Raw genomic sequence first — 72,089 nt, forward strand, 5'->3', positions numbered from 1 at the left:
GTGTTTTCGGTGGTTATGCTTGTGGTGGTAGCTTTGGTTGTTACAGCAAACTAGAGTGAGAAAAACAGAAAATAGGGATATGAGAGAGAGAGAGAGAGAGAGAGAGAGAGAGAGAGAGAGAGAGAGAGAGAGAGAGAGAGAGAGAATGGCGGGAGGCTGATGCTCAGAAAAATACCGTGTCACTTACAAACCCAAAAGGCAAAGTGTATGTGAAAAGTAAAGTGGAACGGGCATGGAGAAGTGGCTAGGCGCTCAGTGAACCCGTGGGTGATGGACTGGACATGAATGTGGGTGAGAGTGGGTGAGAGTGTGAAGGTCATAAATAGGACAGAATGGGTGTGGGTGTGGGAAATAATTAGACGACTTTATAACTTTTTTTTCCTCAAAATTCTATTCTTAATCTCCCAGCGACCAAACGGTTGCATTAAGCTTAGGGTACACTTTTCTAAGATATGAGGTTAGATATTGCCGAAGTAACTCTGATTACAGAGGTTTTCCAACCTTATATATTGTCGTCTGGAAGTAACAATAAACTAAAACTGGGATATGACTGATGGCGTTCACTATTACGAGCCTGCCCTAAACTGTGTGGTCAATTAACTGCATTTATGAAACGGATATGAGGTAGTCAGGCAAATGAAGCTAACTGGCTATATCCCAGCGTCACTTGCTGAGTAGCCTTAGAAATGTAGTATTTTTTCCTAACTGATTTGTTGTACACACTGAACGCAGTATGCACTTGTATGTCAATATAACCTATGTCGTTAATAATTGTTAAGAAATAAATAACACGCCAAACTGCTCAACCTCGCTCTGCAAGCCCTCAACCATTAACCTTAGGGGTAACAACCTAACACACCGACCACCGCCCCGCCAACGGTCACCTCATCAGCTGACGGACTCGATGACCCTCCCCCCCCTCTTCTCCCCTGTTGATGCCAATGGGGATGCAGACGACGCACAATAAACATCACACTTCGATCAAAATTCATCATAATTAACTACATTTTCAATAATTAATCTTTTTACAGAAAGGTGGATTGATGAGGAGAATCTGTTGTACACTGATTAGAAGTGATAAGAATATATTGTCATTACTGTACTGTATGGTATTTTTAAAACCATCTATTGTACAGCTTATTGTCTTTTGCATTATATTCAGGCAAAATCATTTATCATTAAAGTATCATAAACCATTTTCTTTATTGCGCAGGCATGTTTTCAGTGTGGGAGGGATAACAAATTTGATGCGCGTGGATTTTCCGTTCTCTCAGGGGTCTTTGTTCCCTAACCCCCGCGAGCATTAACCCCTTAACCGTGGGGCGTCACTTTTGTGACGCTTGGGAGCAAGGGATCATACCGCGGGGCGTCGCTTTTGTGATTCTGTGTTATTATGAATTCACCCGGGCTTCCAAGTGGGGGCTTGTATCATCTATCAGTACTGCCAATGTCCAACACTAGTCAGCACTCCTAATCTCATCTGTACTCCCATCCATTGTTGACAATTTAGCCATTTCTCCCCATTCTTGACTCCCCTCCCTACCCCCCATCCATTACCCTATCCTCTCGCCTGCCCGGCCGTGCTACAGCTAAGTAAATCTTCCCTGGAATTTTTCACTGATTTCATCCATTGAAATAAGCCCTATGTCCTATTCTTATACCAAATAATATATACAAGAAAGAAATAAGGTAAGTGAGAGTGCCATACACCTGGAATTGGCTAATTATCACCTGACAACACCTCACGTGCACTCGTTCGCTAATTTTCGCTATTTTTTTCCCCTTGAAATATGCCATATAATCTATTTTCGTAATAAATATACATGTAAGGAGGGAAGGGAGAAGCCTAAGTGATATTTACATTCACCTGGAACTACCTAATTTCTAATGTACTGTCTAGATTTCCTGCCAATCATTTGTGCTATACATAGCTGTTTCAAGAGCTAACATTGGTAGCACTGAATATCCCCTAAGTAGGCCTCTACCACGGCCCTCCCTTATCAGTTTACTCTCATCTTCCGAAGCAGAGGTACGTCTGTTTCTTCTTGCTGACTTCAGGGACTTTTTCACCCCCATGCAAAGGGCCCTGTGACCTTTACCCCCTACTAAACCTCGTGTGGAAAGAGGTAAAGGGCTGACAATTGATAAAAGGGTGACTATGATCTTTCTATTGAGTAAAACAGTGCAAGTGGAATTGTAAATAATGTGTAAATAATGTGTAAACAGCAAGTGAAAGTAATGAATGTAAATATACGTGAACAATGGAAAATAGTTTTATAAGTTACTTCAAGTGACAGTGCATAACACAATGTAAATAAAATGGAAATGTAAATAACGTAAATAAAATAGAGAACGTAAATAGAAATCTAAATGAGTTGTATTATAAGAATACGAGTATATACCCTAGGAGTAATGAAAGTGAAAGTTTCACTCTAGCATGTCTGAATACTATGAGTTATGAGAGTGAAGATGAAAGTGACATACACTCTCAATGCTAGTATACAGGACGAGAATGTGAATGCTACGTATTTTCCTGAAAGTAATTGAATCCCTACAGTGACAATAAACTAATACTACTGAAGGAAACTTATGGATAAAGACTGTAGATATATATAAGTGTTATATAGTAATAGAAATATAAAGTGTGAGGGGTTTCATGAATAATAAATGACAGAGTACCAAGAGCGAACTAGTGCCAGTGCGACGGTCAGACGCACTCGTAATTTTCATTGCTTTCACAGTGGGTTTTTTTTTGGAGTATGGATCCCAAACTACTTGAAAATCATAGAGTAGTGTTTATAGTGTTAATATCTGGCTGTGGTAATCATATTACGGGTTGTTGGGAAGTGTAAAGTGGAGACTTCGTTACCCAACTTCAGAGGTCTCCACAAGTCCTACGGTAACTGATGAAGGCTCAACAAACATTCCAGGAGAAAGCTGAAGGTATGTGCCATAAGCATATGTAATTTTAATATTCTAGAACTAATAACTTATTTTTGGCAAATATTTTTTGAGAGTCTGTCGGAGCCCAAATAACCCCGCGACACACGCAAAACATCGGTAAACATGCCCGCGGTGTAGGGGTTAAGAGTTTACTGAAATTTGAGAAAACTGAGAAATAACAGTGGAATGTGAAAGGAGTAATAGAAATCCAATGGAAACAAACAATCATGTTTATAATTATGGTAGTAGCTAATATTCCATGTTTCATAGTCAATTGTGTTTGGTGTGTAGTTTTAAGAAGCTTCGGTATAAAATAATTAATTTTGTTTATGAGTTGCTAATAAGCTGTGATCCTGGGCTAATCATCTTAATCAGTCAGCTTTATTAGCTAAAACATTTTTACAGATAGTTCCTTGTAGGAGAGTAGCTAACCGCAGTGATCGTCCTTTTTTTTTTTTTTTTTATATTTAAATGCCGGTAGCTAATTGTCGTAACAAAATAGTATGTAGAAAGTAGAAGAATTATGATACCGATCTCATTTCTGTCACAAATGTGTTTAGCATTGTTTGTTACAGCTGAAAGTCAGCTTTATGTTCTAATTCAGTATTATATCTAATAAGATCCCTTTATTTTTCCATGTGCAGTGACCTGTGATAACTATTACTTATGCTTATAAAGGACTGTATGATAGTTTACTGTGAAAATGAACTAAATCTGAAAGTTAGCATAAAGTTGGCATAATTTCGTCACCCCAGTACCATAATTTTGCTGGGTTCAGCATAATTTTAAATGGAATCTAGCATAATTTGGCAATGGGGATCTGGTAACACTGCAGCCCAGTATCTGAACCATAGCTTGCCACAAATACTACGACCCCTTATCCTTACCGTAACCTGCCGTAAATATTATGACCCCATATCTGTACCACAACTTGAAAATATGCTAGGACCCCCAACTCATACCGCAACCTGCCACAAATATTTCGACCCCAAATCCTTCCCACAGTCTCTTCGTTTGGTTATTTTTTTATGACCTTGACCCAACTGGGGGGATTTGAATTTTTTTTCTATCAACAATTGTCCATGCCAGGACACATAACCTGTTCCCATTAGATTACTTGCGCAGTCTCTGGTTCTCCTGAAATCGTCTGGAGACTCTAAGGCGAGAGTAATAATGATGACATTCTCATATTGTGTAGCTACAATAAGGAAGGTTTGCCTTACGGGAAGGTTTGCTTAATATAAACAAGATCTGAAGAGCCTAAAGTAACTTCTTGTGTAACATCAACAAGGGATTGGACAAAAGTGTTGAAGAATGCATGTTTCTGCTACTGTTTCTTACAATGACCTTAACCCCATTGGGGAGATTTGGATATATATTGTATCAGCAATGGCCCATGCCAGGACACATAACCTGCGCCCTTCAGATTCCTTGCACAGTCTCCGGTTCTCCTGGAATCGTTGCGAGACTCTGAGGCGAAATAATAATAGGCTACCAGCGAAAATAATACTCTCCACCCACGTCATAGGTGAAGACTAAAAATTCCCTGGTACATCCCTTTACCCTTACCGTAACCTCTTGAGAGTCGTATTCTAATAGTGACTTCATGAATTTTGTTAAAACATACTTATTGATGTTTCATTATATCTTCCCACATCATAAAAATGCTCCTGCTAATACCCTACATTAACCATGAATGGGACAGCACGAGCACGTATTCGGTATGGAAGGTGGTTACGAGCTCCGGACCGGTGACATGTAAAGGTGTGTTGCTCCTACAATGATTGTTAGGCCTTAGGGGAAGGACTATCAAGTCTGTCTGCAATGTCGGACACACACACATATACACACATACACACACACACACACACACACACACACACACATATACACACACACACACACACACACACACACACACACACACACACACACACACACACACACACACACACACTCACTGATCAGAATGTAAGGAGGGCCTCTGGCCTTCTTCCTCAACTATATATATATTTATCCATATTTCACGCAGATATTTTACTATACTGTAAGTTTTACATATATATATATATATATATATATATATATATATATATATATATATATATGTATACACAGTAGGCTCGCACAGTGCGCGAGAGATTGGGCTGTCCACGACCTCGCGCACTGGGAATACATAATCTTATGGGAATAATTACATATGGGCGGTACCCGCTCATACCTGGACATTTTTTGGCCCTTAGAGACATAATAAAGGTCATATTTTTCAGACATTGTACTAAAGCTATAGCTACAATAACAAAAGTATGGGTAGTCACCTTAACAACAGTAGACAACAGGCCTGATGACCTTAAATAACAGGGGTTCCGAGGCGCGGCAACACTTACAGCACTGCACTCCCCACCACACCAACACTTCCCTCCACAGACTCCTCTTGAGCACCTTCCCCAGGAGCATCAAAGTCACTCACTTCAGCCATAAACCCTTCAAAGTCAAATGCTGACACTTCTGACATTGCATCCTCTTCATCCTCAACAGTAGAATGCCCGGGAATTTCTGCGCATCAACATGACGACACGTGACGCGCTGTGTGAGGAGTGGTCGCTCACTAATAGAAAATGGCATTTTTGAGCCACTCCTTGCCTCTGCCTCGCGTTCTGTGCGGTAAACTAGCGCATTCAAGGGTTTTTGGTTATGATTTTTGGTCACTCGCGCACAATGCGAATCGTGCACCGTGATGACGTGCACTATGTGAACCTACTGTGTGTATAAATGTATATATATATATATATATATATATATATATATATATATATATATATATATTTTCCAACGATATTAAAAAGTTTATTTGTATATGTAACATATTAATCACTGCGGTACAGATGCCTGGAGCTGAATTACTCTCGGCTTCATTTGGTTCTTCTTTGGCGATAGGTTTTGCTTTTCATTCTTAACATTTTCTTGTGTTGTCTATTATCAGTACTCCAGAGCAGGATGGTACAATTATCAGTAACAAGCCCTGTACCATTGTGATAGACTCAGGCTGTGTGTGTGACTAGATTATTGCCGATGAGTGCCCAAGATCTATATCCATGCACTCAACAAGATTAAATTGTGTCTAACATTACTTGTGTTTATGTCTGACTTCACTCAAATATATACACAACGCTTCTGAACCAAATCAGTGTGAATATTAAAGTGACACATACAAAGCTGGGTGGTAACCATATAATCATATAACAAGGTGATTTGGATTCTACGATGGGGCCCCTGTTAACTAAGTGAAGGGCCACAAATGCTACGTCAGTCTGGGAACCAAAACTCCACACTCTTCCTCGCAACTTGCTGTGGTGAGGCACTGTTTACAAGGGAACATTGGTTCAGCGCACGGGTCGGCCCTGCAAGCGTTTTTTTGCTTGGGGCTGATAGGTCTGTTCGGCCAGAAAGAACAGGGCTACTCAACAGCAACAAACATCGTGCCTTAACTCATATTTCTTGCTGATCACAGAAGCACAGATGATCAGCCTACCTCCCATAATGGCAATGCACAATATAAAAGCCTCTAGTCACCTCTTGGAGATCGAACCTACGTAAGGTTATCACTCTGACTAGGAAATTCTAACTTTAAACCACCATCCACGGTAAAAAAAAATAATGATAATAATAATAATAATAACAGTAAATTACGTTCTGTGCATGGGGTGTCTTACTTTCACCTCACCATATATTTTGAAGATTAGTCTGATGAATCCACAGCAATGAACATTAATAACATTAATCTGTGACCACATAAATATCATCATTGTCTGTATTGCTAATTTACCAGCCCAGTTTTAACTCACACAACTAAATGGCATTTCTTTTAATAACTTTTGTATCTGACGGTTTTATTTAAAAAAAAAAAAAAAAAAGCGGGACTTTCCGAACTAGAAGAGTGAAATACAACATTCATTAACCCGTGCCAGGCTGATTCATTGTAAGGTAATTTACCTCCCCTGCGTCATGGAACCTGTGCCTCATGAGGTTTGCAGCATGGGCCATGCAGACCTTCACTGTCTTCATGTGAGGACTGCAGCGATGCAAGGGTTAATCCTTTCACTACTAGAGGTCTCACCTAAGCTGAATGAAGCTGTATGGTTGTAGCAAAAGTATATGAATGTCCACACTGTTGTGTTAAACAGGCTAATGGAGATTGTTTTTCTGACTCATTACTAGCATAGTCTCTCCTACGGTGAATAAAATCATTTGGTTGTAGGAAATGGACACACTGACTAAATCGGTTAAACATTATGATAACCCTCTCCTGGTCGTACCAACTTTAAAATCTTATTCAATTTATCATCAGATGCTTTTACGAAATTCTACAAGAGTCACAGAAACCTGTGTTAATACTGTGTCTATTAATCCTCGCATGGTAAACGACCAATTGAACCTATTTTGCACTAACAGCAGACAACAGTTTTAAGTTAAATGGATGTTACAGGTGCCTGATGTTAAATCAGAGCAAGTTCTTGTACCGGTATTCACACTCAAGCTCCAATGATTGACCCCCATCTGAACAGAATCGTCTGGCACTACCTGGAACAGAATACTAGAGTTGTCCCAATTTTAAGAGGGGTTAAATCCGAATATATTATAGTGTAGGTAAGTCTGTATCAATAATGTATATCAGCATATTTAGTTAATGCTTAGCAAAGAAATTTCATGACTGGCGACAGTTAATGTTAATAACTGTGATATGTAAATCATTCCTTCAAAATTTATGAACTTAAAACTACAATAAAGTTACCTATAAAATCAGAAGCTCGAGGGGACAACGAAAATCGGAGGGGAAGTGACTTAAACCTTGAGTTAACTTAGTGACATTTGCCCTGATTTACAAACATAGAGTACTTCTGTTCAGTTCCCTGGTGAGACCAAGCTACTGAGTTTAAAGCTTAAATGTAACCTATAACTTATTCCATAAGGAGATTGTTTTATTGAGCAAATTCTTTGATACGCATGGAATCAGTAGTGTACTGTTTGGGAAGTATGTTAAAAAATTCTTGGTCCAGATTTACCTGCCTGAACAATAATGCACACAGCGAGTAAGAAGGAAATAATTATTTCTCTTTCTTTTATAAACAATATTTCGGAGAAAGAGAAAGTATTCAAACATAAATTTACTACATGTTATTCTGAGCCCAAATTCAAATTCTTTTACATACATGCTAAAAAGATCCAGAATTTTATGGCATTATAAAAACAGATTGCCAACCGCCCACCATGCGCCAATTGTTTACGAATATAAGTGCCCTAGTTGACTCGTAGTATACTGAAAGCACCATACGACTGTCGAGCATAGGGCTCAGTCAAGTAGGTCAGATATCCCTGTGGACAACACTCATCACTCAGCGGTAAGGGAACACTTCTATTATTACAATGTTTCTTCTGATCTTACGAATTATGTAGGACAGACATATATGCAAATAAGAATATAAGAATTCTTGAATCAATTTATACTTATAGATACATGCATGTCCTAAATAACTGTCGCTCTGCTGTCTCCTTTATTAGTTTGTGTAATTAATTCTCACCAGGATTTATTACTACTTTTTTTATTTTTTACATTTTTTTTACATTTTTGTTCCCAGTTATATTGTACGATAAGCTGAAGCTTAAATGGTTCTTTTCAGACTGTATCCCCTTACAGATTTTTTTTTTTTTTTTTAAGATCCACTGAAGATGACAAATTATTGTCTAAATGTTTGGTGAAAATATAGATGTTGTTTGTAGCTACGTAAATATTACTTTTCCTCTACACGTTCCACTTTCCTCGGAGAAAACTTGTCTCCATAATTCTTCTTTCCTTTTTACACCCACCATCTGTCCCTCATTCACATACTTTACTGCATGGCTGTTGTCCTTAACTGTCGTGTCCTCCCTTCCATAAATCCATTTATCCATCCCTTCCTCTTCACATCCAGATTTGCCTTTCATTTCCCCTCCTGTTTTCCAGTTTCCTTTCTTTCCACACCCAGAATCGATGGTCATAATACCGAGGCGGGATTGTTCCACTTGGTAATAAATTTTCACGCGTGTGTCTTACCCTCAGACACCTTGAAAAACATGCACGAATAAACGTTGCATCCTTTCGCTCATGTCTCACTGCATGACTCGCCCACAAATTTAAATATTAGCAAAGACATTTTTGCTACACCGGCGCAAGCAGTACCAAGGCGGGGGGGGTATTATTTCACTCGCCGTGTTTCTGTATGTGTCTGCTATTGTGTGAACCGTATAACTGAAATAGTGTTAATCTGATCAGGATCAAACTAAGTGGAAGACTTAAAGTTTATACAGTGAGGCAGTGCTCCGATTCTGAATGTAGTAAGTTAAATATCAAAAAGAGAGGGCAAGCATAACTCCAAAAGCTTTGACCTCATTTAGACCAGCCCTGATAGAAGGGTTTATGATTAGGCAAGGATGAAGTTATTCAATTTTGAAAACAGTAAGTCAGAAGTCAGATGGACAAGTCAAGGTCAAATTTCAACTGATTAATTACTGAGGCTGCAATTTCTCGTTCTAGACTGTTCTTATTGTCTACAATCGATATTCTACAGCTCTAGAGAGCCTCTTATTGGTGAGGCCTTTACCTCGAAAACTATCTCATGAACTGAAAGAAATAATCTTGAGATGGTCAAAAAGGCATAAGTACGTCCTTGTGTTGAAAGGGTGGACACTTTTTTCCCTTCATGTTTTTTTTTTTTTTTTTTTTCCTTATCGGCTGTATTATTAAAATTATGTCGGTGAAGATGTAAGCAAGACCCTAATTATTGACAGTCATTTGGAACTCCTGTCATTGTTAGATGTGATCAACCTGTAACCTATGATAAACAGTATAGTCAGTAACGACATAGAAAAGATAGATATTTTACTACCATCAGAAAATTCAGATATTACCGTTAAGAACTGCTGTCTCGTCAATACTTTCCCACTATCATGATCATCATAATCATCAATAGTAGTAAAGTAGTAATAGATGTGGTAGTACTAGTAATAGTAGTAGTGGTAGTAGTAGTGATGGTGGCTTAAAAAAGAACAAAAATATCTTTGTCAACATTCTTTAAGTCCCTTAAAATACTACTTCTGCTTGCATAATTTTCTTAAGGATTAACTTAGTATCTTCCTTACCCTGCAGGTTCATTCTTGCCCAAATGTTTATATGAATTAACAGTATTAAACAGAGTGCCTCCAAAGGTTATAGATTCCCCATTATCCATTCCCTCCATCCAAAAACACATGCATTTAGTTTTGCCAATAGATATTTATATTATGTTTATGGATTTTCAGGTCATCATGTAACTTTATGTGCAATATCCCCATATTCATTTTTGACTTTGCAACTAATGCAATATCATCAGTATAAGCTATTATATTTAATAATGACACCTCTAAGCTGCAGCTTTTTTTTTTTTTTTTTTTTTTTTTAACTGAGATGTTTGTTATAATGCTGTCTTTGCAAAATTTGAAATTTAGAAATTTGAAAAGGAAAAGTCCTTTGTCTGATCCCCCCCTTCTAAAAAAAAAAAAAAAAAAAAAAAAAAAAGCATCATGGTACCCCCATCAGACAACATTGGCATAGTAGTTGTGAAGGGGATCCATGAGCATAAGTGTGCTGTCAACAGGTACTCCTCAGGCTAAAAGCATACTTCCTAATATTAAATGGTCGGCATTATCGAAGGCCTTGGAGAGGTCAGCATACAGTAAACCTTTGATGTTCACGGGGGTTAGGGAACAGAGACCCCTGCGAGAGTGGAAAATCAGCGAGCATCAAATTAGTTACCCCTCCCACACTGAAAATATGCCTAGGCCTACTCGATAAAGAAAAGGGTTTCTGATGCTTTAATGATAATGATAAATAATTTTGCATGAACATAGTCCAAAATACAATAAACTGTACAATAAACAGTTTTAAAAATACGATACAATACAGTAATGTCAATATATTCTCATCAATGTACATTCTCCTCAATTTACCTCTCTGTAGGAAGATTAATTATTAAAATTATAGTTAAGTACGATGAGTTATGATCGAAGCGTGATGTATATATGCGCGTGCCATTTCAAACTCCACATTTTTAAATTTTATTTCACTATTCATTATTATTTTACACCAATGAAAAATCCACGGGAAATCAAATCCATGAGCTTCAAGTCCGCAAGCATCAAGGGTTTATTGTACACCCGGGGAAAGTTCCGCGTTATACACTTGCTTGAATATGCGGTCCGTTGAACATGAGACAGAAGAGTGTGAAGCAGCAGCCAGACACTCACTCATCTGAACTGTGTGATAAAGGAGGGGTTGGGGTGGGAGAGAATATGGCATCACACAGAATCAATATCCAGTGATAGTACATGCAGCATATTATCAGTCCATCTAACCAAATGTACGAGTATGAGTATACTAAAAGGTCTTCAGTGTGACACATCCAGTTAAATAATGAAATGATTAATTCTGATACACACGGATTACAGTGTGTGCATTAATGACAAGTTGTATTAATTATGGTTAATTCCAATTTTCAGTAAGAAGGATAGGTTATGTATCTCTGACGATTGTTATATTCGTATACAAACCATAGGACATTATTTATATACATCAGCATAATTATGCATTATGTTAGGAATGTTACATGCAGAAAAAAAAAATGACTCTCTCTCTCTCAATCACCATTGCACCCTTCAATGTTCTGTCCAGCCATCCTCCTTCCTTATGACGGCTTGCATCCTGCAAGGCACAGAGTCAACCAATGTGCGGACGATACCTGACCTCGGCCTAAGACGCTGCCAAACTGCTTTGGTGTGGGCAAGTAGCTCTTCTGAGGTCCTCTCCCTCCCTGGCTCCCAAGTGTTGACTGTGTTAGCCCACACATGCTCTATTTTTTTTTTTTAATGTGTCCGACTTCTGGGCATAGGCTTCACAGCCTGCTCTCAAGGCCCAGTAGTCCTTCTACATACATACACCTCTCTACATGTCACCACTTCGGCGCTAACACCCACCCTCCATATTGAATACATGCTAGGGCTGTCTCATACAGGACTGGTGTATTGGTATTAGCGGGGGTACTTTTATGACATGTCGGCGGGTTATCTGGTAGATCAGGAAAGTCTCCTTTAATGAAATTCATATCCTTAAACTGTTCCCTGCCCCAGCCGGGATTCGAACCTGGGTCCATCAGGACTGCAGGCCGCCTCTCTACCGATTCAGCCACCGCCTCCCCCCCCTTACTTGGCCATTCCAATAGCTGCACGTTTTCCTTGGCAGCAAACCACTGTTGCACCAGCCTTCCCAAAGGAGTGAGGCACCGATCATGAACAAAGTAGACTGGTCCAGTGGGAAAGTGAACATTTCGTTCACACAGAGAGGGCAGGAAAAAATTCTCCAAAGTAATTATATATTTGTGTGCCGTAAACTGCCTCTCGATTTCTTTGACGTCCCCTACACCGTCGGCAGACATCCATCCCCTTACGTTACACGTAACTTGTTCACTTCGCCCCTTCTTGTGTATATGGGCACTGAGATATTTGTCGATAAAATAAGTAGTTATCAGTCTCACGTTAAAGTCATAGGTGTGTGGTGCTACCACCGAGTGCTGTGAGTAGGCAGACATTTTCATTATTTAAGTGGATGAACTTTTACCAGAATTATAATTACATGGTAATGGATGCAGATGTATGGTTCATTTTATTTTTACACTCTACTATGCACAACAGGTCGACAGTGCATATCTGTTATTATAAGTTAATATGATTGTCTAGTGTTACGTTACTCGGCATCAATGTAGAGAATATGCACTATATCATTAATGTGGTCATAACTACATATTGACATTAATACACTGAATACATTACCTTGTATTATTTGGCGTCCACACGTGAACTCTGCCATGGGTCATGGAAACAAAGGTCTTTTCATCCGAGAAGACCACACTGTTCCAGAATTTCATCCTTTATCTGCATGCAGACGAGCAAAGTTCAGTCTGTCAGCCCGATGTTGCTCGATCATCAGCTCCTTGGCAGCGGGAATCCTGTGGTGTATGCCCTGATCATGTAGACGGTTTCTTCTAGTCCTGCTAGATACCCGCAATCCTAGACCGTCATGAATCACGATTGTGTTCATAAAGGGGTCTTCCTGTGCGACTTGAATGATTCGAGCATCATCATCACGGGTGGTCACATGGTGACGGGGACACCTCTCTGTTAAGGCACTTATTCAAAGAAACCAAGATGTAACGCCTCTGTATCAAATAATGCATTACTTCCTAATTATTCAATTGAAAACGTTCCCATAGAAATTTTCTTCACATACGATTTATCTCAAGGGTGCAGGCATGATTTTGTGATGGTGAGGGGCCTGAATATTGGTTATGATATTCATGAGATTCAACTCCTTGATTATTAATATAAATAATACATATATTATTACATATAAAAGGAAACAGTTTTAAACACGTGAGGAAACAACATATGAAACAACTGTTAATAAATGAATGAGTAAATATTATTACAATGGCTGCCATCCTACCCATTCTATTCTTTTATAAAGAGGACGGGGGGGGGGGGCCTGGGACACACCCCTGCCTGAGCCCATGATTTATCTATACATACCCTCATTGTCCAAGTTGCACCTCTCCTCCCACCTCTTTATCCACTTGCTCACAGTGGGCTGTGAAATACCGAGAGTATGGGGAATTGATTGGACTGAATAACCAGCTTCACGCAGGCCAACAATGTGACCTTTCTTTGCAATGCGGCGTTGCTGCTCATTCATCTCGTCCCGTAGAATGAATATACCTCGGCTATACTGTGGTTGGCTGTTGATGCTACAACTAGACTTTACTCCTAACCCTCCTCACCCCCAACTCCTGCATCCCCCCACCTCCCACACACAGTTACCAGACACGTGAGTAGCTGGGTACTGCTTCGACATTCTTGCTTATCCCAGAATCAGACGTTTGAACGCATAGGCAGGTGCATAACGTGGAACTTTCCCCGGGTGTACATGATAATTCCAGAACTTTTGGTTTGTATGAGTAATTATGAATATGTTTATTTACTATTTAAAAAAAAAAAAAAAAAAAAAAAAAAAAACATGCATCACTAGTTGAAATACCCTTTCAAACCTAAACTGTCCCATGTTAATATCTTTTCCATTAAAATGTCAAACACAAAAATTCCAATGTTTTAATGAACAGGAGGATTGCATAACCATTCTATAATTTTCAGAGTCTGTTATATTTCCTTTCTTATATTTCATTATTGGAAGAACCTTACCGCCTCAAAGCTTAGTCGGTTTACAATGATGGGAGATGCATACATTAAATACTTCTTATAAAAGGGTAAGGAAACGAGATGATTTTTAACAAATGAACGAGTGAATACTGTCGTCACTCACTCCCGCTCTCATATGAGTGAAAGCAAAACAGAGATATAATTATATACAAGATGTTCAAAGATGCATCTTCCTAGTTTCTGACATTTTACAATATTCTTGAGTAAATTTAGCAACTTACTTTCGCGCCTGCTGAGGTGGGTTTTGATTACTTAAGAGCTTGGTCTTGAACAGTTGTGCAATATCTGAATCAACTGTAATTCCATCAATGGTACTCGTTGTTTTCTCCTTGCTCCTCATTTTTTTCTCCAAAAACTACTTCCGTCTTTATGCCATGCCTCTTGCAGTTTTTTAGGGCACTGGTAAAATTTTTCCTTCATGCTAACATTTCACAGTGGCCCACAGTGTATAACATTTCACAGTGGCCCACAGTACACACTGTCTTTCTGGGCCCAGTTTAGGATGCATGACCTTGCTTCTTTGTGCAGCTCTCCTTCTCATCGGTTCCAGCCTGGAATAATTTTGTACGTATTCATGTTAATATATATTTTTTCCTACAAGGGTCAATGGCAAATGGTATCAAGCGGTCAGTCTCCAACCAGTCGCAAACAAATGGCCTCACCAACCTCTCCAAGTTCTGATCTTTGCAAGGCTTTCCAGTTTACAACACTTTCTACTTTTGTATCATCAGGTGACATATTAAAATTTTTACTTAGTGTAGCATTAAAACATATCAGTGAAAGATTCACTGTTAGTGGCATACAATCTGAACCTGCGACATCATGTAATATTACGGATAGCTTTCGCACACCGTGCTCCCTGACCACCACATGATCTAACCATCTAATTGCCGAATTGCCATAGCATGCAAAAGTGAATGAATTGAAGATAGGGATCAACATCGAAGCAAGAAAGAGAACAGTTTCTCATAAAATTACCTAGATTTGTTCAGGCTTGTCTGCAGTGATGGTCTGCATTAAAATTTTCATTAAAAAATATAACCTCAAACTTTTAGTCGTTTATGCAACTCGAATGCAGTGAAAGATTCTAGATATTAATATAGCTAATGAGCTAATATGCCATATATCACTTTAGGTAGATATTAATCAATAAAACATTCAGCCCTTGAACAGCAATGCTAAACAATAAAATTGTTCCCTTTGGTGATTTTGTTTATAATGATAGGCAGATTTCCTCCTCTTAATAGCAAAACCTCCTGCCAAACGACCTGCCACAGAGTATGTTGCCACTGAGCCCACACATGCATAATTCTCAATATAATCTACTTTGCTCATTTTATTTTTGTGTCATCAGTCTCCTGTAAAAGTATTATATCATAATTTCTACCTGCCAGTTCACGATTAGAGTTAATAATCTTCCTGAAGGAGCTGCAGTTATGGGAGCAAATACTAAAATTCATAAGATCCATTATAAAAACACAAGCATGTAGAGATGAAAAAAGAAAATCCTTTTTACACATATTTGTACAGTAAACCCCCGATATAACAAACCCTTTTACTGTACAGCGAACTTCGGATATAACGACCCACCATTTCCAGACTGAACTTCCTCCGGATATAGCGACTTTTGGTGGCTATATCCGGCGGAAGTTCGCTCCCTGGCATGGTAAGTGTACTGTAACAGTACTTCATTACATTATAGGCATTGTACCGGGTATTTATATGTACACATTCATACAGGATGGTATTTACTGTATATGTACTGTTTAACTACATAAACCGTTGAATTCTCCATGTGAGACTTCATAGAGTAAGTTGTGGTTGCACACACAGGACTGAACGACTCCATGGATATAGCAACCTTAGGTCAATAATCCCTCGGTTACTAACGACCATCGGATATAGCAAGCTTTCGGATATAAAGACCCACCCCTCCCCCCAATTAGTTCATTATATAGAGGGTTTACTGTACTAAAAAAGGGATAGAAAAGTAATCTACATGTAATTCTCATCAGCAGACTTTCGTCTGCAATAGGATTTATCAATAATTATTGTTCGAGCGAAAGATCTGGATTGAATAACTTCTCCCTGTCAATTAAATTAACTGTTGCATTGAAAGCTGCAAAAGAGTGATATTTTCAGCTGATCTAAATCTTCTACCTCAGTGATAAAATTCTCAGTAATATAATATCTTATCCCATCTACTGCAGTACCCACATCAAGTGTCTATAAAAACATCCACCAATCACTTTTCTGCCTTAAAGGTGTTACAGCAATCTCTCTTGATCCCAGTGACTCCTCACTTTTGGCTGATGCTATTATATCACATCTCATATTCCTCCGTGATTTAACTGGAGCCCATTCACCATACTACACATACTCCTTACGAAACACTGGTTCACCATGGTCTCGGATGTGTTGAGTGGTGACCACAGCAACCTCCACCCTTGAGCTTTCATATCTCTTGTTTATTGCACCAGTATTAGGATCGTTGACATGGTTGTTACCACTCAAGAATGCCTCTTTATATAGAGATCTCCTCATCCAATCTGCAATTTCTCCTTGTCGTTCTCCTTCATTGCAATTCCACACCCTTCTCACTACACAGCATCAACATGTGTGCAGGATTGTTGCTCAACCCTCCCAGGATTCGCTCTTTTCCAGCACTTACTTTAAAAAACTCCTAGTAATCTTCTCTTATATCCACATCATCAATATCAGCTTCCTCCGCTACCATCCCTTGCCTTAAAGACTGGATCTCCTCTATGTACTATCACGATCCAAAGTTTCTTTACCCCCCTGAGTGGAAGAAGGTCGAAGCCAAGGTTGTAGCAAGACCAGATGATCGGACACTGCCAGTATACAAGACTAATAATGGTTCATGATACCGTGATTCATAAATAGGCTCGTGTGTTTCATCCGGATGATTCTTATTATCCTAAGCTTCAGGTTAGTGAACCCCTCCATCATGAACTGGCCTGTGTTCGGTGGCCCGTTATTTCTTCAACCTTGGCTTCGACCTTCCTCCACTCAGGGGGGTAAAGAAACTTTGGATCGTGATAGTACCTGTACGATACTAATCTAATGTCGCGTCACATCCTTGGCAGTCTCCTCCAGTCCAGACACTGCACAAAAGATTTGTTTTTACGTCCCATAATTCAATTTACAGTTAATACACCGTATCAACTATATTATACCCTCAGTTTTTATATGACATATCTTTGGGACATCACTTAATTCTCATATGTCCTCAGAAAGGAATGATGAAATATGTGCAAAAAATTCAAATCCTATAAGTGCCATCTTCTTGTGGGTATCAGTCATTAACTGACAGTTCCTCGCCGACTCACTCAGGAGATTGTGATTCTCCGGTAAATTTTTCATGTCTTTACCATTCTTATCAGGATCCCTTCTCCTGATTATGTCCGCTTTTATCAATTACATTTTTTTTTTTTTTTTGGCTTATTCGATTTCATCATGAGAGTAAAATAATATATCTTCTTCCATTTTATTTACTTAGGTTTCGCTAAACCATAACATACTACTACAGTTTTTGTGTCTGCCGTATTTCCAGATCGATGACAGCACCTCTGAGACTCTGACCGTAACAGACATCACTGTGAGGTGGATTAGCCTCGTAATAATATCACAGCATCATTATCTTACTTTCTTCAGTTCCTGTACTGCTGTAAACAACCGTAAGTTGTAAAAACCGAATGACACAAACAGGAATGGCAGGATGGATCAGTGCACTCATTTCACCCAGCCCGTCATTCCAGCCCTTCTACCAGATCCCAGGCAAAACAATTCGCCTAACAAAGGACCTCAGGACTTAACTATCTTTAGCTTCCTCTGCATGATATCGTCTTGGAGATAATACAAGCAACTGATTAGTGTCCTGGATGTAAAGCCATTGTGATTCACTTTTAAAGAATCATTAAAAGTGGGATCCTCCACACCATAGTCCAGAAAATTGGCGCATGCGCAGTAGTAGTAGTAGTAGTCTGACGCCGCACGATCATCATCAGTATCAGCAGTAGTAGTAGTATTTAATAATAATAATAATAATAATAATAATAATATTATTATTATTATTATTATTATTTATTATTACCTCCGCCAAGGAGGTTATGTTTCCACTCCTGTCCGTTTGTTTGTTGGTTGGTTGGTTTGTGAGGAAGATTACACAAAAGCTACAGGACGGATTTCCACGAATCTTGATAGAATAACGGGTATTGGTCCAGCATACACTCCATTAAATTTTGGTGTGGATCCGGATAAAGGTGCGGATCCAGGAATTTTTTTTCACTTTCTTTAACATTGTGAGATAGGGTGCTTGCGGAGGTATGCGCTGTACTGAGTGCCATTCTTGTTATTATTATTTTATTATTATTATTATTATTATTATTATTACTACTACTACTACTACTACTACTGCTACTACTAGGAAGGTATCTTATCGTCCTCGGGACTACTTTATTACCTCCTCCAAGGAGGTTATGTTTTCACCCCTGTCCGTTTGTTTGTTTGTTTTTGTGAGCAAGATAACACAAAAACTACAGGACGGATTTCCACGAACCTTAGTAGAAGAATGTGCCTTGGCCCAGAATACTATCTATCTATCTATAGCCAGACGCCTCAATTCCATACGGGGTGGCCACAAACAAATCTCCTCCACGTCGCCCTGTCCCCCACCATTTCACTGCCCTGCTCCCAGCCACCCCCCCGCCTCTCATATACCTCTCCACTCCATCCCTCCATCTCATCTTTGGCCTCCCCCTCCCTCTCTCCCCCTCCACCTCACTCACATACTCTCTCCTCGTCAGCCTGTCACTCTCCATCCTCTCCACCTCAATGTGTTTCTCCTAACGCTTCCTATCACATCCACATCCACACCACAATGCTCCTTCACATCCCAGAATACACTTCATTAAATTTTGGTGCGGATCCGGATAAAGGTGCGGATTCAGGATTTTTTTTCACTTTCTTTAAGATTGCGAGATAGGGCGTTGGCGGAGGTATGCGCTCTACAGGGTGCCATTCTAGTTCCCTTATTTCTTGACGGACGCAGAGTAACATGTGTCAGATACTTTCTTTAGATCTCAGCAGTAGCCTCCTTACCACCTTCAGTGAGATGACACATTTGATATTTTATTTATGCAACTTCAAGGCAGTTTTATTTAGATTAGATTTTTTTTAAAATAGAGATTAGGTATAGCTTTAATTCACCCCAACACTATAAGACACCTTTAGGTATAGCCTCAGGTAATCCTTTAACCACTACCATATCCAATAGTATTTTTATACGAGTATAGCCGCAATTAACCGCTCCTCTACTAGGCATCTCTGCATATGGCTGTAATAATTTTCCCTTTAAATACTGAACATCAATCTGAACTAAAGAAAAAAAAATCATTCCTTGGTAGCAGGTGAAAGCCATTAAGGAGAAGAACAAATGCTTCATTCTTTCCTTCAAGTTCTTGAGTAACACATACCAGTACAACAAATGTTGCACCCTAGTACCATGGCTCGCCGTTTCCTGTCTTCCCGGCAGGTATACAAGGTATTCTATGGGAAGATTAGGACTTGAAATGATTGTTTTAATAAAGCGTCGTTCTTTGGGTAAGGCATAGTATCTAAAACTCAGTATTCTTTGAGGAATGGGAAAAACACATGTCGCATTCTTTCGGTCATGTCTCTCGCCGTTAGTTACTTACCTAACGCATAATAATATATACACCTGGTTTATTTGTAACTAAGAGGTACGTGTCATGCATCCACAGTGCGGCGAATTTGCTACGGTACTTACCTATCTTCCCTCTTCCAGCTCTCCTTTCCACAAATTCTCTCTCAACTTCCCTCTATTCCCTTTTCCAACTCTCCTTTCCCCAAACTCTCTCTCTCTCTCTCTCTCTCTCTCTCTCTCTCTCTCTCTCTCTCTCTCTCTCTCTCTCAGTAAGTACATGGTTAGTAACCGACTCTATCACAGCAGCACCACCCTTGGTGTCACTAATATCCTCATGAAAATGAAAACGATGACATAGTACTGTAATATTCTTTGCCTTCTACGACAAAGGCTTCAATAATGTAAGCTCTCTCTCCCCTTACACATAATGATGCTATTTCTGTTGTAAACACACTTATAGCGCATTTTAAAAAGGTAATAAGTACCAACGCGCAGTATCACATTACCTCCGTAGAAATGGAAATTTGGGGTTGAGATTCATGAACAACCTATTGATCAAGTGCCTGTCTTAATAATGACATGCTTGTACAGGAAGAACATGGAAAGGAGAGAAAATCTTTCCATATCGTTTGTTCTTCCTGCAAAGTATAGCCTGGTTAGGACACTGAGGTCATTGAAAGACTCGTTTTTGCAAGAAAGACGAGGAAACGAGTGGCAAATCTTACCGTGGTTGTTGATCTTCCTGCAAAAGCAAAAATGGTTGAGAAAAGGAGCTGATTGACACTTTTAGTGAATGTGGCAAGACGACCGTAAGAAACAAATATGGTAACAGTGACGTGATGATCATTATAAGCGGAACTCCAGGATCATGAGAAACTGACACGAACCAATATAAACCAATAGAGAATGGGAAACAAGGAAACATCATACGCCAAAATAGTCCAGCTGAGGTAGGGTTATCAGAAACTATCACAAGTCGAGATAATCCATTAGGGATAAAGGACGTAAGGAGCCACCATGGCAATCTGCAAAAACCACTTAGATAGGGACATAAGGAACCACCATGATACAAAATATACCAATAGGCACAGACATAGGGAATAACCATGATACAAAATACTCCAATGGGACAGGGCCATGAGGAACCACCATGGAGAAATATACCAATGGGAAGCAAAATGACAGATAAAACCAATGAGGATAGATACACGAGAAAATACCGTGACAAAATAAGCAATGTGGTAGGAGCATGATGAATCACCACGACACAGTAATTACAGCAATGTCTGTGGGGGCAGGGAGGTGACGAATTACTATTACAAGAAATAAACCAATGGGGCAGAGACATGAGGAACCACCATACGAGCCAAAGTAAATCATTTCGGTAAGTACCTGATGCATTACCTTAAGTCAAAACAGTTAATGGGTGTAGGAAGATGTGGATCTCCTAGCAGACTATTTTCATGGAATACGAAAAACTGCAATTTGTTAGTTATGACTTGACGAAGACTTCTACCCTGTTTCATCTCATTTGATGGCTAGGAGTACAGTATTTGCGTTGGAATGTTAGGTTCACTGGTAAGCAATGAAACTCCCTCTTACTACATAACTAGGGCGTCGCTAATTCACACAAACGTTTTAGTCTTCAAGTTATGGAAGTGGCCCAGTTCCATCAGAAGAAAACAAAATAACCATAATAGCTGAGCTACAGAAATCTCACAAACCCGTATAAGGTGAGGTTCATAAAGATCTACTCTAGCCACCAGTGTATATAATTTGCCAAGGGGAATGGGACATGCAGATCAAGTACGAGTATATTTTCATGAGGGACTGGGATATAGGGAACTACAGTAGGAGAGTCAAGGCTATAATCAACCAGTATGAGGGCAGGTTTATGAGGATCTAATCTAGTCCCTATTGCTTACAACTTACCGAGGGGAATGGTATCCGCCCTGACCGATGTTGGGAAGATTGAGTGCCACCCCACCATCAGCACGCCCATGACCACCCACAGACACCCACGTGTCTCCCACATCACGCCCATGGTCCAAAGGTGAGTGTGGGATGATGGCTAAATAGTCGGCACAAGATAAACACACCAGAAAATCACTTTCAAGATTTTATCACAAGAGTTCTTAAAGGTATGTTTCATATACTGGCGTACTATTCTTCAAAGGCCAGCTTCAAAATATTCCTATACACCGGTGTGTATACGGGTGTTAGTTACAGTATGTTGCCAGCATGAGTTACAGACAGTGAGGAAACATTTCATGACTCATACGACTGCATAGAAACCTCATTCGTGACTTTGCTTGCGATTTCTTAAAGCCTTTTTTAAGACTGCCATACTATATGAAATTTTGGGACACTATTTACTATTAAGTTTTTTCAAGATTTTAGAACACGATTATATATCTTAAAGCTGGTTTCAAGAATGTAACATACGACATTCTTAACCGGTTTTGATTTTTTTTTTTTTTTCCCGAGATTTGGTATATGTATCTTTTAGACTTTTTCACAATGTTAGTAAAAATTTTTAACCACCTGATTCAAGTCTGCTGTTCAGGGTTATAATCCTATTTTAGTACAAGGCTTTGTCAAATTATTATTATTATTATTATTTTTTTTTGTGAGACTGCTTTAAGGTTTTTGTAAAGGATACTTTTAAAGTCTTTACGAGATTGATTATCAGCTTTTATAGCTTTGTCGAAAACTCTGTTTTACAGTTTTCTGCACTTATATCAATTCTATTGTCAAGAGCAAGTTGTAATATCTTAGCCACTTTTGTGTTTTTTAAATTTCAGTGTAGTTTCCTTATTCATTTTTATACGATTTTACATGTACAATTTCCATCTAGCCAGTCGATGATAGGCGATGAAATTTGCGTGTACATTCCCACGTTATGTAGGGGAGAGGCCTAATCAGTACTTTACTAGGGCAGATGATTATAGGGAAGAAAAATGTGCAAATTTCAGCATACTAGCAAGGCTATAATTTTTGTTTTAATGCCGGCTAATGACAGACGATTCCTTCTATACAACTCCGCACGTCCAGATATAATTCCCACGTACAGGTGAGAGTGAGGAGATGGGCGAGATAAAGGTGCATACGTTATATCATCTTCAGATACTGGATCACGCTAATATATTTTTTGTTGCCACTTAATGATAGACTGACACTATAGTTCCTCATGTCTGTGGTGAAAAAAAAATGGGTTTGTTCACACTATTTATTAATGAAAAACAAAGGTGCATATATTTCATCACTATTAGAGTAGCGCTGTAAGTTTTCCCTTCGAAGATAGGCAACAATAATCCATACGGTATATTGTCTCACGTCCATTTATAATTCCCAGCATTAAGTGAGGATGTGACGCTGACACACCTTCGTCCACTTGGATGTTCAGAAGCAGGAGCGACACACACGCAACACGAACTTCAAGGTGCTACTGCTTCTCACTGGCCGAGCCAGGCGAGCCTGGTGAATACCATGTTCCCCGCCAACCCCACCCCTTCTACCAACCCCTCTTACCGCCTCGACCCTGTCCGTTCTCCCTGCCAGCCGTATGATAGCCACGAATACTACGGCCCCTCATCCTTACTCTAACTTGTCACAAATACAACAGCCCCTTATCCATACCGTAGTCTTCCATTAACACAACAGCCCCTTATCCTTACCGTAGCCTTCCACAAATACAGCAGACCCATATCCTTACCGCAGCCTGCCACATACACTACGGACCCTTATCCTTACACTTACCTGCCACAAATATCCTTACCACAGCCTCTTAGTTCGATCGTGATTATCTTCCGTATAATGGTTACAGAAGACTATTTATAAATTTATTTACTTGGTACTTAAGCAATAAAGAAATAATCTCTTCGCCTCTATCACAGCAGGTTTTGTACGAAAATGTATTTTTTTTCCTTGCAGTTGCTACAAAACACGAATTTTTAAGAAGTTCAAACACAAATGGCCTACCATGTCTCTTTGTCTTTACCGTAACCTCTTCAGAGACATATTCTAACACTGATGAAATGAATTATTTTCATAAGACTTACCTTACTGATGTTCTATTCTATCTGCCCAAGTCATAAAAGCACCTCTGCTAATACCACTACGCTGTACAGAAATTAAACAGCGCAAGCACGTATGCAGTATGTACCAGTACGGTGACAGCGCCGAAGCAATGACATGTAAAGGCCTGTTGCAAGGGGACGGACTGTCTCCACACACACACACACACACACACACAGATCAGCGGTTGATTCTCGCTAGCCTCCTCCCTTAGCTATTTATATCTGCATAGTTCATGCGTATATTTTCTTGCCGTTCTGAATGTTATTTGTATAAAACATCCTGACATTAAATCGATGATATGTAGATGTAGAATATAACATGAAAAGTTAAGGAAGAGATGCTTGAGGTCGTATTATCGTCGGCTTCATTAGATTTTCACTGGCGACTGGTTTTGTATCGTTTGATGTTAATGTTTTCTCACGTAGTCTTATACATGACTTCTCAAAGTAGGTATACTTTATGTAAATATAATAGGGAACATTATAACCTTGCCATTTGCACAAACAGATAAGCAAGAAGTGGTAAAGAGCCACTTAAGTTAATCTCAGGACGTCCCAAAGCCTCTTTACATTATGGCTTCCATGAGGTTCTTTGGAGTGAATAAAACAGTCCTTTGTAAGCTATAAAAAGCAAAGTACTTTTAACGAAAACGATGTTAGTTTTTTTTTTTTTTTTTTTTTTATCGTGCCTTGGATTGTCCTTGAGTATAGAACAATCACCTGACATTAGACGAAATACATTGCAAAGTATGTAATTTGCAATAAAACTGTTAATGCCTTCAGCCCGATGTCAACTGTAAGTTATTCTTGCTAGTGCAAGACTATTTTATCCGTGCAATGAGAGCACCTAGTACTGAAAGGTTTAAATGAAAACTTTAACTCCTGTTCCAAACTTTATTTTTAAGTAAATGGGAATACCTGGACATGTCAGAAATTTAAAGTGCGTTATGGTACGAAAATGGTTACAGCAGTCATTGGCAGGAACAGAATGCAAGAGTTGTCCTTACCATCACAGGGTAAAAAAAAGCATGGAAAAAAGCTCATATCAGAGAAAAATAAATAAATTTGTATATAAAACAAACATTACTATGTTGTATAATGTAAATATTATAGAGTAAGTTTAAACTCATACTCGTGAGGGCCTTATTCCAGGTGACATAGGAAACATGTCAGTGCCTCTGCAGTAGAGATTTATTATCCATCTACCACCTTATTTTCTCTTGTATGCTGTGCACTGTACAGTATATCTCTTATGTCGATACGCCTGGCATCAGTAACTTAAGAGATTATTAATTTCTTGCATTATATGACCTCTGTAACTATGTTCTTGCTGCCTACAAACGATTTCATTGAAATGTGGACACACCTCCATTTTATGGAGTTAATATAAGTTATGACAATTCCTCTAGTCAGCAAAGTTTATCCTAGTCTGGACAAAATGTCAGGCAAATAGAATTGCGAGTAAGCCTCTAAGCAGACCGAATTATGAACTTTAGAAATCTTTTAGTATTTATGCATTTCCCCAAGCTAAACTTCGCCTAACATTGCTTGTTTATACATCTGCCTTCGCTAAAATAGGTACCCGACTCTTCAGAATATTTTCACAGTGAATATTAAAGCGACAGATTATGGAATATAAAATAATGCTGACTTGTTCATACTGCAAATGGGTTAGGCCAACTCCTCTGGTTTATCACACTAAGTATAGTATACAGTATTTAACACACATAGACGGCATCTTTTGTTGGATTTCATGTTCATTTCTCCAACATAAAAATGGTATAAACTCTCCTGGAACAGAAAATATTACTTAGGGTGCTGAACGAAAGGTTGTGTCGACTTATCATTGTTTTGGAACGTGACTTGTGCTACTCCTACACACATTCCTGGTTCCGCCCCTGAGTGTACGGTAGGACAGACTGGACAGCGTGGCTCGGCGGCAGCATCACCCTGGATCAGCTGACACCAGTGCCAGAGGTGGCACTATTGACTCTGGCACTAGTGGTGGCGGTGGGTTGCGGGTGTGAAGCACTACGTTGTGGTCCTGTAAAAATAATAATAATAATAATAAAATAAAATAAACATCAGATGAATATAGGTCGTGAAGTTCGGGAGATATCGTACCATTTTTCTTAGCGACTCATTCTTCAAAATACACTTCGAATATCGGTAAATTTTTACTTTTACTCCCGCACGCCATTTTTGCATGGAATTTTCATTTTCCTAGTATTTTCAGTGTAATTCATTTTAATTTGACCTTCATTTCTGTCGGAAATCACTCGTTTTTTAGTTACACCCCCCCACCCCCTATGTTTTACTGTTGAACAGGAGGTTCTGGCAGGTTGGATTACGCAAAAACGAGTGATTTCCGACAGAAATGAAGGTCAAATTCAAATGAATTACACTGAAAATACTGGGAAAATGAAAATTCCATGCAAAAGCCTAACCTTGTTGAAATAAACCTAACCTAACCATACTTAAACCGGTAAATTTTTACAAGTGGACAATACACCCCCTAGGTAGTGCAATATATTTTTCTGGCAGTTTTTGATGCGATATCGAATGTTTCTGACCTTCATTTTCGTCGGAAATGCCTCATTTCCCCTCTTTTCCAATCATGAACTTTGGACAAGTAGGTGAAATCAAGCATTTTCCCAAAAAAGTGAAGTAAAACACAACTCAAATCGCATCAAAAACCACAGAAAAATATAATTTTAAGCTTCTTATCGACCTCGTGTTTCCTAACTGGGGGGCTCCGCCCCCCAGACCCCCCTGACGTTAACCTAACCTAACCTAACCTATCCTAGGGGAATGCTTACCTAGAGATACGATGGTCCAGGACGAGAGTCGTCCGTTTCTTGCGTCTTTTCTTGGTCTTATTCAAATAAAAAGTATGCCTGCACCGCCAGATCTTGTCTTTTTCTCTAAAAACTAAGTCTGTATTATGTTCTGGGCACTTTGGAACTGTAGATCTAATTACTCCATGGTCTTTCAAGAACGATATGGCACTATCTTCGCTTTCATAAAACGTAGCGAAAGCTTTCATGTAATTTAACTCGCACCAGTTACAGACCGCCATAGCGCAATGACTTAGTTCAGGGGACTGACGAAGTTTCAAAATTTAAACTTCGAGGGGAAATGAAAAGGATGCACTTGATTGGCTATTGTCTATTGAATGTGATTGGTTGAAGCCGACTTACGTGCCCAGTTCCACCCACGCAGCGGTAACGCACGTACTAACACACACCCTACCCTTGCTAACGCACGCACGAACACACATAATATCCTAGCCTCCACTCCGTCAACATGTCCGCCCGCCTCTGTCAGGTACATTAGTTAGTGGTTAATTAAACTAGTAAAATGAAATTTGCGACGGGTAGGACACACTCTGCGTTGCTAAGTATCATATTCAAAGTAAGATAATGGAAGAAAATGTGCCCGGTGCCGTACGGGAGTATTTATACAATAATACCCGAATATCTTTTTGTAAAGTATTGAAGCAAACTATGTCGATATTGAAGCGATACAAACTAAATCGCTACAGAAGAGGTGCTACGAGAATTCCTGTGCCACCTGGATACGTCTCTCCGTTACAAATGTACGTCAGGGATTAAATTTTCATTATGACGCTGAAAATGAATACTAGATGACCATAATGAGGGGCACTCTCAAAATTGCTATCATTTAGGTCTCTCTCTCTCTCTCTCTCTCTCTCTCTCTCTCTCTCTCTCTCTCTCTCTCTCTCTCTCTCTCTCTCTCTCTCTCTCCACAATATTAACACAAAACACAAGGAGAGACCAAATTTCTACAAAAACAAACACAATACGGTTCAGTACCATAGATGAGTGGGTGGATTTAGGCAGGGGCAGTTGAGCTGGTGGCGATGATAATGGGAACTGGTGCAAAATACTTTGGGACGATATGAGTATAGGATGTTTTCTGGCACTTCTTCCTTGCAATTAACTTTGCATATTAAAAATAAGCACTTTCAGCTAGGTATGATTATTCCCCTGCACAAAGGAAAAGGGGACAAAGAAGTGTGTGGTAACCATAGAGGCATTTGTCTTCTTACTATGATAGGTGTAGAATACTTATTGACAAAGTCTGGAATATAACAGAGGAATTAGATGGAGAACAGAGAGGTTTCAGGAAGAGAAGAGGTTCTGAACATCAGATATCGTAAGGTAATTAGAGGTAAATTTTCTAGAGGAGGAAAAGAATTTCTGTGCTGGCTTCATGATCTGGAGAAAATAAATAACGGAGTGTATAGACAAGGGATATCAGCAATATTAAAAATACATGGGGCAAATGGGAAGCTGTTAAATTAAGTGAAGAGTAAGTATGCAGGCGCTAGGGCTGCAGTGAGTGTGGATGGTGGAGTGAGTGATTTTTTCTGTCTTAATGCTGGTTTGAAAAAGGGATGTGTCATGTCACCATGACTGTTAAATTTGTACATAGACGGAGTTATAACAAAGATATAGGGCAGGGATGATGGATCGGCCCAAATGAGAGAGGGCAATGTGTGGACACTTCCTGTTACGTTGTTTGCAGATGATCCTGTGTTATTAAATGAAGGTAAAGGGGAACTGCAAGACTTGGTGAATGAGTCTGGGAGAGTATGTAAGAAGCGGAATCAATAGCCGAATGTAGGCATGAGTAAAGTTGTGGTCTTCGAGAGAACTGATGTGACTAAATGCACAGTGAGGCTGGATAACGAGGAAATGGAAAATGTGAGTGTATTTAAGCTCATGGGTAGTGTGATGAGGAAGGATGGAATTTTGGAGGATAAAATGCTTGAAAGGGTACAACAGGGAAGAAAGGTTATTTGTTCATTGAAAGAAGTGATAAGAATTAGGGAAGTGAACTTGAAAGTAAAGAAGTCGCTGCCTGACAGTATTGTGATCTCTTCTCTAACGTATGGAAGAAAACTTGAACCTTGTTGGATGGACACAAGTCAAGAGTAAGTTGTTTGAGTGGAGCATGTGAAACTACGTGGAGGGACAGACTGATAAATGAGGAAGTTAAGGAACGTTGTGGTGTGGATGTGGATGTAATAGAAAACGTTAGGTGGGAGCAATACACTGAGGTGGTTTGGCCATGCCGAGAGGATGGAGAGTGAGAGACTAACTAGGCGAGTGTATGTGAGTGAAATGGTGAGGGGGCAGGAGGAGGAGGAGGCCGAGGATGAGATGGAGGGATGGAGTAGAGAGGTACGAGTATATGAGAGAAGGGAGAGTAAGTTCGGGGGGAGGGGCAGCGACATGACAGGGGACACTGTGACATGGGGCCGATTTGCTTCTGGCCACCTTTTATGGGATTAAGGCGCGGGATTAAGGCGTCTGGCTATAGACAGATAGATAGATTTTCATCATCCTATGACTCCTTTTCAACAAAATAAAATCAGGTGTTGGCTGGAAAAGAATGCAAGAGTAGTTCCCATTGTGACAGAGATAAAGGTGGCTATATTACCACCTTTAGGCCGTAGTAACCCGCCCAATTAAACGAAATCGTATAACGTTAGCTTTTTGTACAGTGATAGAGCTGTTTCGATCATGAAAGAGATAATGATGAGAATATTAATATTTTCAAATTCCTATGACTAATTCGCAGTTTACAATAATATTGTAAACTTTGTAGGAGTTAATTGTGATAGTGTATTCTCGTGGTTTTATGGCGTATTCTTGGTTCACTTGGGTCGTCCGGTGTTAGCGGGGATACAGCACTAGAGTTGTCCACACACATTTTCTCAACAGCCTCATCTCCACTTCTCTAAGTGTGTAGACCATACTGTTAAACACACTCCACATCAAACAAACAAATACATACACACACGTAAATCAGCACATGGTTATGAAGCAAAGTAGTCATATTACACTATATTAGAAAGATGAACGCCTGTGTTTTATTATTAGCTAGTATTTTGCAACAGTTTTGCATCATTTACTGATAATATAACCATTATTTTCATTATTAACGTCCGCCTTTTAGCAAGGGGGAGCTATTTTTCATTTTGCCCTCCTGTGTATGTGTGTGTGTGTGTGTGTGTGTGTGTGTGTGTGTGTGTGTGTTCCCATTATATATCATGAACGGCTTGAGCTATCAACATGAAACTTTCATGGGATCAAGATATGGCCAAAATCTTGGACGAGTTCGAAAATGGGCACTGGGGGACAAGGTCAAGGTCACCAAAACGGCTGCCAAAAGTCAACTAGTTTTTATCGCCCACCTTTAGCATCATTATATCTCATGAACGACTTGACCTATCAACAAGAAACCTTCAGGGTATCAAGATATGGCCAAAATCTTGGACTTGGCAAACAGTATACTTTGGCGGGCGATTAGCATTCGGCTCCCGAATGTTTTTCTTTCATTATTACTGTTATCAATCATCATCATCATCATCATCATCATCATCATCATTATCATCATCATCATCATCATCATCATCATCATCATCATTATCATCATCATCATCATTATCATCATCATCTTCATCATCATCATCATCATCATCATCATCGTCATCATCATCATCCTCAATTTTATAAATTTTATGTTTACTGTATTAACGTTGTTATGGTTATTGTTATCATTATCATTATCATTTACACAAAACATTATCAGCCAAATCCACATTATTCCTGCGACATGGATGGTTCTCGTGCAGTGCTGTACAACTATTAGTTAACGACCCGCCGTAGGCCATGGTGACATCAACCTCTTCCGGCTAGTGCTGTTTATGTCTGTATTCTTCCCGTTCACAGACGATTTTATTCAGCTTAGCTGCAACTTTTCCGAACTAATGGGGTTAGATACAGCTTTCAATGATCCCTTCACAAGAAATATTCCTTAAGCAGAATAAAAACATCTGCAGGTAATAAGAATTCGTTGTGAAGAGGTTAATTAGCCTACATTATCGAAAACCTTCAGTTGCGTCATAGTACTGTACTGTAGATATGAACTAATAAAGGCATCTGACCACCAGTCCTACCACTGATTCAAACAACTATGCTATCATCGTCATCTACATTTTCTTTTAATTTTTGTACGGTACTGTGGATGTATACATCTCATCATCACCATCATCATCATCATCATCATTCTAATACCAGGAACTGAGTATTAATATTTGTCCCATTAACCTTCTTATGGTCAGGTCAGCAAAACTACCGTATTCTCTTGTAACTACCGCCAGACGTTTTTAATTAGCTATAAATGAGTTATAGGAGCCTGAGCTATAATTCTGATATGATTAACCATTTCATGGTCGGGGAAACTAGTATTGTCACCTAGGAACACCAGACGATACTTTTCACCTCACCGAGTCATAGAAGCCTGTGGCAGTTGATAGTACTAATGTCATTAACTTTTCATGATCAGAACAATCCTGGTATTCTATTCCAGCTGTCGACTAACGAATTTATTCATCTAAGAGTGATTTTAGGGGCAGGATGGCATTAGCACTGGTACCGTTAACCCTGCCATGGCAGGGACAGTTTCAGTATTTCATTCCAGCTAATGCAAGACGATGTTATTCAGCTGACTAAGTCACTAAATGTAGAGAGACAAAATAATCCTTTCAGTGGGAAAGGAATTTCAAAGGGTGAATATAATCGTCGGAATCTGGCAGAAGTAAACCAATATGCCATCCTACTGAAAGGATTATTCCAGTTATAAACAGAATTTAAGCAAAAAGAGAGATTCTACAAGCGTCTTATTCTCACTGGCTGATTGCAGGATTCCCTTCCTGATAGTTAACTTCTACATATGGCAGGTAAGTATTGATGATATTTATAGTAAATATATTGATATTAATCAGTTAACTCAAAGCATACAGCTCTTTTAAACAAGATGATATCGGGGCTGTTCGGCCAGACTGCCTAGGGAACAACTACAATATGATGTCAAAGGCTTTTCCCCGTATCAACTCCCCTTTCCTTACTGACTCATTGCAGTCTCTCTCCCTCTGCCGCAGTGTTGCGTCTTTGGCCCTCTACTATCGCCATATCAAGGTCCACTGCCCTTCTGAATTGTCTGCTTGCATCTTTCCTGCATTACAGTGGGCGCGTAGCCCTAGTCTACAGCACACTCTCACCCATTTTTTTGTCCATCTCTCTAGAGTCAGAGTTAACTGATACTCTCAGTTCTGCTACAGAATTTTATAAAAACTCATTGAGAATTTTGGAGATATTATACACAGGGTCAGGATCTGGATCCGCCCCCAAATTTAAACAATTCTTTCTTGGCCCATGGCCCACCCTTCCACAAAGATTCACTGAAACTCACTGAGAAGTTTTGGAGATATCATGTGGACAAACAGACAAACATAGGTGAGCATATAATCTCCTCCAACTTCGCTGACGGAGATAAAAATGATGTATTTTTCAGCGTCGTGTATCTAAGGTTAAACTCTTACTTTCAGCACTGGTGACTTCCCTCGTGGTGAAGGTGTTAACAAAAGCCATATATCCAAACCTTAAAATTCAGGAGGCAACTTCAAAACAAAACTAGAAAACCATCAGAGAGCGCATACCTCCGCCAATGCCATTGCAAGACTAGGATCCGAATCCGGATCCACTCCAAAATTTAATCATTTCTTAAAATTGGCCCTTGGCTTACCCTTCCACAAAATTTCATTGAAATACATCGAGAAGTTTTATAGGTATCGTGTGGACAAATGAACAAACAAACAGGTGAAACTGCCATAGGCAGAGAGCGTTTATGGCTCCGATTGTATCTGCTCAGTTTTCACAGGTGTGTGGGCAGCACAGCACCTGCTGGGTGGATCCGATTGTGTCTGCTTAGCTTTCACCAGCGTGTAGGCAGTCATTTGGCGAAAATTTTCGCGTTTCATTGTGATGCATAGGATGGGTTTAGTAAGCTAAAAATTGCATTGCCAGGTGCGCCAGACGTCTCTCTTCAGTTTGGTAAGGAAAAAATTTGATTTTCGAAATTTTAAAAAATGGTACATGGGCTGGCCACTGGGTCGCGACGATTTCCGGACCCACGGCCATTGAGGGGTTTCAAAACCGCACCCAGCCCATGGCCTTGGATCAATTATGATGAAAAACAATAGGCTTCCGGGGTTTATGGATATCTAACTTCTAATTTATGTTTTCAGGACGAGTGGTCCAAACTATGACCTGTAGACAACAGACAGACAGACAGACAAACAAACATATGGAAGTGACCAACATGCTTGCCGAATCTTTCGATTCCGGCAAGCAACCAAAACAGGTGAATACAAGAGGAAGACAGAGACCCGTACTTTACAAAGGAAAAATCAGCCAATATATTACCATTATGCGGGAATCGAATCCGGGACTCTTAGGTGAGAGCCAGGCAGCAATCCACTGCGCCACGACTAGGTAAAAAGTTGTGTTACATTGCCACAGTCTTGTAACCAATATCTCTCCACCCCTACTGTGGACATGAAGAGGCTGAGATAACTCTCTGGCACTCGAGCAAGTAGATGCTTGTAATCTGTCCTAAGCACTTAAGGCAAGTCAGAATGAAGTCTCTTCATGCCCACAATGGGGGTGGAGGGACATTGGTTACAAAATTGTGACAATGTGAGATAACTTTTACCTTGTCGTTGCTTAGTGGATTGCTGTCGGGCTCTCACCTGGAACTTCCGGATTCGATTCCCGGCATAATGGAAATATAATGGATGGACAGATGAATACATAACCTCCTCCAACTCCCTTGGTGGGGGTAATTAAGTCGTTTAACTTCTTCACTACTTCATTGTGGTGAACAGGTTAAATAGATGTGAAAAGCATGCAAGAAAAGTAAATCACTAAGGATGAGGTGTTAGAAAGTCTACTAAACAGAAGAGAATACGACCCCGAGTGTTATATATTAAACGGCAATTTTGAAACAGCCCCTTCCTTAGTTGTAAATTTCGTTTAATCATAGAATTAAAATCGGAACAGACTTGAAGGAGTTCTGTTTACTGTAATTCAGGTAATCTTTAAATTCAACACACACACACACACACACACACACACACACACACACACACACACACACACACACACACACACACACACACACACACACACACACACACACACACCAATTAAATAACATGAATTTCGGATGGGTGAACAATGTCCGTAATGAAAGTTGCCTGAAAATTGAAGTGTTGTGATAACAGTGGTTTTGTGTGTCATAGTCTATGTAACTGTGTCCACTGTATTATACGAACTGATAAGCTGCACACAAATGCAAGCCTGTATTATCAGATAATACCTACACCAACTTAACGTCATCATTCAGGTAGCGTAGGTTTTAATATGTATTCCTGATACGTCCCGACGATTTTGTTCAGGTATGGAGAGGTTTTCCGAACTTGAAGTGTCATATAATATACAGTAGGCTTAATGGACGCTTTCATTACAAGACAACGTTTCTTGGTTGGGCAAAAATCGCCTGGTGGAAAGGCACACGATCCATTCACTAGATGGAGTGCTGCATTTAGGTGACTCTACGAATACACTGTGTGATAAGCCAAATTACTTGCAGTAACCAAGAAACAGTTTACTGCCCTGGCTGGTAGTCATATAACCAGTGACACCTGGTGGTGTAATGAGTTGAAGTGCCACAGCCACATGGGCCCCTGAGAGTTTACATCGAAGGAATGGTTGGAGTCTATTGCACACGTAATACCAATCTGAAGTGAGTTAAGCTGGTCACCCTCGCCGTAAATGTTGGGACTGAGTAGCCAGCCCCGGGCCCCTACGCTTCTCTAGGGGTAAAAACTGAGTGAATGATAGATACCTTGCCTGCCAGAAGGTGTTTAAATGTCGGCCAAGGCTTGGTTATTGAACCATATACTCGGAACACACACAGATTTACTAGACAGACACTCCACCAACGTGCTAGCGAGGCTTATCTTATCGAACCAGATTCAGGATAACACCAGATAATTTCGCCTGACTTGAGAAATCCCAGAGGTCGGGGGGTTAATAAGGATCTTCATTAACTTTCCTTGCAAAAGACGTCCTTACATATTATACTTAGACCAACAACACATGATTTTGTTCATCTGAGAAAATGGATGTGCCGTCGGGGACAAAATGTTGCCAAATATTTCACCTCTTCTCACTTTCCTTCTCAGGGCAGAAGGTAACATGCCCAAAGAGTCAAGTAGACGCAGTGGAACAGCAGGTAAATTTTGTCGCTGACTATGTAATTATTCAGCGCAGGCTGTCACTCACGAAGGTCAGAAGTATTTCATGGAAAAGTTAGGCTCTCACCAATTTGTACCGGTCGCTCTAAAGTAATCTTTTAAAAAAGTGCCGTTTTCCCACTTTATCCCTGCGTATTACAGATGATTATTTAGGTCAGCAGAGATTTTTCGAATTGAAGGAATTAGATATAGCCTTCATTAATGCTCTCGCAAGTCGAATAATATGGTTTGAAGTAAGGAACGTTGTATTAAAAATGAAATCCTCACACATAAGTGATTTAAGAAATTAGGTAGCCAGAAAACTTGTTTTTCGTATTGGAAGGACTTGATAGAGCATACACTACTTCCCTCGTTGCTAAGGTGCTCCTCGAAATTGAATATAATCGTCTGGAGGCAGCAAGAGAGAAATAAAAATAACGGCCGCAGTCTGAACTGACTGTACAGATTGCTCCAATGCCATCAGTCAATGGTCTTCTGTAAGGCGAATGTAATCGTCCGGAGGCAAAAAAAAAAAAAAAAAAAAAAAAGACTTCCTCGGTTTGCTGTGGCTAAATTCAAGTTGTCAACAACTTTCCACGAAAGTTCCACACAGTTAGGCGACATAACACTTCCTGACAACTAACTGACAAGCAACACGTTTAGTTCTGTAGTGTTCATGTGTAACACTTTCTGGGCTGAAAGACGCACTTCATGGCTGGAATAAAATTTGGTTCTGTAACTTCGCCATTTTTATTCTTGTTACCGACAGAGGAGTTTTTGGATTCAGAAGACAATTTTCCAATTGAAAGGATGAAATATAGTCTTCAACTAGTGAAGTCTTTAGGAAGCACTGTGACGGCGTGTCTGAACTTTCAGCCGTAACCTTAACCTTTGAATGTTCTGCATCAAAATCGGATACTTTCTTCTCATCCTAGCACACAGTGTATATACCAAGTGTGATCTTGATCGGACTAGGCGCTAATGAGATATTCTGTTATACATGCATACATACATAGAAACCAACTCAATCACAATAGCTACATCTTCGGTGTCGCGAATTACCTCTTCATTACTCCGATGTTCTCCTATGATTAATAAAATCGTATTCTATGCTTAATATCTACAGACGACTTTATTCAGCTCAGAAGCTAAATTTCGAGGCAGAAGAGCTAGGCACATGAAACACTGACCCCTCCAGCAATACAGTGCTCTCAAGCTGAATACAACAAACTGGTATCAGAAAAAAAAAAAAAAAAAAATCATTGTTATGAAAAAAGTTGGATGTTCTGAAATTTCCCTACGGGTAAAAAAAAAAAAAAAAAAAAAGCCAGTAAGTTTGGATCTCGAGTATTCATATGAAACTTTTTTTTTTTTACTTTGGAGACTTGCCTTCGCCACTTCAGCCAGAGGACGTTGATCCTTAATATCACCAGTAATATTTATTCAGTTTCGATTTTATCCATTTATGAGGTGTTCGTGCTGGCACCCTCAACCCTCTCACGGTCGGAACAACTCTGATATTTTATTCCGAATATTGACAGATGATGTTATTCTGCTGGGAGGACACATCATGCAGTGAAGAGGTTGATGATGACTGTATATAATCTCTCCAGTTAGAAAAATCCCTCAACGTGAAAACAAAAGGGAAATCTGCTGTACGTCGTGGGATTCATTGCATTAGTTTTGAAATTTAACTTTGTTATCTGATGGTAGAAATTTAAACTACGTATGATGTGCTTACGCTTATAATGGGTCAAAGTATGGCCAAAACTGGAGTATAACACAGTTTCAGTATGTAGGTATACATTCTACGTAAAACTATTGACGGAGTTGTGAAATTTATACCTTTTGTTACCTGATTTGGTCAACCACAAACCCTTCTCTTCCATGATGACATTTATATATTATTTTTACTATGGCATCACTAGATTATTTTATTTAGGCCAGTTATGTGTTAAAAAGAGACTTCTCGGGGTAAAGGTGATTAAATTTATAACATTTAATAATTCCCTCTCTCTCTCTCTCTCTCTCTCTCTCTCTCTCTCTCTCTCTCTCTCTCTCTCTCTCTCTCTCTCTCTCTTTTTAAGTACCTATTCACACACTTAATTTTAGGACTATGAAGACCCTCTGTCTCCTTTCGGCACAAGCAGAGTGTCCGTGAATATTCCTTTATGTGTATTTATTTCTTCTTACATACAAATATTTTTGTTCACTTTACTGATGGCTCGTACAGACGGCATTTCTTTCCGCTCTTGCTACTTACAGACGATTTTATTCAACAAGGGAAAGACCTCCCGTCGTGAACAACTTAGAAAGTTCATTTAATCCTTACAGAATAATTGTCATTTTATTTTACTATTACTACCAGTACAGGATTTTACTAAGCTTTAAGAAAAGGGTAAAAAATCCTCCATTATGTCTTTCGGTACAATATTTATAATTTAATTATTTTTACCTACAAACCAAATTATTCAGATTTTGGAAGGGATCTCGTACTTCTTTTTCCAGATTTGTCCAGCTATCTTAGGATGATTTTAATGAGCTTAAGGAAGATCGATTGTAGAAACTCATTATTATCTATTCAGTAAATGCTGTTTTATGCAAAGAAGAAGGAACCAAAGGCCAGATTCCCGCAAGACTAAAATAAAAACAAATTAACAGAGCCAAATTCAAGATCCATTCATTTCGAGATGCCGTGACACTCCGTTTAAAAGACTAGACGTCATCTGTACTAGAAAGTACAGACAGAAGAAGACAGTTCCAGAGTTGACCTGTTGCATACATGAAGAACTTGGAGAAACGGTTAACTCTTGCACTGGAGAGTTAGACAGACAAGGGAATAGAGTTTGCTACGAAAAGCTGCTACTTGTCCTCCCTTAGTAGTGAAGGGATGAAAGTTGACAGTTCAAAGGGGCAATGACCATTGAAACCACGATATTAAGGAGATAAAGATGTAACAGTGCGGTTAAGTGGCAGAGGCTGTAGGTATACAGTAATAGAGTTAATGCAAAGAAAAGCCTTTGACTCCATCTTGTTGAGAAGAGCTGTATTTGAGGAGCATTCCCACACATGAGAATTGTACTCTACACAGGACGAATAAAACTCCAGAATAGTCAACAAGTGTCCAGAAGTAAAGAATGCACGTAGTTGGCTTCGCACACCTAATCTATTGACAGCAGGTTTTACAAGAGAGGTAGCATGATCTTTCAAAGATAAATCCTGAGAAAATGAAACCAGAGTATGTTGAAAGATGATGTAGGTTTGAGTTGGATATTACTAGAAATGAGAGGGTACTCCCTGGTGAAGACTGTGACGTATCAAAAGATGTAAGAACTGAGTTTTTGATGCATTAAAAACAACGATTACTTTTACCCTAATCAAAGATATGAGCCAAGTTAGACATTAAGCGTGCCATACCTTCGCCCCTTGTTTGTTGAAGAACTGCTAAGATGGGTGCTGCGAAAAGCAGATTGAAAGGTGATAGGTGGAGTAATCAGCTTATGAGTGGATAGGGGTAGATGTATAACTTGGAGGGACATTGACGAATAGGAGGAAGAGAGTTGGTGACAGGACAGAGCTCTGAAGAACACCATTATTGATAGCTCTAGAAGAAGAACGGTGGCTGTCTACAACGGCAGCTATAGAGCCACCAGAAAGGAAATTAGAAATGAAGGCACAGATAGAAGGCAAGAAAGCAAAAGAGGGCAGCTTGGAAATTAGATTTATGCTAGACTTCACTGAAAGCCTTTGGGATGTCAAAGTGCCTAAAGAAGGATGACCAGGAGTCTGAAGGGAAGGTGAAAAGATCGCCAGTGGAGTATATTTGGCAAAACCTAAACAGGAAATCAGAAAAGAAGGTTCTGATACGGAAGGTAATCTATTAATTTATTTTTTGGTGAAAATAAACCCCAAAACCTTAGAAATACAGGAAGTTAAAGCAATTAGGTGAAGTTAGGGGGCTGGGAATGATCACTTTTCTCTCAGCAAGAACGAAAGGTACATATCGATAGACAAAGGCAAAAGAGTTTACCTAGGCAGGGTGTAAGCACAGAAGCACAGTTCTTGAGGACAACACGGGGGTCCCCATCCGGCCCATGTACCTTGTTAGTATTGAGGCCAGTTGGGGTAGAATGAAGACGGGCACCGGAACTTGGTTCTGGCTGGTTAGTTGTGGCCGGAACTTAAAATTTTATGAAGTTCCGGTTCCGACCGGAACTTTAGAAAAATAACCGGCCGGAACTTGAACGTTTAATTTATGTTACCGGACCAACTTTTCTTATTCTACTTTTTTTTTCCCAGCCATGTCGTAAAATATTTATTCTTACCCGTCACGTTCATCAAAATACATAAAAGTATTTTTTGGTTAATGATATACTTGAAATGTATATGTAAAGAAAGTAGTACAAAATTTCAAAATATGCACTGTATGACAATAACTGATCAAAAGAAAAATATTTTTCCTTCTCTTTCAACATGATAAAACTTAAAGATATATTTATTCATTGGTTTAGTATTTACTTGCTAGCATCTGAGAGAGGGAAGAGTAAACGATTGTGGTGCAGGAAAAGATGTTCTCCAGTCCGAGGTAGAAAGTGTGTACGTTTCTCCTCATATACATTGCTAGCTTCAGAAAACGGTCTTTCAGAGTAGACTAAAGAAGCAGGACAGGACAGATACTTTCTTGCAGCTTTGGAAATTATAGGATAAACTATTCGAAACTCCTTCGAATGTTTCATGGGATCCTTGTCCCTGTTGCTATTTCCGGGAATGCTCGTCGGTGAAGAAGTGACTGTGCGGCCTTATTCATTACCAACATCCACGGCTTTACCACAAATTTAAACTCAGTTCATTTTTTCCTTCAGTCCGTATCCCCTTTGGCCCTTTTCCTCACAGAAGCACAAATCTCACCGTCTACCGATATATCTCCATTTTGTTTTCCCGGTTACCATCTCCTTACAAACTTCTGTAACAAGGGCGGCACCTGTTGTTATATCAAATCCCAATATGCAGTTGACACTATTTTAAACTTCACTTCATCCAGTTTTGATTACTCATTATATAAATTAAATTGCCAAAACATTACCAAATATATTTGTGTAGTTTATCGTTCACCCAATGCTTTTTCGGAACCCAGTGTATTTGATTCCATATCCACTCCGTTGAGTAACCTTGACCTTGCCCTTGGCACCGAAATTACCATTTTGGGTGATTTTAACATACACAATGTTGAATGGTTATTGCATTCTGCCCAGACTGACGACGCTGGTCTAGAGTGCAAGCAGTTTGCGGAATCGTTTAATCTCACCCAGTTGGTAAAGCAACCAACCAGAATACCTGATAATCCTGACCATAATGCCCATCTCTTGGATTTATTCTTGACAAATAATCCAGATCAGTACCGGATAGACCACAGTCTCATCAAAGCCTCATTAGTTGACCCTCCCACACCTCCCCGTTCTGAACCTGTCAGGGTGACCCGATGGCACTTTGATAGGGCAGACTGAGATGGCTTTAGACATTATCTTGCTGATGTTCCATGGCAGTCTTTCTTCTCTAGTGATCTCAATTCTATCCAGTCCCACATTTGCAACTTAATACTAGCTGGTATGGATTTATTCATACCAAGTAAACAGTTCACTAAAAGATCGAACACTCCAAAATGGTTTAATGGCAACTGTGCCAGACACAACAGCCCAAAAGTCATTAGCATATAACTCTTACTTAAAATCAAAAACATCTGAATCACTCTTCCAATTGAAAATTGCTAGAAATCATGCAAAAGCTGTATTAAATCTATCTAAATCAAACTTCTTCAAAAGTAAGCCTCAAAACTACTTAACAACCCTAATGACAATTGAATATTCTGGTCAACTCTTAATTCTTTCATTAATAACTTTAATAAGTCATCTTCCATTCCCCCTCTAAAATCTTCTGATGGCGACATTACAAATGACCCACGTGGGAAAGCAGATATCTTTGCCAGTACCTTTGCCAGAAACTCTACCATAGACGATACCAGCCAAAATGTCCCAGTACTGGAACTTGATTCTCCCGAAATTGCCCCACTTAAAATATAGACAAGATACGTAAAATCTGTTATGTCTTGTCATGCTATGTCTATGTCATGCTATGTCTATGTCATGCTATGTCTGTTAAGTTGGTGCTGATCTTAGAGGTGGTAATAATGCCATTTGCCCTTTTTCCCATTTTAAGTATATTTAAGAAAAGAATTCATCCTGTGCCGAACTTTGTGTTCGAATCTGTCAGTTATCAAACCGACCTGATGAAAGGGTTGGCTGTTTATTGAAGAGGGAGTGAGAATAAAACCAGCAGTCGAAGAGGTTGTCTTCCTCCTTCCCTTGCCTGTGCCCAGACTTTATTACAAGCTATCTAGGCATTCTCTCGCATCTTATGATGGACGGAAGTGATAGTGGCAAACCGGCATCGTCAACCTCAGCCCGAGGAGACAGCCTTACGATGGAACTTCGTCTGATCCCGGAATTTGACGGTACTTCGCACTCGGTGGTAGAGTGGATCGAAAAGCTGGAGCTGGTTTGTCGGCTACGAGGGATCTCTGATCTACACACCATTGTGCCACTGCGACTCACAGGCGGGGCTTTCTCTGTTTATCAGCAGCTCAGCAACGTAGACAAGGGGAACTTCGACACCATAAAGGATGCACTAACCTCGGCATTTGCTGCAGACAAGTTTGTTGCCTATGAGCAGTTTGTGGACCTTAGGCTGCGTGATGGCGAGTCTGTTGACGTGTACTTGGCTGACCTGCGCCACCTGGCTACACGATTTGGAGGAATGACCGACGCCGGTCTATGTTGTGCTTTTTTAGCTGGTCTTCCAGAAGCTGTTCGCCACATTCTGAGAGCTGGTTCACGCATGGAAACTATGGATATTAGCCAACTTCTGAACCGTGCTCGAGTTGTTCTAGCGGATAATTACCTCGATGATGGGGCATCAGCACAACCAGCCGGCTCCAGACAGCACACAGTGGCTCCTGCATTAGTTGGTGTTGGTGGTGTGCGCTGCCATTCCTGTAACCAGCCGAACCACTACGCTCGTGACTGCCAGGCTGGACGCAGTGTGCGCAGAGGTAGAGGTGGGTGAGGTAATGTGCGCTGCTTCAGATGCGGGGGATGAGGCCACATCGCTACCTCATGCCCTTCGGGAAATGGATCAGGAGAGGTGGGACCAGCACCAGCCTCCTCTCCAGACCGTCAGTGAGAGGCGCTTTACCAGTGACTCGCTTGGTTGTTGATGGAAAGAACTGTGATGCCCTGGTAGACACCGGCTGTACTCAGAGTATTGCACACGTTTCCATGTGCTCTCGCTGGACCAAAGGAAATATCAGTGTGAGGACAGTAAGCGGTGAGCTTTATATGTGTATGGGAACAGGTGTGGTAACAGTCCAGCTACTGTCAGGAGTGTCCATGTCTGTGAATGTGATTGTAGTGCCTTCCAAGCCGCTTAATTTTGACTTTATTCTGGGCATGAACGGTGTTGAAGCCCTGCAGGGAGTGACAGTGGATTCACCGGACAAAGTGCGATTTGGTATTGAGGAAGTGCAGGCTTCAGCCGTGACAGTACCTACCATACAACGAAATATTGTCGAGAGGGATTTTGAAGTAACATATGACAGTGCAGCTAAAAAGTGGAGAGTGTTGTGGAACTGGCGTGATAACTCAGAGCCTCCACGACTACTGAATACTGTCTCTGAATACAGGGTGCCGAATGAAGCTCGAAAAGAATATGAAAATGAACTGTGTGAATGGATTAAGGACGGATGGCTGGTTCCATACAACGAGAGTATACATGGCCCTGTGAAAGGAACTATCCCTCTGATGGCTGTCGTGCAGCAAAATAAGAAAAAAGTACGCCCTGTCCTTGATTTTCGTGAGTTGAATGCCCATCTTAATTTGCACACAGCTGAAGCGGACGTCTGCACTGAGAAGATACGGGAGTGGCACAGGCGTGGACAGAGGGTCGCTCTCATTGACTTGTGCAAGGCTTACCTACAGATACACGTTCACAGATCGCTATGGTCGTCCCAGACAGTGGTGTTCCGTGGGAGACGTTACTGTTTGACTAGACTGGGCTTTGGACTGAACATCGCACCACTAGTATTGAAGGAGGTCCTGAGTCGTGTGTGGAGCATGGACGAGATGATAAACTGCGCCACTTCACCATACCTAGACGATATTCTGGTGGACGAAAGTGTGGCGAGTGCAGCAGAAGTGGAATGTCACCTTAGTTGTCACGGCCTGCTCTGCAAACCTCCCGAGATTGTGTCTGAAGGAGCTCGTGTGCTGGGCATTAGAGTCTGGGGGGAGCACGATCGTCTCGTCCGGAAGCGTGATAACGGCGTTGGCAAGCTACCTGAAAAGTTGACTAGGCGGACAGTGTTTTCACTCTGGAGGCAGCTAACGAGTCACCTTCCTGTTTGTGGCTGGTTGCGAGTGGCGTCGTCGTACATTAAAAGATGGGCCAATGAGGTCACGACTACGTGGGACGACGAGATTAATGACCTCAGTTTGCACTCGATGCTTGCGGACACGTTGGAGCGGGTGAAGAACTCAGACCCGGCCCGAGGACGATGGGATGTGGCGGGAGACGAAGCTATACTATGGGTAGATGCAAGTTCACTCGCATTGGGAGCTGTGTTGGAGGTGAAAGGTGAAGTTATTGAAGACTCGTGTTGGTTACGACGGGACGAGTGCTCTCACATTAATCTTGCGGAGCTGGACGCTGTTATTAAGGGGATAAATCTTGCAATCTCCTGGAAGATGAAACAGCTGACTCTTATGACTGACTCAAGAACTGTGTTCCACTGGATCGCGGATGCTCTCTCAGGAAAACCTCGTTTGAAGACTAGAGCTTCCAGTGAAATGTTGATCCGTAGGCGCCTAGAGACTTTTAAATCTATCATCGTCGAGTATAATCTGTGTCTGGAAGTAAAGTTTGTGTCTTCTACTGAAAACAAAGCAGATGCACTAACACGAGTACCGAAGAGGTGGATGACACTAGCAAACAGGCAGACAAGCTGTGCAGCTGTTGCCAGTGTTTCAGACAGGGACATCGTTAACATTCATGAAACCAGCGGGCATCCCGGCATCAAGCGTACACTGTACTTCTGCAGAAGGCTCTATCCTACGGTTCAGAGGCAGCAGGTTCGCGGTGTTCTTCAGAGTTGTCAATAATGTCAATCCTTTGATCCGGCACCAGAGAAGTGGAAGAAAGGGGAGTTGGGGGTTTCAGAGATCTGGAGCAGAGTTAGCATGGACGTCTGTCATGTCAGAAACCAGCACTATTTGACGCTCATCGACTGCGGGCCAACACGTTATGCCATCTGGAAAAGACTCAGGCGGCAAGATGTCATCAGTGTTGTTGAACAGCTAGAGTCTGTGTTTTATGAACGTGGAGCACCTAAGGAGCTATTAACTGACAATGCTGCCAGCTTCCGTAGCTCAACGATCAAAGAGTTCGCCAGGCGTTGGGGTATGGTTGTCACGAATCAATTCGCGACATTTCCTTTTTGTGAGAAGCCACGAACTATTAGTGGAAAACTCACTGTGTATCGCTCAGTTAACCGTTTCTCTCTCCATTCCGGGGTATACTTTTCAAATAATTCGTCACCGTTTTCAAAAAGTGACCGATTTAATGCACGTCACTAAGTGCGCTACTGAGCGATACAATTGTTTCTTTATCGTTCGCCTCTGCTTGCATAAACCGTTAGCCACGCCTTCTTCCGGTGGCTCGTGCTTCCTGCCCATACATTATTTGAATTGAGTCTTGTGTTTGCTGTGACGGAGAAAGGGTCTGTGCTCAGAAGTGGAGAGGTCAGCTAGCACCCCAAGCTCCATTAGTACAGTTAATCCCAGCACTCCCACCTTAGTGGTGATACAAAGTATTCATCGACTGGTATTTCTTTTGTGTATTTTGTAGTTTTAAGAGCTTAGTTAAGGTGTTTTTCCTAGGCGTAAGTATTTAGCTTCTGTGTGAGTGAGCGAGTGCGTCTCATTGATTTGATTTGAAATGTAATGTTAAATTTATTTTTGTAATTAATAAATTTAACAGTTCTATTTCTTGAGCTTAATGTAGAGTAAATCTTGTTTCATTTCTCCATAATTAAGCTTATTTTCCATATAGCTCCTAGCTTGCATAAACGTTTTACTATTCATAACTGGTACTTAGACCAGTCTTGTTGTATTAACTAAAATCCGTTGTGCCAGGAGTTAATGCATCAGCAAGAACCTGATGTTATTATTATTAGTATTAGTTATTTATTGTCAGGGGTGATGTAACTTTCTCCAGAGGCTAACAGTACAGTAATTCAGCAATTGTGAGTAATTAGTCTCTGCTGTGTACTGTTGAGAAAGTTTATAAATTCTCGTTCTTAGAGAATCGTGCACAAGCCAGCGTAAAGTAATCGTTGCTTGATGTAGCAAGACAATCATTGTCTCTGCGCTTCAATATTATTGAATATAAATATCAATTTAAATAATATTTAACCATTTATATCAAAATTACTGTGATATTATAAAAACCCCGTGACAATTGGCGACCTCATTCCAGGATATTAACTCCTAGCTCTAAAGCTATTCACGAGATAGTGCTCACTCATTCATATTTAGGTATTTATCATTAAAGTTTATAGGCACAAGCTTGCTGGTGTTTACCCTTAATTTAGCAAGTGAATTTTGCTTTATCAATCCATAGAGTACTTAACTCTAGTTTATTCTTGGTAACGCCAGACGATTTTATTCGCTCCTGGGAAGTCGCCGTACCATTGTGTTTATTATTGAGTCTTCCCAGTCATTTACATTTTTATTTATTCTTTGCCAGTTAACTGGATAAGACTGGTCACCACTAGCTTGTGTCTGTATTCTTTACTTGTGTTTATTAGTATTCGTCGCTAAGCAGTCAGTACTCAATTTCGGGTTACTTAGTAAATTGAGCTAGCATCATGGCTACAACTGTATATGTACAGGAAGCCAAAGATATTGGTCTCACAGACCCAGAGAAAATACAGAGTTACGTTCTCTCACGGTTCAATTACGAGCAAGAACGTGAGAAAGATGCTCGTGAAGAGCGTAGGATTCAGCGCGAGTACGAGCGAGAACAGCGCGAATACGAGCGAGAACAGCGTGAGGAACGTGAAAGAGAGCGTGCTTATGAACAAGAGCAGCGTGAGAAACAGCGCGAATACGAGCAGAAACAACGCGAGCTCGAGTTAGAAAAAGAGCGACAACAGCGCGAACACGAGCGAGAACAGCGCGAATACGAGCGTGAACAACGCGAGCGAGAACGAGAACATGAACGTGCCGAACGTGAGGCACGAGAAAAACATGAACTTGAAATGATGAAGCTCAAGCGAGATTCCTTGGCTTCAGACACGTCTGGTGCAGTTGGTCAAAGCTCCACGAGCGTTCCCCCTGCACATGTCCTGGCGACCCCACGCATCAAGCTTCCTTCATACAAGGAAAGCGAGCGAATCGAGCCGTACATAGCTCGTTTTGAGGACATGGCAGACTTATATCAACTGGATGAGGCAGCTAAGCGGCTTCAGTTTCTTAGCCTATTTGAGGGCCCTGCCCTCGATATTCTCCACAGAATTCGTGGAGACAATCTCACATATGAGATGATGAAAGCTGCACTCATTAAGGCGTATGGTCTCACAGTAGACGACGCCAAAGTTCAGTTCATGCGAGCTCGTCTCCAAGACAAGGAGACAGCTGTTCAGTTCCTTGATCGTCTCACAGCTTACTTAAATGAGTGGATGGAGAAAGATGAAACTCCTTCCACGCGTGAGGGGATAATTGACCTTATGCTGCGTACACAGCTAGAGAGGTCGTGGCCTGCTGAGCTCATAGCACAGCTTAAGATCTGCCAGGTGAAAGATGCCAGCCAAATGGCAGAGAAGGCTGACGCATTCTTTACTGCATACGGGTATCAAGCTCGTAAGCAAAACACCTGGAGCAGAAAAGATACTGCTAAGTCTGGGAAGCCGTCTCAGACTGAATCCCAGCACCAAGGCCGTTCTCAGAGTAATGGTCAAGGTCCAAGCAAACCACAGAAGGACCAGGGGCAAAACACTCAGAAATCTGAGTGGAAGCGGTACAACAAGCACCCCAACCAGCAGCAGTTTCCCAAGCATCAGCAGCAATACAAGGACAAGCCACGTAACCCTCAGTCAGGTCAATTAGTGTATCGGAGGCAGGAGGCAAATGCAGCCTTCATTCCACAAGTACCCGGTGGTGTCATCTCTACCAGTACAGGTACTTCCCAACAGTTCGCAAGTCCCCCTCCGACCATGAACTCTCCTCAGACACCTAGTTCCCAGGGTGCCACGTTTGCTGCATCGGTTGTTCCGCAGTCTCATGAATGACTGGCTGCTACCTCCTCAGACCCTTCCACCAGCAACACTGCCTTTCTTGTTCAGCCAGGGTCTGTGGGAGGTGTTTCTGTAAATGTCCTGAGGGACAATGGTTCCTCAGGTTGCTCTGTTAAGCAGAGTTTAGTTCGGCCTGATGAGTATACAGGTCGACAGATCCAAGTTAGACTTATTGATGGATCAGTGAGATTGTTCCCTGAGGCACGTATCCAGGTGGCGTCTCCATTTTTCACTGGCTTGACAGCTGCAGTTGTCATGCCAGAACCTTTATTTGACCTCATTTTAGGCAACATACCTGGCATCAAAAATAGTTGTGCCGTAGATGTTGCTACGCAGACTTCGGCTGCTGCAATAACACGAGCCATGGCCAAGGCTCCAGATCGCGTCACTCCGTTGACCGTCGCAACGCCGCAAGATCTGATTCGTAGTCAAGATGTTGTCCAAGAACAACATTCTGACCCGACACTTGCTGCCGTGCGGAATAAACAAAAGGGTCGAGTGATTAAGTATTCACGGGGAGGTCGAGCCAAGTTCCTTCGCAAACAAGGACGGCTCTACCGTGAGTCACGAACACCCGAGGGCGAGGTTCGACTGCAGTTTGTCGTTCCCGCCAAGTACCGCCCAGCAGTGTTACAATGGGGTCATTGTTCAGTCTCAGGAGGTCACATGGGCAAAAGGAAGACCCAGGGCCGTATCCGAGCTGACTTTTTCTGGCCAGGGATGGGACGGGACATAGATAGTTTTGTCCGTTCTTGCAGTGTGTGCCAAAGTATCACCACTAATCAGGGACATGCCCTTCCTGTGCCATTTGTAACTACACCTGTAATCTCTGAGTCAGTTGAGAGACAGGGTAGTGGTGAAGTGGGTGCAGACCTGACGTCTCGCCCATTGGCCCCACAAGACACATTATGTCCAGGGCCTGTACATACATATTATGTATTGTAGGTTAAGGGGGAAGTTTGAGAGAGAACTCCGCAGAGGCGACTTGAGGCTATGGAAGACCCAAGTTTGCACAAGGATTCTCAGCTTCCCAATACTAATATAGTATTATAGGTTAAGGGGGAAGTTCGAGAGAGAACTCCGCAGAGGCGACTTGAGGCTATGGAAGACCCAAGTTTGCACAAGGATTCTCAGCTTTCCCATACTAATATAAGTATCGTAGGTTAAGGGGGAAGTTCGAGAGAGAACTCCGCAGAGGCGACTTGAGGCTATGGAAGACCCAAGTTTGCACAAGGATTCTCAGCTTCCCAATACTAATATAAGTATTGTAGGTTAAGGGGGAAGTTCGAGAGAGAACTCCGCAGAGGCGACTTGAGGCTATGGAAGACCCAAGTTTGCACAAGGATTCTCAGCTTTCCAATACTAATATAAGTATCGTAGGTTAAAGGGGAAGTTCGAGAGAGAACTCCGCAGAGGCGACTTGAGGCTATGGAAGACCCAAGTTTGCACAAGGATTCTCAGCTTCCCAATACTAATATAAGTATTGTAGGTTAAGGGGGAAGTTCGAGAGAGAACTCCGCAGAGGCGACTTGAGGCTATGGAAGACCCAAGTTTGCACAAGGATTCTCAGCTTTCCGGTACTAATATAAGTATTGTATTGTAGGTTAAGGGGGAAGAGAGAACTCCGCAGAGGCGACTTGAGGCTATGGAAGACCCAAGTTTGCACAAGGATTCTCAGCTTCCCGATATTAATATAAGTACTGTAGGTTAAGGCACAGGTTGAGGACCCGTGTGTGGTTCGAGGCTATGGCAGACCCGAGTTTGCACAGGGATTCTCAACTTGCCGACCATAATCGTGTGCTATAATTAATGGCGACCTCGAGTGTACTTTTCATAGCATGTACTGACTGCTAGCCAGAGAGAGTAATTGTAACATAATAAGAATTTTGTCTCATTGACACTTTTGATGCTCCACCTTAATTGGTTTTGCAGGTTCAGCAATGGGTGTAGCAGTTTTGCTGTGCGGGCCAGCTGATCGTCTGCCGCACGCTGCCGCCTCTTCTCCTCTGCCTTCGTCGTCGCCATATTATTTACTGTGTCATTTTACACGTAGGTACAGTTACACTACAACTGTCACACCTACACCGCGTATTACATACACCACGCTACACAACAATTAGTTGTCAGTGTAAATGTAGCGAATTTTCGCTCAGTTTGACCTGAGTACAGGATTTTCACCGTCGTCACGGAGTTTTTCCCTCAAGCTTGCTTCTATTAACGTAAATACGAGGTTTTTTCACTCACTGGCGACTGCGATTTTCTCCTGTAGCAGGATAGCACACACACCACAGTGTGAATCTTGTGTGACTGAGTTAGGATTTATATGTACGTATATTGAAATCATTCTTCTGAAGGAAGAAAGATTTAATTTTCATGGGGCGTAATGTCACGAATCAATTCGCGACATTTCCTTTTTGTGAGAAGCCACGAACTATTAGTGGAAAACTCACTGTGTATCGCTCAGTTAACCGTTTCTCTCTCCATTCCGGGGTATACTTTTCAAATAATTCGTCACCGTTTTCAAAAAGTGACCGATTTAATGCACGTCACTAAGTGCGCTACTGAGCGATACAATTGTTTCTTTATCGTTCGCCTCTGCTTGCATAAACCGTTAGCCACGCCTTCTTCCGGTGGCTCGTGCTTCCTGCCCATACATTATTTGAATTGAGTCTTGTGTTTGCTGTGACGGAGAAAGGGTCTGTGCTCAGAAGTGGAGAGGTCAGCTAGCACCCCAAGCTCCATTAGTACAGTTAATCCCAGCACTCCCACCTTAGTGGTGATACAAAGTATTCATCGACTGGTATTTCTTTTGTGTATTTTGTAGTTTTAAGAGCTTAGTTAAGGTGTTTTTCCTAGGCGTAAGTATTTAGCTTCTGTGTGAGTGAGCGAGTGCGTCTCATTGATTTGATTTGAAATGTAATGTTAAATTTATTTTTGTAATTAATAAATTTAACAGTTCTATTTCTTGAGCTTAATGTAGAGTAAATCTTGTTTCATTTCTCCATAATTAAGCTTATTTTCCATATAGCTCCTAGCTTGCATAAACGTTTTACTATTCATAACTGGTACTTAGACCAGTCTTGTTGTATTAACTAAAATCCGTTGTGCCAGGAGTTAATGCATCAGCAAGAACCTGATGTTATTATTATTAGTATTAGTTATTTATTGTCAGGGGTGATGTAACTTTCTCCAGAGGCTAACAGTACAGTAATTCAGCAATTGTGAGTAATTAGTCTCTGCTGTGTACTGTTGAGAAAGTTTATAAATTCTCGTTCTTAGAGAATCGTGCACAAGCCAGCGTAAAGTAATCGTTGCTTGATGTAGCAAGACAATCATTGTCTCTGCGCTTCAATATTATTGAATATAAATATCAATTTAAATAATATTTAACCATTTATATCAAAATTACTGTGATATTATAAAAACCCCGTGACAATGGTCATCAGGTATCGGTGTGCCAACGCTCCATCTGGTAATGGAATACCAGAGAGAAATCACCGAACCGTGAAAACTATACTGGCACGGAAAGGCTGTTCCGTAGCTGAAGCAGTGTACCGCTACAACGTTATGCCACGAGGTGATGATGCCTCATCTGCCCCTGCCAACCAGATATTTAGATACGAGGTCAGACTGCTGGGTATCGACGGAGTAACTCTGCAAGATCAGCCGGTGGAAGAACAACATCGCTTCAGCGTCGGTGATCGTGTATGGATCCGGCATCCCAGCAGACGCTGCGATTCTCAAAGCACAGAGGGCACAGTAACGCGAGTTGTATCTGTCCAGAACGTCGAGGTGGATGGTATGCCTCGTCATGTGCGTGACCTAAGGCTGGCAACATCGCTGTCTACTGCCCCAGAGGATTCACTAGCTGAAGAAAGCCCTGAATCAGAAACAGAAGATGATTTGCTAATCAATGTGAGAGGTCCTTCGAATGAGTCTACGTCAAGTGATACGTCAAGTGAAGACGAAGTAGATAGTCCAGGGAGACCACTGCCCCGTCGAGGTTCTAGGGAGCGCCGTCCAGTACGGCTGTTCCAATATAGTGATCTTTAGAAGATCAGGGGGGAGTGTTATGTCTTGTCATGCTATGTCTATGTCATGCTATGTCTATGTCATGCTATGTCTATGTCATGCTATGTCTATGTCATGCTATGTCTATGTCATGCTATGTCTATGTCATGCTATGTCTATGTCATGCTCTGTCTGTCATGCTATGTCTATGTCATGCTATGTCTCTCATGCTATGTCTATGTCATGCTATGTCTGTTAAGTTGGTGCTGATCTTAGAGGTGGTAATAATGCCATTTGCCCTTTTTCCCATTTTATGTATATTTAAGAAAAGAATTCATCCTGTGCCGAACTTTGTGTTCGAATCTGTCAGTTATCAAACCGACCTGATGAAAGGGTTGGCTGTTTATTGACGAGGGAGTGAGAATAAAACCAGCAGTCGAAGAGGTTGTCTTCCTCCTTCCCTTGCCTGTGCCCAGACTTTATTACAAAATCCATCCTAGACAATTTACCTACCAACAAAGCTCCAGGCCCAGATGGAATTCCGCCAATTGTTTTGAAAAAATGTTCCCCTGAACTTGCCTCTGTCCTAGCTATATTATTCAGACTATGCATATGTACTTCTTTATTCCCAAATTCATGGAAGGAAGCCAATATCCACCCAATTCCGAAGAAAGGAAGTTCGTCTGACCCCTCCAACTACAGACCAATAGCTGTCACATCTTCTCTTGGTAAGGTATTTGAAACTTTAATTAATACGCACATTGTTAAACATCTTGAATCCAACAACTTAATAAGTGATAGACAATATGGTTTTTGCCACAAAAGATCCACCATTGACATACTCAATCTCTTAAATCTTTTTGGAGAAACTCATGCAGTAGCTCTTGATATCTCTAAGGCTTTCGACAGAGTATGGCACTGTTCTCTGCTGTCCAAACTCCCTTGTTATGGACTAACGTCTTTTGTTCCTTTGATTTCTTCATATCTTAGTGACAGGAAAATAAGAGTAAAAGTAGATGATGTATATTCCAATTTCCACTCAGTTAACACCGGCGTGCCGCAGGGATCAGTTCTGACGGCAACCCTATTTCTGGTTCATATTAATGATCTCTTATCTGTCATCCACAATCCCATTCACTCATATGCAGATGACTCAACACTACATAGTTCATTCACACTCAGACATCCATTTACAAAGTCTAATATCTTTTTTTTTTTTTTTTTTTTTTTTAAATAACAGAACGGAGGAAGGAAAAACAAATAGGGAAAAAAAATAATCCATACACCAGATTACTGGTGTCCTCTGTTCATAAAATATCTGTAACAGTTAGACTTGAACAGTTGTAGGTTGAAATTTGGAGGAAAACAACTCTGGGGAAGCGAGTTCCAGAGAGATGCAGCCCTCAGCTGGACCCCTCTGATAGGCAGAAGTTCTGCAATATGGTTGAGTGACATTCCAGTCATGAGCGCTACCAGATGCCCGTGTAGCACGAGGGAAGGCATGGAGAGGAGGCACCATGGACGCAACTTCGTCTGAGCATTTGCCAAAAAAATATCTGTAAAATAATGCAAGGGAGGCAACATTCCTTCTTACTTGCAGGGGAGGTAGTTTATATGTAATGGCAGGGTTGTTAATGATTCTAACAGCTTTATTCTGAATTTTGTCTAGTTGTCCTAATGCAACCTCTCCACAACCATCCCACAAGGGTGAGCAATATTCAAGCTGAGAGCGCACATGACTCTTATAAATTATAGCCAACTGCTCATCGGCAAAGAAGTTACGGACTCTGTACAATAATCCAAGTTTCTTTGAGGCGGTTTTAGCAAGTGATCTGACATGAGAGGTCCAGCTGAGGGCACTGCTAAGTGAGACACCAAGAATTTCAATACTTTTGGAGATGGGAATATTAGTAGCACTGAAGGTAATGTACGAATCTGGCAATATCTGTCTATTAGTAAACTGTATATATTTAGTTTTACTAGCATTAAAAGAGACAAGGTTGTTTTGTCCCCATTCACTGATTGTAGATAGATCTTGATTTATAGAGATGGCTGTACTGAGTTGAGAGGTAGAGATATTAGACTTTGTAATTGGATGTCTGAGTGTGAATGAACTATGTAGTGTTGAGTCATCTGCATATGAGTGAATGGGATTGTGAGTGACAGATAAGAGATCATTAATATGAACCAGAAATAGGGTTGGCGCCAGAACTGATCCCTGCGGCACGCCGGCGTTAATTGAGTGAAAATTCGAATATACATCATCTACTTTTACTCTTATTTTCCTGTCACTAAGATAAGAAGAAATCAAAGGAACAAAAGACGTTAGTCCATAGCAAGGGAGTTTGGACAGCAGGGAACGGTGCCATACTCTGTCGAAAGCTTTAGAGATATCAAGAGCTACTGCATGAGTTTCTCCAAAAAGATCAATTGACTGATGGATCGTATGAGTTAAGAGATTGAGTATGTCAATGGTGGATCTTTCGCGGCGAAAACCATATTGTCTATCACTAATTAAGTTGTTGGATTCAAGATGTTTAACAATATGCTTATTAATTAAAGTTTCAAATACCTTACCAAGAGAAGATGTGACAGCTATTGGTCTGTAATTGGAGGGGTCAGACGAACTTCCTTTCTTCGGAACTGGGTGGATATTGGCTTCTTTCCATGAATTTGGGAATAAAGAAGTACGTATGCATAGTCTGAATAATTTAGCTAGGACAGAGGCAAGTTCAGGGGAACACTTTTTCAAAACAATTGGCGGAATTCCATCTGGGCCTGGAGCTTTGTTGGTAGGTAAATTGTCTAGGATGGATTTTACAAATCTTGTCTGTATTTTAAGTGGGGCAATTTCAGGAGAATCAAGTTCCAGTACTGAGACATTCTGGCTGGTATCATCTATGGTAGAGTTTCTTGCAAAGGTACTAGCAAAGATATCTGCTTTCCCACGTGGGTCATTTGTAATATTGCCATCTGAAGATTTTAGTGGGGAAATGGAAGATGACTTGTTAACGTTATTATTGAAAGAATTAAGAGTTGACCAGAATATTATATTGTCATTAGGGTTGTTAAGTAGTTTTGATGCTTGCTTTTGAAGAAAGTTTGATTTAGATAGATTTAATACAGCTTTTGCATGATTTCTAGCAATTTTAAATTGGGAGAGTGATTCAGATGTTTTTGATTTTAAGTAAGAGTTATATGCTAATGACTTTTGGGCTGTTGCTCTGGCACAATTGCCATCAAACCATTTTGGAGAGTTCGATCTTTTAGTGAATTGTTGACTTGGTATGAATAAATCCATACCAGCTAGTATTAAGTCGCAAATGTGGGACTGGGTAGAATTGGGATCACTAGACAAGAAAGACTGCCATGGAACATCAGCAAAATAATTTCTAAATCCATCCCAGTCTGCCCTGTCAAAGTGCCATCGGGTCACCCTGACAGGTTCGGAATGGGGAGGTGTAGGAGGGTTAACTAATGAGGCTTTGATGAGATTGTGGTCAGAGGATCCAAGTGGTGACAGTACCTCTATCCTGTATTGATCTGGATTATTTGTCAAGAATAGGTCCAAGAGATGGGCATTATGGTCAGGATTATCAGGTATTCTGGTTGGTTGCTTTACCAACTGGGTGAGATTAAATAATTCCGCAAACGGCTCGCATTCTAGACCAGCGTCGTCAGTCCGGGCAGAATGCAATAACCATTCAACATTGTGTATGTTAAAATCACCCAAAATGGTAATTTCATTGTCAAGGTCAAGGTCAAGGTTACTCAACTGAGTGGATATGGAATCAAATACACTGGGTTCTGAAGAAGCATTGGGGGAACGATAAACTACACAGATATATTTGGCAATGTTTTGGCAATTTAATTTATATAATGAGTAATCAAAACTGGATGAAGTGAAGTTTAAAATAGTATCAACTGCATATTGGGATTGGATATAACAACAAGTGCCGCCCTTGTTTCAGAAGTTTGTAAGGAGATGGTGACCGGGAAAGCAAAATGGAGATATATCGGTAGAGGGTGAGATTTGTGGTTCTGTGAGGAAAAGGGCCAAAGGGGATATGGACTGAAGGAAAAAATGAACTGAGTTTAAATTTGTGGTAAGGCCGCGAATGTTGGTAAAGAATAAGGCCGTACCGTCACCTCTTCGCCGATGAGCATTACCGGAAATAGCAACAGTCGCTGCCGGCACAGTCGCTTGATGGCGACCGAGAGGACCCTGTGCCTCCAGCCCTACCCTGCCGGTGGTGGCAATCCGAGGTACCACCTCATTTGATTGTAAAATTGCAGCGGCCATTACTAAAGATGTGAATAGAAGGTGTGATATGTTATGTGCATGTAGTGTGGTGTAGACAGTTGAAGGTAGAGGTATTATGAGAGCATGCTGGCCTACTCTCTGTGTAAATGAATGCACTGAAAATGTTCAGAAAAGGGAGATGGTCAGGATCAAGTCCTGAGGGCTGGTGAAACGGGAGCTCCAGCTCTCCCTATCACCAGCTTACCATCAACCTCGGGAGTACTGCCCTGTTCAACTGGTGCTACAGTCTACTCCACCTCTCAACTCAGTACAGCCATCTCCATAAATCAAGATCTATCTACAATCAGTGAATGGGGACAAAACAACCTTGCCTCTTTTGATGCTAGTAAAACTAAATATATACAGTTTACTAATAGACAGATATTGCCAGATTCGTACATTACCTTCAGTGCTACTAATATTCCCATCTCCAAAAGTATTGAAATTCTTGGAGTCTCACTTAACAGTGCCCTCAGCTGGACCTCTCATGTCAGATCACTTGCTAAAACTGCCTCAAAGAAACTTGGATTATTGTACAGAGTCCGTAACTTCTTCTCCGATGAGCAGTTAGCTATAATTTATAAGAGTCATGTGCGCTCTCAGCTTGAATATTGCTCACCCTTGTGGAATGGTTGTGGAGAGGTTGCATTAAGACAACAAGACAAAATTCAGAATAAAGCTGTTAGAATCATTAACAACCCTGCCATTACAAATAAACTACCTCCCCTGCAAGTAAGAAGAAATGTTGCCTCCCTTGCATTATTTTACAGATATTTTTTTGGCAAATGCTCAGACGAAGTTGCGTCCATGGTGCCACCTCTCCATGCCTTCCCTCGTGCCAAATGGGCATCTGGTAGTGCTCATGGCTGGAATGTCACTCAGCCATATTGCAGAACTTCTGCCTATCTAAATTCTTTCATTCCCCGAACTGCATCTCTCTGGAACTCGCTTCACCAGAATTGTTTCCCTCCAAATTTCAACCCACAACTGTTCAAGTCTAATTGTTACAGATATTTTATGAACAGAGGACACCAGTAATCTGGTGTATGGATTTTTTTTTTTTTACTAATTTGTTTTTCCTTCCTGCGTTCTGTTATTTATAAAAAAAAAAAAATACTGGACTATTGACGTAAAGGTAATAGATAATATTTTACATCAATTTAACATAATATATGCACCTATAAAAATTATTAAATTGAAAAAAAAAGGAAAAAGAAAGCAGCATAGGTTAAGAAGCATGAGAGGTGAATGAATGTCAAATATTATATGTATGTATTTCTTCCACACCAAATTATGTGTGGTAATATTGTTACCTCACAAGTTCACTATTCCACACCTCTGGGTGTAGCTGTTAGCTAAAAAGTACACAATACACATGCTTCCTTAGGTACCATCTCAGCAGCTGGTCACGAGGAAACGGACTTCGTGACAGAGTTGCCATATCTAGACCATACCCTGCTGTAGAAAGCTAAATTTTGTGAATTTTATTACCAAAATCAGCTTTTCAATACCAAACTTTTCTTTATCAAATTTACATATACACTTCACTGGAAGCCAGATCATCACGAATTATCTAATTACATGAGTTTTGAGGAGCAAGTTATACCAACTGTGAGAAAACTTCTGTTATATATATATATATATATATATATATATATATATATATATATATATATATATATATATATATATATATATATATATATATATATACAAATAATGCTAATGCCTAGGGCTCCTGAGTGACTGGGTGTGTCTTGATCCTGAAGCATTCCTGTCAAACACACATGCCTTGCCACACACGTACATGCATTTTCATATTTTTTCACATAATGGTATTTAGGTTTTACTAGTTATTAAAGTATTTATGATAGGTTGGTTGATATTTCTTTAACTACATATTTAGTAATAATGCTATGTATTTTACACATAGGAAAATAAAAGGTGGATGTAATTTCATCTTACCTTTAAGCACACAATAGTGCCCCTCCCCGTAAAACAGGTAACTCAAAGTCAAGTGGCCACCCCTTACAGGATTATAGCGTCTGGCAATAGATAGATAGATAGATAGACATTTGTATGTTTGGGGGTCAAGAATTTTTTATTCCACAAGTTCACTCCCAGTTCCGGTTCCGACAGGAACTGATATGCTGGTTCCGGTGAATCCCTAGTAAAAAGTACATCAGTTGAAGAAATTTTTATGCTTGGCCTAAGGAAGGCAGAGAGGGGAAGTGACGGAAGGACAGCACTGGAACTGTCTAAAGTGAAACTGGAGGAGAACGTTTGAGCAAAGATTTCTGCCTTTTCAGTAGAAGAAAAAGTTATGGAGCCATCAGAGTGGAAAACAGAAAGGAAGGATGATGAAGTAAAGTTGCTAGAGAGGTTTTTTGCAAGGTATCAGATGGAGTCGAAGGAATCTGAGTCAGAGAGTTCAGAGCATCTAGTACATTCTTAGCAGGGCAAAGAACAGACTTAGCACGGTTCCAGGTTGAGAAATTGAAGAGATTCATTAGTGGTTTGAGTTAGCTGGTATCTTATGTAGTTCTTCTCCTTGTTGTGGGCAGCATTAGAACAAGCATGATTAGTATTTTTTCTTTTCATTCGTCACAGGCTAAGAGAAGGGAATGTATGCCCCCATGCCCAAGAGAATAATCTGCGTAATGTGCAAGCCACACTTAATGTAGATGTCTCTTTGCCATGAAAGTAGTAATCATTCCATGGAAAATTGAAGCAGCACTCCCTGAGGGCCTCCCAGTCACCACCTCCAAAGTATCACAGCCACTGCTTCTTTGGAGGGTCCACTGATTTTCTGGTGCAAAAGAAAAGCTTAATGTGATAAGGTTGTGATCAGAGGAGCCCAACAGAGAGAAAAGATTAACTGTGTAAGCAGAAGGATTAGTTGTAGGGAAGAGGTCAAATATGTTGGAACTCTTTCCAATGCAGTCAGCGATGTGGGAAGGGTGCGTATTAGCTGCTCTAGATGATTATGGATAGAAAAGGTGGATTAGTGAAAGAACAGGAAAGCCAAGAAGTGGTGAACTTCGAAATCACCTAGAATGGAGAGTTCAGAGGATGGAGAAATTGATAGGATAGTCAAAGATTTTTTCATAGTCTGTAGAATTAGAGCATAAGTACATAGAACTGGAGCATAAGTACACAATACACCTGTCAGAGAATGACAGGATAGCCAGAGCAGGAGGGCAGAGAATTCATAAGATTCAAGATCAGGAACATAAGAGGAAGATATGTTTTTGTTCGCATATACACAACAGCCACCTTTGGCTTTGAAGTGAGTATATAGAAAGTAGGAGAATATGGAGAAGGGTTTGCTATCAGTCGCCTCAGACAGTCAGACAGTGAAGACGAAAAGGTGAGGTTTAGAGGAAGAGAGATGGTATTCAGCAGAGGGAAAATTAGAGGAAAGGCCATGAATGTTGCAGAAATGAAGAAGTAAGTCAGACAATGGTTCCAGGCATCTCACTTGTTTGTCACTGGGAGAGGGGCAGATGATGGGGACATTTATGATGCCCCCTGCGACTCCGAGGCTGGGTGTTGGGGCACCATTTTTTCTGAATTATGAATGGAAAGTGCTGTGTGTAATGTGCATTTAGTTAGTATTGACAGAGGAACCTGTATGGGACAGTATGCTGACCTACTCTTGTGTTACTGAAATAGCAAAAAAGTTCAGCAAGTGGGATGGATAGAAGCCATTCCCAGTGGCTGATGAAAAGGGAGCTCCAGCTCTCCCTGTCAATTTTTCATCCAGCTTGGGAGTATCATCCTGATCAACTGGTGCCACAGTCTACTCCCTCCAGATTGCTTTAATCATTGTGAAAAAAGACTCATAGTGAAAGGATTATAAAGTAATCTTATTTTTCTCCTGAAGAGCTAGCTTAGCTAGATAATGGTAATGTGGGGGTTTTCTCCATGTTGAAGGAGGAAGCCGAGGAGATGACAGTGGTTCTGAGTCAAAGCATTATAGAAAACAGAATTACGTAGTGTAAAGTTACGGAACACTATAAGGATAACTATGGAATTATTTGCAGTTGCAGTTAGGGTATTCTGTATTGGAGTGAGACTGCACAGTTTTGCTGTGATGGTTTTTATTTTTTTTATCCTTGCTACCCAGCCACAAATTACTCAGGCAGCAAGAGGTGTCTTGCACTGAAAACGTCAGCAGGTTTCCATTAATTCTTTCAGGAACATGGTATCATTTGTTATTTTTTTCTTGCTATGACAGAAAATATTTTCAGTTTCAATGAGGTTTACAATAGCGAAAGATTTGGTGGAGATGGAAACGGTAACAAATGCAGCAATTTTTCTTTATACTTTTCTTACCATTTTACTGCAACTAAACGTGATTACTCTTACCAGAACCTGCAAAACGATTCCCGCAAAAAATAAAGAAAATATATATCATCGTGTTGTTGTGTAGTTGCATCTTAAAATTAGGAAGCACTGGGAATATAATGGCGTGTATGTAATGAGGATCTTTATGCTTCATTATTGCTATGTTGGATGATATTCTTCAGTTTGAAACATACCCCAAAAATGAAAAGTTTGACATACCATAGCCAGCATTAACCTCTTCCTTTACCATGAGAAGACCTTGTAAATAAATAAACTTCTAGATAGAGCAAAAGAAAAAAACAATATGACTCTGAAAGGATTAATGGACACTTTGCCCCTTCACTGCATGTCATCCAAAGCTTTAATACAGTATATTGTCTAGAGGTAACATGATTATACCCAGAACAGACTTCACCACTATATAGAAACTCATGTTCTCTAAGCAAAGTAATATTGAACAGATATACCGTAGTATAAACCCCTTCACTCATCATGACTCAATGTGAGTCAAAACAGTTTCAGTCAGAAGAGGAACCGATGACGCACTGTGATGTACTTGCAGTGCCGGTCTGAAGGGATGCCAATTAGGCAATTCTGGACAAAAATATTTACCAAAACTTGTGTTTTAGCATGAAATGCATCAATATTTGGTGCATCATAGGGGAGGGTGTCTGTTTACAGGCCAACACTCTCAAAAAGTCAGCATTCTCTCAGTTTTTAGTTCAGGGGTGGAGGAGCACACGTGCAATTTCTGATGATTTACTAAAAAACTATTGGTCACATCAGAACCCCACCAATACCATGTGAAAGCTCGTGAAATTCTGCATCTAAACATATGCTTAGCTCTTGCATCATGGGAGAAAAGTTTTGTGCTACAATGCAGGGAAGTTATTTTCACTGTTGAACAACAGTATACTCACCTCATTTTGGTATTCACAGTACTTTTATGCATCAGTTTTGTGTATTTTGTATTAGCTTATTGTATAGTATAAACATCACGGAAGGTGATGGTATACAATTTATACCCCAATTTCTTGGGCAAATAAAATATGTGAGAATGTTTTCCTTTCTGCACAAGTCTAGCCTGCTGTCATGGCATTCTCTCTGATCATGTCACACACACTTACTGAAAACTTATGGTGCTCAAGGGGGCTAAGAAAAGAAGTCAGACATAAAACTGGAGGACAATAAATGAGTTAACTATCTTATGGTCAGGAAAATTTCAATATTTTTGGACTTAACGATAGGTAGTTTTATTTAGCTGACCACTTGACACAAGCCCCCCTTGCCTGGGGGGAAAAATGTGAAACTCTTTATTATTGATGTATTAATTACATGGACATTACCACATTCTCTACATTATGTCTGGTTAATTTATTACTATTGGTTTCCATGAAGCTTAAATATATATATATATATATATATATATATATATATATATATATATATATATATATATATACACACATCGGTTATCCCTTATTCTTGCTATATGGCCTGCCCACCTCCATTTCTGATCTTTTATAACCTCTCTCTCTCTCTCTATTATATATATATATATATATATATATATGAGAAGGGTGGGTGGTGAACTGAATGAAAGGAAGGCAATGATTGATTATGTGTGTGTGGATGAAAGTATGCGAAAATGTGTAATGGATGCAAGAGCTTATAGAGGTTGGGGGAGTGGACTTTCTGACCACTACTTGGTGGTGGCCAGAATCAAGGTCCAATTAGGATGGAGAAATAGAAGAAGGGAAGGACGGGAAGAAGGAATATTTGTAAGGAGAGTGGAAAGGTTACAAAATGATGAGAAAAAGGCAGAGTATAAGAGAGAAGTGGAGGAACGACTGGGTAAATATTGGAGCAGATGGGGGACGTGGAAGGTGTGTGCAGGATATTTACAGAAGAAATGTGTGCAGCATGTGATGTGGTGTGTGGGATGAAGAGAAGATGGAGGGGTGTTCAAGGAACAGCGTGGTGGAATGAGGAGGCGAGACAAGCTGTGGCACAAAAGAAGAAAGTATATAATGAATGGATGAGTAATAGGGGCACGGAAGAAGTTGAGAGGCGGAAGAGAGAGTTATATGTAGAAAGAAAGAGAGAGGTGAAAAGATTAGTAAGAGAGAGTAAGAAGAGAGCGGATGAGGAATTTGAAAGGAACTTGAGTGTAAAGTGGAGGGACTGTAAGAAAATGTTCTGGAAAGAGGTGAAAAGAGTAAGACAGGGTGGAAGTGAAGTTAGCAGGGAAGTGAAAGATAAAAATGGCAGATTACTAGTAGAGAAGGGAGAAAAAGTGAGCAGATGGAGAGAACACTTTAAGGAATTGTTGAACATAGAGGATGGAAGTAATGCGAGTATAAGTGGCTGGGGAATGGCTGGGAGAAGGAGGGAGGTGAGAAGACAGGAAGAAATCAGTAGGATAGAAGTTGTGGAAGCAATGAAGAAAGTTAAATTGGGGAAAGCCCCAGGAATTGATGGAGTGTGTGATGAAATGCTGAAGTATGGGGGAGAGATAGTAGTAGAATGGATGTGGAAAATGTGCAGATTGGCCTGGGAGGAAGGTTGAGTCCAGGAGGATTGGAAATCAGGTATAATTATTCCCTTGTACAAAGGAAAAGGGGAAAAAGAAATGTGTGGTAATCATAGGGGCATCTGTCCTCTTAGTATAATAGGAAAAGTGTATGGTAGGATACTTATTGACAGAGTTAGAGAAAGAACAGAGGAATTAGTTGGAGAAGAACAGGGAGGCTTCAGGAAGGGAAGAGGTTATGTAGATCAGATATTCATTCTTAGGTCTTTAGTGGAAAAGTTTCTAGAGAAGGGAAAGAAGTTGTATGCAGCTTTCATGGATTTGGAGAAAGCATATGACAGGGTGGATAGACAAGGATTGTGGAAAGTATTAAGAATATATGGAGTAGATGGGATGTCGTTGAATGCTGTGAAGAGTATGTATGATGGTGATAAGGCTGCAGTGCGTGAGGATGGTGAACTGAGTGAATTTTTCTCTTTGAAAGTTGGGTTGAAACAGCGATGTGTCATGTCTCCATGGCTATTCAATCTGTACATAGATGGGGTAATAAAAGAGGTACAACGTAGGGTAGTGGATGTTGGAGTGGCCCTAGTGAGAGAAGGTAGTGTTTGGAAACTCCCTGTACTGTTGTTTGCAGATGATACTGTGTTGTTGAGTGAAGACGAAGGAGAGCTGCAAGGCTTGGTGGATGAGTTTGGGAGAGTGTGTAAGAAACGGAATCTAAAGGTGAATGTAGGGAAGAGTAAAGTGATGGTCTTTGAGAGAGGTGAAGTGAGTGAATGTACAGCGAGGTTGGATGGTGAGGAATTGGAAAATGTGAGTACGTTTAAGTACTTGCGTAGTGTGATGAGTAAGGATGGAGGTTTGGAGGGTGAAGTGCTTGAAAGGGTACAGCAGGGAAGAAAGGTTGCTGGTGCTTTGAAAGCAGTGATAAGAAACAGGGAAGTGAGCATGGATGTGAAAAAGTTACTACATGACAGTATTGTGATACCAACTCTAACGTATGGAAGTGAAGCTTGGACATTGTTGTATTCCTTTTCTGAATTGCATTCACATTTTCCTTCTCGCTTTTCCCTTTTTCTTAATAGTAACTTTAGCACTCTCATGCAAAACCTCTTTTACCTCTCTCCACATTTGATTAATATCATTGTCTTCAGATTCCATCAAAGTCTGCAGGACTAGAAACTTGTTTCTACATTCGCACCGAAACTTTTCCCTCGTGCTCTCATCACTTCTCAGCTCATCAAAATCATAATTATTACCTCCTGTACAATTACCATTAACGTTTCTCTTAAGTTTTATTTTAATCTTTGACACAACAAGTTGATGATCACTACCTATATCTGCCCCCCTCCTTACACAAACATCTTGCAAATAACTCCTATGCCTTGTGCTAATTGCAATGTGGTCAATCTGGTTACAATATTTACCACATGGTGAAATCCAAGTAGTCTTATGTATTTTTCTATGCGCAAAGATAGTTCCACCAATTATAAGGTCATTTGCCAAACAAAAGCTTGCAAGTCGCACCCCATTTTCGTTTCTTATACCAACACCCTCCTTACCCATACAATCTTCAAAGCCATCCCTACTACTGTCAACAATCGCATTAAAATCACCAATGCAAATTAACACATCATGTCTTGCCACTCTATTCACTACATCGTGCATCTTCTCATAAAAGTCATCCTTCATTTCATCAGCAGCCTCATTTGTCGGAGCGTACCCTAAAACCATACTGATATTACCATGGTCAGATTTTAAGCGAGCATAAAGCAAGCGCTCATTAATTGGTTCAAACTCACATAGTGCCTTGCAAGCATCTCTACTCAGCAGTAAGCCTACTCCTTGGTAATGATTTCCATCACTCCTACCAGACACCAACATAGTAATACCATCTTCCAAATTCATTTTATCAACTCCAAGCAACCTCGTTTCCGTAAGAGCACAAATATCCATCTTGTATTCCTTGAACACTGAAATAAATTCTTCCATTTTACCAGCCTGATTGAGAGTTCGAACATTCCAGTTTCCTATTCTTAAGGTTCTTTTTGGATGTATAAACTTATTTTGACACCGTGGGATTCTTAGCACCCCCTGCCCACTTAAGGGCTGCAAGGGACTGAGGGCCATTGCTTCGTCACCAGAGTTCATAAAGATTTCTTAGGCAGAAAAATATTTTACCCTCGAGCCAATGCCAGTGACTCGCAGGAACCAGACAGTGGAGAGAGGAAATTAACTAAATGAAAGTAAAATGCAAAGGGTTTGGACAGACAAAGTACAAGGGAAAGAAAGAGAGCAAAAAGAATGTAGATAAAAGTGTCCCTTTTAGTCGCCCCTTACGACAAGCAGGGAATACTGGGGAAGTATTCTATCCCCCCTTCCCCAGGGGGTATAGAATATATATATATATATATATATATATATATATATATATATATATATATATATATATATATATATATATATATATATATATATATATATATATATATATACATATATATACATATATATATATACATATATATATATTTATACATATATATAAATATACATATATATATGTGTATATACTGTATATAAATACATACATACATATATACATATATATATGTGTATATATATAAATACATACATACATATATATATATATATATATATATATATATATATATATATATATATATATATATATATATATATATATATATATATACAGTACATATGCCCTGGCGGGGTGCAGATCCTCGTTTTAGCCCCGCCAGGGTAATATACTTTGGGAGCGTTCTTCTGGCCATGTACTGCATTGGCGGACACAATGGGTGCTGTGGCTGAACCAGTGTCGCGTACTATAAAGTATGCTTGCACCCAGTCGGCTTGTGCGGACCGATTACACTTGGTTCATAGACTACACACACATCCAAAGCCACTACAACACTACAGTTACACTTATAAGCACTTCTCACTCTACATACAATCTCTACCAAACAGCCTAAGACACTTGGTAGAGATACATTGGCTGTATCGTCCCCACTTCAGTAGGGATAGGCCGGTCCTGCAGTGGACACTCAAACGGCTGATGGGATGAGATGATTATATATATATATATATATATATATATATATATATATATATATATATATATATATATATATATATATATATACTTCAGTAGGGATAGGCCGGTCCTGCAGTGGACACTCAAACGGCTGATGGGATGAGATGATTATATATATATATATATATATATATATATATATATATATATATATATATATATATATATATATATATATCATCTGATCTCATCAGCCGTTTGATTGTCCACTGCAGGACCGGCCTATCCCTACTGAAGTGGGGACGATACAGCCAATGTATCTCTACCAAGTGTCTTAGGCTGTTTGGTAGAGATTGTATGTAGAGTGAGAAGTGCTTGTAAGTGTAACTGGAGTGTTGTAGTGGCTTTGGATGTGTGTGTAGTCTGTGAACCAAGTGTAATCGGTCCGCGCAAGCCGACTGGGTGCAAGTATACTTTATAGTATGCGACACTGGTTCAACCACGGCTCCCTTGATGTCTGCCAAGCAGTAAGTGGCCAGAAGAACGGTCCCAAAGTTTATCACCCTGGCGGGGTGGGAACCCTCGTTCTTCAGTGTATGAAAACGCACAGTTTACCAGTGTACCACAGAGGCTCCAAATAAATAAATATATATATATATATATATATATATACAGATAGATAGATAGATAGGTGTAGCTATAGATATAGATATAGATATATAAACTATAATATAAGGTCAAACTGTGTATGATTCTGTTTGTACATTTCCTTGTTTCTTTTATGAGAACAGTATTAGATATCGACTTAATTCTTTTTGCATTAGGTTGGGGTAACTCTAGGGAGTGTCAGAGAAAACTAAACAAAATTTGGCGATTGCACATGATGAGACGATGCTAAATAGTCAGAAATAGCTACAAGTGAAATTATATTAAAATCTGTTTTTCAACTTTATGGACAGAATTGGTCATTGCTGGCTCAATAACGGTATGGGAATAAAGATAGTGGTATTTGCGAACATTCTGTAAAGGTAAAGGCTTTTAGTTAAAAGTGCAAATTTTGGCTGACAAACACTAGTGTATATATATATATATATATATATATATATATATATATATATATATATATATATATATATTAAGAAGTGTGATTTGGAAGTTAGGTAGTTACGAAGCTTCTCGCTGATTCCTGATGTTTACAGTAGCTAGTTCCTCTTTGAGTCAGAGTTGCCAGTTTGCCTGCTGTTTGTGAACGTAGTTATTTCGTAAGTCATACATTAATGTTTTTGCTCTTTTTCTCTATAATATTTTATTTATGCGATTTTTTTTGTTAAATTATGTAATTCACGCTGGATGCAAAATAATCTACATTGATATGTAATGTAAGAAAACTCTGGCATATTTTGGATGTCTCTGAATTAGTAACCGTTGTTGCTAGGGGCAGGTACAGGACTAGCACATCCTAGAATGTTGGAGAAACAAGGAAGGTTATATAAGGATGGGGAAGAGACTAGAGCAAGTGCAGTCGGTTTTCAGCTCAGTTTGATTGTAGTGCAGTGTCAGTGAAGTTTCTATATTTTCAGTACTTGCGAAAACAGTGAAGTGTTGTTGGCAACAGTGAAGTGTTATTCAAGTTTGTACATCATTGGTACCTGTGAATATAGTGAAGTGTTGTCAAGCATTAACTGTAATAGCAGTTAGTAAAGTTAGTCTAGCTCCAGTCCTTGTTAAAGTGGTGAAGTGAAGTTGGAAAGCATTCAGTGTAATTATTTGGCAAATATAAACAGTGAACTTAAGAAACCAGTGTTTATTTACAATGCCTGGGCTGATCTTTTGTACTGTACACCTAAAGGCTGACCATAGGAAGAACAACTCACTAGGCAACACCCTTCATGTACTGAACTACTGCTGTTGGAGCCTGTGGCAGTGTGAGACAGGGACATAACACTGGTGTAAGGAGTGTGGATTATTAAGGGCTGCAGTGAGCCTAACCTTCGACATGGAGGCAGAAGGTGTGCAGACAAGAACCCCAGCTGGGCAGGAAGAGGAGGTGTCCCTGGCTGCAATTGTGAAGCAATTACAACCTTCAAAGAAAGAACTAAAAGAACAGTTACAAGCACAAAGTGTCCAACTACAGGCACAGAATGAATAACAGAAAGAGCTCAGGAATGAAATCAAAGAACAATTGCAAGCACAGAATGAAAAACAAAAAGAACGATATGAACAGCTTCAGGAAGCATTACAGGAACAACAGAGGGGAGTACAACTGAAGGTACAAGAACAGCTAGATGCATTCATGGGGAAAATGAAGGAAGAACAGCAACAGCTTAAGAAGGAAGTAGATGCCAAGCTAGAGCAGCAGAAGCATGAGGTAAACAATAATGTGATGAAGTGTAAACAGCATGTAGATGACCAGTTGAAGACAATTAGTAAGGAAATAGTGACGGATTGCAGACAACATGTAGATAACCAGTTGAAGCATGTAGTTGACCATGTGAAGATAATTAGTGAAAAAAACTGATGCTGTAGAGAAATACTGCACTGCTGAGCCTCAGGTTAATGTACAGGGAGCATATGAAAAGAATGGACAGTGGATGGTGAATCTTGACAGATCCCAAGCATCTAAAGGTAGCATTACAGGGCTGAACAATCACAATGCAGAAGTTTTAAGTCCTGGATTTAATTACGGTACCCGTTTTTTGGCCCCAAACCAGTGATGTGCATGGTTATAATGGGGGTCCAATTAAGGAGAAACCTCAGGAATTTGATGGTAGAGTATCTTGGGAAGCCCGTGCATAGTTTGAGTTACCTGCAGATCTGAACATTTGGGATGATAGGCAGAGAGCAGTGCAACTTGCTACTAGCCTTAAGGGTGCTGCAATGGAAATTCTGGGCCAGATGTCAGTGATGGAGAAGAACAGCTATCAGACTCTAGTAGAAGTACTGGAGTGCAGATATGGAACCATGTACCAGACTGAGGTTTACAGAGCAAGATTCCAGACCCGTCTATGGGCCCAAGGCGAATCCCTACAGCAGCTTGCTCAAGACCTGGAGAGTATGGCATATAAGACGTACCCTGGAGCAGCACTTAACCTGTTGGCTATTCTTATGAGGGACCAGTTCATCGATGCTATTGATAGTGCAGAGCTGAAAGTGCAAGTGAAGCAGGCACAACCAAGAAGCATGCAAGAAGCACTAGCCAGGACTTTAGAATTTGAGTTCTACATCAGGTCCAGTACATCACTTATCAGGCAGGTCATAGTGCAGGATTCAAGGCAAGGCAGGGGCAGGCATGTGAAATGGAAAAATTTGTAGGAAGTTGCTTGTGCTATGAATAGCCAGGACACAGAAAAGTGGATTGCAGCAAGTGGAAGAGGGAACAGAAGATCAGAGGAGGTTGCTGGTTCTGTGGGTAACTGGGATACAAGAAGGTGGATTGTTAAAAATGGAAGAAGAAGCAAGAATGGAACAGTGAAGGAAAGAACCGATTGCAACAAATGGGTCTTGGACATGTGGCAAGGTGGGACACTTCAGATATGAGTGTCCAAATGAGAAGTATGAAGGTAAATTTGTGAAGGCTGATGACGAGAGGCAACAGCCAGCCAGTTTTTCCCCAAAAGCCCAACCACTGAGGAAATGCAGGAGAACCTTGATGAATAGTGTGCAAGAAGATGGAAGAACAGCCTGCAAGGAGGGTAGTGGGAATGGGAATTTTGGCAAAGAATGCCACCTTACTGTTGTGACAGGGCCAGTGTCAGATGCAGACGACCTGAAGAAGATACAAATGAAGGACGCAGATTTACAACTAGTGCTAGTGTGGCTGCAGGGGAATATAGTGTGAACAATTTGGGAAGAAGTTTCCACGTTAAGCCCTGCAACCAAGAGCTACTGGAGTCAGTGGGACCTTCTTTGTTTGAACAACGGACTACTGGAGCATCAGTGGGAGACACCCAATGACCTCAGCAAGTATTGGCAACTGGTGGTTCCGAAGAAGATGAGGTCCGAGATCTTGAATGAGTCTCATAACCAGATCACTAATGGTCACTGGGAGTGAAGAAAATTCTAAGCCAGCTGCGACAGAGGTTCTACTGGATTGGTGTGCCTCAGGATGTTGAAGAATGATGTCAGGCCTGTGATGTATGTTGTGCCAAGAAGGGACCCAAGAAACGTGGTTGTACCCCTCTTCAGCTGTATCAAGTGGGTTCACCAATGGAAAGAGTCGCATTGGACATTGCAAGACCTTTGCCACTCACTGAAAGAGGAAACTGGTATGCATGTTTATCAGTCTGCATCCCATGAGTTTACCAGCTACATTTCTGCAAGACTGATGTTGGACCATGAGTTATGCCTACCCGTTGACTTGTTAATGGGAAGACCACCTGGTGAAGAGCTGCCTACAGACACCTCCAGCTATGCGAAGCATCTTCAGGAAAGGCTGGCTGAAATACATCATCAAGTGCGAGGAGCCCTTAAGTTTTCAGAAGTGATGAAGTGCAAGTATGATGTCAAAGTAAGTGAGGTGAGCATCAAGGATGGTGACCAAGTTTGGTTAAACAATCCTCAGCAAAAGAAAGGACAGTCACCGAAGCTTCAGAGCCCATGGGACGGGCCTTACACTGTGTTGGACGACCTATCAGACGTAACATATTGGATTCGGGGAGGCAGGAAGTCTTGCCCAAAGGTGGTACATGTGAACCGTCAATGACAGTACCATGGGCCAGGACATTACAGCTGGGATGTCTTCGAGGAATCATGCTCTCCCACAGCCAAAGATGTTGAGAAGGACCATAGAGCTGAAATGCAAGAGGACTGTGACAGTTTCCCGAGGGAAGAAGTGAAGGAACAGGACCAAGACCTTCCAGGAGGAATGGACTGTGTGAATGAGCAAGGACATCGTCGGAGGCAGCATCGAAGAAGACCTGATAAGTTGAAGGATTATTTTGTGTATAGTTAGATGTTTCATTAGGGTTAAGGTTTAGGTTTGTATACTGTATATTGTTTAGTTTTGTCAGGACAACAAAGAACTAGGAAGGGGGGTAATGTTAAGAAGTGGGATTTGGCAGTTAGGTAGTCTCGAAGCTACTCGCTGATTCCCAATGTTTACGGTAGCTAGTTCCGGTACAAGTCAGAGTTGCCAGTTTGCCTGCTGTTTGTGAACGTAGTTATTTCGCAAGTTATGCATTAACTTTTGTGCTCTTTTTCTCTGTAATGTTTTTTTTTTTTTTAATGTGATTGCTTGTTAAATTATGTAATTCAAGTTAAGTTTGTATGCAAAATAATTTACGGTGGTATGTAATGTAAGAAAACTCTAGCACGTTTTGTATATCTCCAAATTGGTAACTGTTGTTGTTAGCGGTAGGTTTAGGGTACCAGCACGTCCTAGAATGTTGGAGAAGTAAGGAAGGTTGTATAGGGATGGGGAAGAGACTAGTGCAAGTGCAGTCGGTTTTCAATTCAGTTTGAGTAGAGTGCAGTGTCAGTGCAGTGTCAGTGATGATTGTATATTTTCGGTACTTGTGAAAACAGTGAAGTATTGCTGGCAAACAGTGAAGTGTCATTGAAGTTTGTACATCATCGGTACTTCTGAAAATAGTGAAGTGTTGTCAAGCATTAAGTGTAATTGCAGTTAGTAAAATTAGTATAGCTCCAGTGCTTGTGAGATTAGTGAAAGGAAGTTGGAAAGCATTCAGTATAATTATTTGGAAAATAAAGACAGTGAACTTAAGAAGCCAGTGTTTATTTACAACGCCTGGGCTCATCTTGTGTACTGTACACCTAATGGCTGACCATAGGAAGGACAACTCACTGGGCAACGTCCTTCCTGTACTGAACTACTGCTGTTGGAGCCTGTGGCAATGTGGGAAGGGGACATAACTCTCTCTCTCTCTCTCTCTCTCTATGTGTGTGTGTGTGTGTGTGGAGAGAAAGAGAGAGAGAGAGAGAGATCACTAACAACGTCATGTATCGTTCACATGCTTTACCTTGTTCATGATTTTAGACGTGTTGCAGCTTATTTCCCATATAGATCAATGATAGAAGTCAACACAACGGCTGTTCATTTTTTTTCAATAGCATTTCTTCGTTACTAGCTCATTATTCTGTTGTTAATCTATTCTTACAGCTCATTGGCAGTATAAGACACTGCTACAGAGATACATTAATTGTATAGCACTAATTCATGATTAACACCATAATTTAGTCAAGATCGAAAGA

At 40.5% G+C, this 72,089-nt stretch overlaps 3 protein-coding genes across 3 annotated transcripts; all 3 read left to right on the forward strand.

The window, feature by feature from the left end:
- Positions 1–41,695: 41,695 nt before the first annotated feature.
- On the forward strand, positions 41,696–42,337 carry LOC145411624 (uncharacterized). The gene has a single exon (XM_080281632.1). The coding sequence runs from the start codon at positions 41,696–41,698 to the stop codon at positions 42,335–42,337; it is 642 nt and encodes a 213-aa protein (XP_080137758.1).
- A 29-nt stretch (positions 42,338–42,366) lies between these two features.
- Positions 42,367–44,427, forward strand: LOC145411625 (uncharacterized). Its single transcript, XM_080281633.1, has one exon. The coding sequence runs from the start codon at positions 42,367–42,369 to the stop codon at positions 44,425–44,427; it is 2,061 nt and encodes a 686-aa protein (XP_080137759.1).
- A 78-nt stretch (positions 44,428–44,505) lies between these two features.
- Positions 44,506–51,674, forward strand: LOC145411627 (uncharacterized). Its single transcript, XM_080281634.1, has 2 exons — positions 44,506–44,708; positions 51,068–51,674. The coding sequence occupies exons 1-2, from the start codon at positions 44,506–44,508 to the stop codon at positions 51,672–51,674; spliced, it is 810 nt and encodes a 269-aa protein (XP_080137760.1).
- Positions 51,675–72,089: the final 20,415 nt, after the last annotated feature.

This window comes from Coenobita brevimanus, chromosome 90 (genome assembly GCF_032717465.1).
Source record: "Coenobita brevimanus isolate Jiangsu-jjx chromosome 90, ASM3271746v2, whole genome shotgun sequence".
In the NCBI taxonomy this organism is placed as follows: Eukaryota; Metazoa; Arthropoda; class Malacostraca; order Decapoda; family Coenobitidae; genus Coenobita; species Coenobita brevimanus.

What these genes read in the sequence shown, in the direction of transcription:
- LOC145411627 (XM_080281634.1), top strand. Translation starts at nt 44,506, where the DNA reads ATGGACGTCTGTCATGTCAGAAACCAGCACTATTTGACGCTCATCGAC. An exon ending in CGTAGCTCAACGATCAAAGA is followed by an intron (nt 44,709 to 51,067) that starts GTTCGCCAGGCG and finishes AATGGTCATCAG; the next exon opens with GTATCGGTGTGCCAACGCTC.
- LOC145411625 (XM_080281633.1), top strand. Translation starts at nt 42,367, where the DNA reads ATGAGGCCACATCGCTACCTCATGCCCTTCGGGAAATGGATCAGGAGA.
- LOC145411624 (XM_080281632.1), top strand. Translation starts at nt 41,696, where the DNA reads ATGGAACTTCGTCTGATCCCGGAATTTGACGGTACTTCGCACTCGGTG.